This window comes from Sycon ciliatum, chromosome 6 (assembly GCF_964019385.1).
Source record: "Sycon ciliatum chromosome 6, ocSycCili1.1, whole genome shotgun sequence".
In the NCBI taxonomy this organism is placed as follows: domain Eukaryota; kingdom Metazoa; phylum Porifera; class Calcarea; order Leucosolenida; family Sycettidae; genus Sycon; species Sycon ciliatum.
In genome coordinates this window covers 32,370,032-32,441,862 of record NC_088648.1, presented here as the reverse complement: position 1 = coordinate 32,441,862, position 71,831 = coordinate 32,370,032, and the positions used below count along the sequence as shown (strand labels likewise).

The 71,831-nt window shown below is 46.2% G+C and overlaps 5 protein-coding genes and 1 non-coding gene across 8 annotated transcripts; 1 reads left to right on the top strand and 5 right to left on the bottom strand.

The window, feature by feature from the left end:
• Positions 1-13,064: 13,064 nt before the first annotated feature.
• Positions 13,065-47,683, top strand: LOC135819919 (uncharacterized). Its single transcript, XM_065333215.1, has 2 exons — positions 13,065-15,008; positions 46,521-47,683. The coding sequence occupies exon 1, from the start codon at positions 13,371-13,373 to the stop codon at positions 14,334-14,336; it is 966 nt and encodes a 321-aa protein (XP_065189287.1). The 5' UTR covers positions 13,065-13,370; the 3' UTR covers positions 14,337-15,008; positions 46,521-47,683.
• Trnai-aau (transfer RNA isoleucine (anticodon AAU)) lies at positions 16,020-16,093 on the bottom strand. Its single transcript has one exon. It is a non-coding gene; the product is annotated as a tRNA-Ile (tRNA).
• LOC135820233 (uncharacterized) lies at positions 23,857-25,506 on the bottom strand. Its single transcript, XM_065333549.1, has one exon. It carries the CDS (start codon positions 25,504-25,506, stop codon positions 23,857-23,859), a length of 1,650 nt encoding a protein of 549 aa, XP_065189621.1.
• Positions 32,082-33,590, bottom strand: LOC135819918 (uncharacterized). 3 transcript variants are annotated; one of them, XM_065333214.1, is made up of 2 exons: positions 33,195-33,590; positions 32,082-32,491 (listed from the first exon to the last, which is right to left on the bottom strand). In XM_065333214.1, exons 1-2 carry the CDS (start codon positions 33,310-33,312, stop codon positions 32,082-32,084), a joined length of 528 nt encoding a protein of 175 aa, XP_065189286.1. In that variant the 5' UTR covers positions 33,313-33,590. The 3 variants fall into 3 exon arrangements, 1 of the variants encoding a protein (XP_065189286.1); XR_010554008.1 differs by lacking the exon at positions 33,195-33,590 and adding an exon at positions 32,639-32,759 and having other exon boundaries at positions 32,218-32,491; XR_010554009.1 differs by lacking the exon at positions 32,082-32,491 and adding an exon at positions 32,767-32,929.
• A 12,054-nt stretch (positions 47,684-59,737) lies between the features above and the next one.
• On the bottom strand, positions 59,738-61,387 carry LOC135820232 (uncharacterized). Its single transcript, XM_065333548.1, has one exon. It carries the CDS (start codon positions 61,385-61,387, stop codon positions 59,738-59,740), a length of 1,650 nt encoding a protein of 549 aa, XP_065189620.1.
• Positions 61,388-67,936: 6,549 nt separating this feature from the next.
• LOC135818956 (uncharacterized) lies at positions 67,937-69,465 on the bottom strand. The gene is made up of 3 exons (XM_065332123.1): positions 69,070-69,465; positions 68,514-68,804; positions 67,937-68,366 (listed from the first exon to the last, which is right to left on the bottom strand). Exons 1-3 carry the CDS (start codon positions 69,185-69,187, stop codon positions 67,957-67,959), a joined length of 819 nt encoding a protein of 272 aa, XP_065188195.1. The 5' UTR covers positions 69,188-69,465; the 3' UTR covers positions 67,937-67,956.
• Between the last annotated feature and the right edge of the window lie 2,366 nt (positions 69,466-71,831).

Genomic DNA, 71,831 nt, shown 5'->3' with positions numbered 1-71,831 from the left:
AGGATAACAGGGACAAGGCTATGGTTGGAGGTACTGATACTGAGAGATAAACAAGGCACTCCATGATAATACAATCTTACACATCTTTTGGTGAGTATGAATGATATCCAGTGGAACCTCTTTAGGACGAACACCAAGGGATCGATGGTATTTATTCTGTGAGTTTGTCTTAACCTACATGTATCTTATAACCAGTGAATACAATTATTTCTCCAATAGACATACGAATAGATTTCTTCTACGGCGAAAGATTCTAAGCCACACCGACTCATTGACTCGTCTCGTATGAAACAAAAGAGTCACTGGAGAGGTTCTGCAAAACGAAAATGCGTACAAACTTTCGCTCTACATCATGAAGTGCGAAACTACGCACGAACTTTCGCAACTTTGGACGCGAAACTTGCAGGGAACGCGAAATGAACTGTCGTAGGAAATTTCGTGAGATCGGGTCATGGGTGCACTTGGCCCGCGCAAACTACGAAAAATGTGCAGAACGCAAAGTTCGTGCAAAAATTCGTACACACTTTCGCAAGGACTGTCGCGAAACTTCGTTCGAATTTTCGTTTTGCAGAACCTCTCTACTGAACCTTTCTTTAGCAACATGACGGCAACTGAAACAGCAACAGAGAAAGTATGATACATGTACTGCACATTCTTGCAGGTACTACAGGTACTACAAACAGATTGCAGATCGTAATTCTTGCTTTGGCGGCACGAAATTTTATTTGGGGCAGAGCATTCTCGGCGGTACTCACAAATCAAATAGCCCAGACTCGAGTAAACAAATCCAATCATACAAGTACGAGATTTTCACGAGACGAGACTGCACCCATTGGCTTGTTTCGTATTAAGCAAACAAGTCACTGAACCTATCCAAAATGGAGATTTTCCCTGATATGCGAATTTATTTGGCAAACTCGGTCAATGAGTTCTTGAACCTTTCCCTCCAGATTGGGAACTGCCAACGATAGTATGCCACTGACCAGTGCCTTACTTGTAACGTACTAATGTGCAATGAATATGAGTATTTCGACAACACATCTAACATAAGCCTTACCGTCAAGAAGGTGAACTCGCGTTCTTCGCACACTGTAGGCAAGGGCAAAGAGATAAAAATGGATCTAAATCCGAATAAAATCAGCACACGTTTCCGTAAATGAAAGGGTGAGCATAACCAAATGAATCGAAGGAAACTGGTCAACTCATTGATCACCTGTCATTGAGTACATGTATTCCGTAAAAGGAGGCCTCGGCAGCGGAAAAGCTAAATTTAGAAAGGAGATCCTGTCAGCTTTTCCATTATTTATTGCATTCCGCCCAAAATCAGCACACTTTTCGTAAATGAAAGAGTCAACACAAGCAAATGAATCAAAGGGAACTGGTCAACTCACCTGTCATTGAGTAATATTCCGCGAAAGGAGGTCTCAGCAGCGCCGAAACGAAATAAGCCAGGCCAGGAGACGAAATATCCGAAACAGCTCATGCAAGAAGCAGTTCCAAAGAAGGAAGTTCCTCGTGCATGCACATCCAAAAAGGCAACAACACAAAGTCTGCAATGCACACGCATGCGGCCAACCGGCCGCGCGATGGTAGGAGTAGCTCCCTCTGAGTCCCTGGTCCAGGACCAGGTACCGAGCATCTTACGTAGAAACTTACGTAGCTACGTAGACAACGTGTCTGAATAGCGGTGTCGTTAGGTAGCGCCATGTGAACACAATAATAGAAAAGCTGACAGGATCGCTTTTCTAAATACCATTCACAGAAGAAGTCAGCGTTGCGACAAACTCTTGCTGATTTGGTTACGTCATCATGATATTCGCGCGGTTTGATACAACTAGTACAAATTTATAGGCAACTCTTGAACCTTTGTACAACTTTGCTGTAGAAAAGGTCAAAATCGTACGCCAAATCGCTTGTCGCATCGCATCGCATCGCAAAAGTTGAGCCAAGCTCAACTTCTGCGATGGCCTGCGATGGCCCTGTTGCGGCAGTTGCGTGGGGTCCGCGATGGTTGCGATTTTGGGGATTTCCCGGTTTCGCGGCTGTCGCATCGCGTGTCGCATCGCAAAAAAGCTTCTGTGAATCCCGCTTGAATGGAGCGGTTACCGGTTGTCAGTTGACAAACCCCCTTGTACATGTGTTAAAAAATTATTAATGCAATGAATAAAACTATAACTACAATGTACATGTACATGTACATTGTATGTGCACTCATATCACAACCATAACGACGAATAAAGTATTCCAGAACGTTTTCTTGTCACAATTATCAATGGAATTCGTGACTAAAGAGAATGATGAAACTGCTTGTACAATAGGATTTACACACACATGTACATGTATACACTTGGAGGGAAAAAAACACGAGGATACCAGAATAATAAAAAATAGCACAAACTTCGGAAAGATTGTACTGGTGGTAATACAAACTATACAGATGAGAAATGATAGGAAATTCAACAAGTGCAGTGTGACAATGTACATGTACATGTACATGTACATGTGCACGTGTGTGTGTGTGTGTTTGTGTGTGTGTGTGTGTGTGTGTGTGTGTGTGTGTGTGTGAGTGTGTGTGTGTGAGTGCGAATGTACATGTACATGTACATTGTCACACTGCACTTGCTGAATTTCCTATCATTTCTCACCTGTATAGTTTTTATTACCAGTGCAATTTTCCGAAGTTTGTGCTATTTTTCTTATTATTCTTGTATCCTCGTGTTTTTCTTCTTCTTTCACTCCAAGTGTATACATGTAAATCCTATTGCAGTTTCATAAATCTCTTTAGTCACGAATTCCATTGATAATTGTTACAAGACAACGTTCTGGAATACTTTATTCGTCGTTATGGTTATGATATGAGTACACATATACCGGTAAATTTAGTTGTAATCAGTGCATTGATATTATAAAAGGTTATTGTCTCCACGTCGCATTTTTACGAAAATTAATATTTACTTCTACTCAATCTCGACGTGGTTCTACCAAGTGTCTAAGATAATCTTCTAAGTAGGCAATCAATTGTGCAATAGATAGAATCGTCTTCCTATTCATAAAATACGAACTCAGTGTCGGAATAGTTAGAGGTGCTTGGGGCACTAGGATAGTATCTCTTGCCTTGGCTTGGGGCGACTCAATGAGTTCTGATCACGTATCCCGCGTCAACCTGCGTCGTAAAATACCGGTATTTTACGACTCCCTGGTGAAATGTCTTGCATCCTCGACCGTATACATATGCGCATGGCGATGGTCTTGCACGAGGGAACCACGCAGGAAGACTTTAGCGTGTTGGGTAGTTCGAAACACTGCATGCCGTCGATGTAGCCTATACTATAACTTAGCAGAGGTGATTGCAGTCTGCAGCTATACACGTACTAACAGCGATCGATTGACAAGTGCAATTTCAGCACAAATCATTGGAAAATAAGGATTGCGCTCAACGTAATACACACTGAGACCGAAACTTTCCAGCCACACGATTAGTTTCTTCACGCGTTCACGAGTAGACGACTCTGCTAAGTTGTGAATCTCCATCAGCAGCAGATGAACACGAGGAAAAGCAGTCTGTGCACTATTCATGTAGTATTCCAATGCGTTGTACTCACTGCCTTCAATGTCCATCTTGAGTAGATTGAGTGTCCGTCCCTCGTGACCATGCTGTTTCATGAGCTCCGTCAGCGTAGCTCCTGCCATACCAAGCTTGTCTTTCTCTGTCACTCCGTCTCCTCCGCCCAGAGCCTTTGGTATACATTGCATGTTGTTGACCTTACAGCAACGGGCTGTTTTGAAGAACTCCTTGGATGTGGGATCAAACATGAGAATCGTGCACTGTGGGAAATCTCGGTGCAGCTGCATCTCCACCTCACACGTGTTCTGAACGCCGACACTGTAGACAAGGCACTCCGAGTCGGTCAGGAATTGCTGGACGTTGCAGAGGGTTTTCCCTCCATCTCCCAGTATGCCGTATCGTGTTTGAAGACAGGATGTGGTGGGTGTCAAACCCTGCAGAAACAATGAGGCCCGCATCGCCTCTATCCACTCACTCCTAGTCGCTGGCATTTTGATGTTGGGAAAGGTATCATGGCCTGTGCTGGTCCAGAAGCTGCTTCTTTCTTGCGCAGCAACCTTCACTACGCCAAGCGGTGGTATGGTCGTGGGGCGGGGTGGGTGAGCCTCCTCACGTGGACGCCTCTGATTCTCTAAACCACACGGAGCTGCTAAGAATGACCTAGTTATTACAGCGGTAAACAGTGCGAGCAAGATGGCCCCAGCAATCAGGCTCTTTACACCGCCAGTGAAGGCCATGACGTGGTATCGATGCCGCAAGACGAACGGATCCTCTCTCTCTCTCTCTCCTGCGTCTCTCTACTTCGTTCTTCCCGCTCTTGTCTGACTTGCAAGCACTCTTGTACCGGCGAAGAACCACCTGGAGTTCAAATGATGTCTTCTTGCTATCGGAATCTAGCTCTCAGGTTGAAATCTTTACCTTTCTCCTACCGAGATAGGGAATTTACACGACGTGAAAATGAACGAAAACACGTTTGTTTATAAAAGTGGACAAGCTGCCTATCGGATTCACACAGACAACAGACCCGTGCAAATCTCGTACTCATGTAACTAACCTGAGTACCATACTCAAGTACTCTCGCTGTTTTTGCACAAGCGCAAAGCACAAACGGGGGCCTAGGACCCCCGATCAAGTTTATCAAGATTTTGCACGCGCTAGAGTCACACAAGTAAAAAGAGTACCGCACCCGTGAGTTTGCGCATCGTGTGAACACCCTATTAGTATAAAGTCCGCTGCAAACGCCCACCCCATTTTGCAAGATCTGCTGGCTAGTCGGCCTGTACGCACTGACCCCATGCGTTAGTGCACACTGTCACCCATACTGTACGAAAGTGTATCTCACCCCCCTCCCCCCCCCCCCGCCCCCCCTAAAGGCCGTTTAGGCCTATCGAGGGGGTCTCCATTCTGTACAGTTAGGTTGGGAATATGAGAATACAAAGTGAGCAGAGACTGAGGATAAATAACACGACGAATAGGACAACTGGGAGTGAGCAAATCAATAAGGAATATCAGTGAATACCTTTGCAGTTGAATTGAAATTTATGCAGTTCTCTTTTAAACTCGGCAATATTTATGACTGAGGTTATGGTAGGGGGCAGACACTAAGTGACTTCCACGGAGTGCCTGCCTAAACAGAAACATAGAAGATAGTATGCGGCCATGGCTATGGAGGACTAATTTGTTCCGACGGGGCTCATTTTTAGTAACGGTAGTGTGGAACATTGCGAGGTAATAAGGGTGCGAATGGATGTCTCTTAAGAGGGTGACCAGTGAAAGAAACTGGCGTCTAAAGTGAAGGGATTGAATATGGCATAGCTTACTTAGATTTTCTTTAGTTTCAAATTTATCAAAGGCTGTGTTACTAAACTTTCAAATGTAGTCACCTGGCCCCGATTGTATACCCAATAAAGTCTTCAAATGTTTGGCCCCGTCTATTTCTCTTCCCCTATCCCACATTTTAACCAAGCAATGATGGCATACCTAACTCCAGAGGAAACAACTAAACACAGGAAGGGAGCACCTCGGTCCTGCCTGGTAACCACCCTTCAGCGAGACTGCAAGCTAACTGCAGTTGCACTGAAGACGAATCGACACCTAGACACGCTCCGGGACTTTGCGGCCGATCGAACGAGATGGGGCAACATCTGCTCGGCGCTCACATGAACATATGGACTGTCTTACGTGTGTGGACGATGCTTGTGCTCACTACTATATCAGGGTCTACAGGCATCCGAAGCACTGATTGTATCTGTATTTTGTACTCAATGTATGCAACACTATTATCTCCACATCACCATGTTTTTATTTTTTTAATGTTTTTCACTCCATTGTCGTGGGTTCCCCTTGGGAACGGACAGGAGAAAAAAATATAATTGTGAAAAGAAGAAGGACAAAATGTTACGAGTTATGACTAACTGTCCACCAACGTAACGAGATCTTATACAGTCAGCGAGTGCGACAAAATGGCACAAAACTGACAAGGAGTACTGAGACTGACCTGACCTGGCGATTCTTTGTTGCCGTGATGCGTAGCTCGTGCTCTTCTTCGTTGCGCTTTCCTTCCCCTCTTGGACCTTTCCGAACCTGAGCCTTCCAAGTAACAGTTGGAACTTCCGAAGGTTGTTGGTTTGCGCCTTGGAGAAGTGTTGGAGCTAGGTGTCAGGTCGCCGAATGTCTCAGTACTCCTTGTCAGTTTTGTGCCATTTTGTCGCACTCGCTGGCTGTATAATATCTGGTTACGTTGGTGGACAGTTAGTCATAACTCGTAGCATTTTGCCCTTCTTCTATTCACAATTATTTAATTGGCTCACCATCCGAGTTACAATAATAATAATATCCCACATTTTCAGCCTTTCCTTCTCGTCAGGCGTCTCCCCTGGAAATCGGCCCGCGTTGTCCCCATCTTCCAGGATAAAGGCCACCGCTCTCAGCCCGGTAACTACAGGCCCATTTCGCTCCTTCCATCGATCTCGAAACTGTGTGAGCGTATCGTGTACGACCAGCTCTACTGTTTCGCGTCCCCTCAAATCCACCCGGCCAAAATCGGGTTTTAGACGAGGAGACTCCACTACCTTCCAGCTATCCCGTCTCGTGCAGCAAATATCTCCCCTCCGTGACACCCGCCAGCTGGTCGCCCTCTGTTTCTTTGAAATTCTTTATTATTGTTTTGATGTTGGAGTTTGGATTGAGTTTTTTTCCTTTCTTCCTCTTCCTTTCTGGCGAAAGCCTTCGACATAGTGTGGCATCGCGGTCTACTGGCTAAACTGCAGTATAGTTCTGGAGTAGAGCGTCAAGCTCTTGCTTGGCTTCAAAGCTACCTCCATAACAGACGGCAACATGTTGTTGTGGAGCGCGTGACATCCGGCTCTCTACCAGTTCACTCTGGAGTACCGCAAGGTTCCATTTTAGGACCTCTATTATTGATCATGTATATGAACCATGTACCTGCACAGGTTGAGCGACTGTCGCTGTTATTGTATGCCGACGACACGACGCTGCTAGTCAGCACTTCACGTACACTCTAACACGCGGGGAGTCCGAAGTCATAAAATCTTTACTAGTTTGAGGGAAAGCGACAAACGGGATTATTATTATTATTATGTCTCCTTTATTCACTTCTTTTCGAAGCCAGACCCACCGGGAAATATTTCCATGGGTGGGACAGCAAAAAGAAAGTGAAAAAAAATAAAAAGCCAAAAACCAAAGGGACAAGAAATAGGGGAAGGAAGAGGAAGAAAGGAAAAAAACTCAATCCAAACTCCAACATCAAAACAATAATGAAGAATTTGGAACGACAGGTATTGTACAAATGATAAGGACGTTGATGTTGTTATGGGGATTACAAAGGAAATATCTTTATCAGTCGTTATTATTATTATTATTTATTTTTTTGAAACTAGGATGTTGAGCCATAAATAAATGTAGAAAAGAAAAGGACATATGGATACGAGTTAAGAGTAACTCTCCATCACTGTAACTGGATACTATATACAGTCAGAAAGTGCAATAACTAGGCACAAAACTCCAGTAACAATCGATATTCTTTATTCCGTTGGGACTGTAGCTCTTGCTCGTTCTCGTTACGCTTGCCTTCCCTTCTTTGGTCTTTTCATAACCTTGAACCTTCCAAGTTGGAAGGCTGTCGGTTAGCGCTACGGATATGTGCTGAAGCTAGGTGTCAGGACGTCGAATGTCTCAGTACTCTGTCAGTTTTGTGCCTAGTTATTGCACTTTCTGACTGTATATAGTATCCAGTTACAGTGATGGAGAGTTACTCTTAACTCCTATCCATATGTCCTTTTCTTTTCTACAATTATTATTTTTATTATTATTTTGAAAGGATTGGTAGAACTTCAAATTCAAAGGATCAATTGGGGAAGTGAACTGCCCGAAAAGAGAAACAATCGCCAGACCAACCAGGACTCGAACCCGGGACCTTGCTTGTCATGAGCAATGCTCTAACCACTGAGCTATGGGACCGAGCTGAACCTAGAAGGCGCTGACAAGTCTTTCAGTCCAAAGGCAGCTCACAACACGTGCCACACATACTGATGGCACTTGGGTCTTTCTCCCTCCCCCAGGGGACCAACCACGGTCAGTTTCTGGACCCTACCGGAAGTGAAAAGAGAGTGATAAATTTTGAAAGGACTGGAAGAACTTCAAATTCAAATGATCAATTGGGGAAGTGAACTGTCTGAAAGGAGAAAAAATCGCCAGACCCACCAGGAATCGAACCCGGGACTTTGCTTGTCATGAGCAATGCTGGACTGCTGGTAGGGTCCAGAAACTGACCGTAGTTGGTCCCCTGGGGGAGGGAGAAAGACCCAAGTGCCATCAGTATGTGTGGCACGTGTTGTGAGCTGCCTTTAGAGTGAAAGACTTGTCAGCGCCTTCTAGGTTCAGCCCGGTCCCTTTGGACTGAAAGACTTGTCAGCGCCTTCTAGGTTCAGCTCGGTCCCATAGCTCAGTGGTTAGAGCATTGCTCATGACAAGCAAGGTTCCGGGTTCGAGTCCTGGTGGGCCTGGCGATTTTTTCTCTCTTCAGGCAATTCATTTCCCCAATTGATCCTTTGAATTATTGTTATTATTATTATTATATTTCCACGATGGCCCATGGCCAATAAGGAAAATAATATGATTCAAATCAGTCTAGCAAGTAAGGAAACCAACACATTGCAGGGGGGTGGGGTTACGATGGGGTACAGTGTGAGCTACTACAGGAGCATATGGATGATAGAATGAGGCTAGACGCCATTGATTTCTACCAGGCCCGAACGTATACGTACCTTGCCAGAGTGTTCAAGCGGACAAGTCAGTGAGCTCTGCATAACGCAAACAGCAAAGGCACTACCCCACGCAAGAGTGCTCAACTGCTACAAAAGCAGGAGCGAAATACTCAATAAAAAATAAAAATAAAAATTATCGTGTCCGTTCCCGAAGGGAACTCACGACTTTCTCATTTTCCATACTTACTTAGGAGACTCCCTTCGATAGGCATCTATATGCCTCTGGAGGATCCGTGAAATAAAAATCAATCAATCAATCAATCAATCAACGACGGCCGCTAACACCCGGTCATCACTAGTTGTTTTTTTAGAAACATAAACATGAACTCTCCAATAACAACAAGTAACTCCAGCACGAAAAAGGCCAAAAACTAAACCAAGAACATGTGCAATAACATGATATTTAGAAAGACAGGACAAGTGAATAATTAGTCAGTCCAGTGTTCATGATGGTCTGCGACGGTTACGTCGGTAAACCCTAGCGGCAGATGCAGCGCCTAACAGTGGGGGTGAGTTGATAAGTACATGTATCACAACTACTTTTTTGTAGCGTAAAGTACCGCCAGAGCGCCCCGTCTCGCGAGAGCGCCCCACCTTGATTTTACAGCCAAGGGAAGAAAATCGAATGGCAGAATGCTACTAAGTTTGTACGATGTGGGAACCTTCGTGTACTAAGGTCACACTTGGTATGCTTTTATGTGGAGCTCGAAGGTAAACTGGGTACGGATTGACTGCACAATGTGCAATGTTTGTACAAGGTCCGTGTCGTATGACCTACAGACAGGAATCCACCTCCACAAGGCGGCCACGAAAGGACGAGATGGTGGGGCGCTCTGGCGGTACTTTACGGTACTGGTACAAGTGCCGAGAACGTCCCCATTAGCTGCATCCATGTACCCCTTGTGCCTGGCCACAAGTTCCCAGTTGACGGTGGGTAGCAGAACGGCTGGAAAAACCGCTCCCAGGCAGGACTTGAACCAGGTGCCTCTCGTATCTCAATCATGGTCTTTGACCAACCCACTTTGCCTGTCTGGTAAATGCGAAATTCTCAATCTGCGGACAGAACTGTTTCGCCCTTTGTGGGCTCGTCACCGCAGCACAGAGGAAATGAGGCCGAATCTGGTGCTGTAGTATTGAAAAATAAATGTACGTGTACATGTACATACAGTACATGTATGTAGAATTGTAGATGCATGTAGAATGATGGCTATCATCATGGCTTGGGTGCGAGTTCGCAGCCAATTTGCAGTGATCCATGCAGTCGACCTCCGGCTACGCGGGTCTAGAAGGCGCCTGACAGGCCTGTCGACGCAGGATGGTGCTGGGGTAGGCATCGGCCATTGAAAACTGAATTCCGTCCGTTTTACGTGGAATTTCTTGGAGTCTCCCAATGTATTGTACTTGAATAAAATTCTATTTTAACTTTCATGGTATCTCAATTTTTTTCACGTCTACATGACTTTATTTTGCCCGTAAAAGAGGCCGTTACCCCGTAAAAAAAAAAATGTAGAATGATGTAGATTGTCGAGTACGTGTACTGTAAAAACCATAATGTACATGTACTGTATGTACGTACACTGTTCAGTGTTGGGAATTCCAGCAGAAGTCCAAGAGAGCGCGATACCGGGAACTGGGGAAGGTAGAGCCGTGACACACTAGTCAGAACAACAGATGGCTTGATCAGTCACAACTTAAAGTTTCATGCCGTCTCAGGCAGTCATCAGTGAACGTGAAGTTGAGCTACTCCTGTTTGCCGAATATGGCCCACATTATCAGTGGCCACAATAAGCGTCAATTGTGCGTCCAGGAACCGGACAAGCCGTGCAACTGCCGTCGCAAGGACCAGTGCCCTCTCAACGGAGCGTGCCAAGCAACCAGCATAGTCTACGCGGCGGAGGTGTCGAGTGATGGCCACAGCGATGGGCCCAAGACCTACATTGGCAGTACGGAGCCTCCATTCAAGCTTCGATACGGGAACCACAAGATATCCATCAAGCTTCCTGGATACCGCAAATCCACGGGCCTCTCAAAGCATGTGTGGGAATTGAAAGATAATGGCAAGACGCACGACATCAAGTGGCGAGTGGTTCAGAAGGCCTACAGCAACATAAAGAAAAGATGCAGCCTGTGCCTCGAGGAGAAGGCGAGATTAATCACTGCCGACGGGAGATCGAGCCTCAACAAGCGGTCGGAGTTGATATCCAAATGTCGACATCAAAATAATTCCATGCTATCAACACCGATAACATGATCTTCTCGGCACCCTGCTACCAGGCAGTAGGGCCAGTTGATAGCTCCCTGCCGCCTTGTCACAATCATCATCTTTGCACCGCGCATCTCACTACCTGGGCCAGCTCGATTTTATCACCTTTCTTAGTACCGCGATCCTTACTGGCTATGACACTGAATCGGATATGAGTTGATAGCGCCCCTAGCGCTTTCGGTTATCCTTGTCCCGCCATACTGGGCTTTAAATAGTGGGTTATTTTTCTTGATGTTCATAATTATCACCTGATGAGTGCCTGAGATGTCATGAAACGTTAAGTTGTGACTGATCAAGCCATCTGTTGTTCTGACTAGTGTGTACAATGTACATGTGCATTACATAGCAGACTCAGCGGAGGACGTTCAGGTTGGTTGTAACTCTAAATGTCTTGTCGTTAGGCAATCATCAGACAACTTAGAGTTACAACCAACCTGAACGTCCTCCGCTGAGTCTGCTACGTACTAAGGTCTGTCTCTGGCATTGAGCACTCTCTGCAGCTCGGCTATTCACGGATTTGTACATGTGACATTGTATATTATAACGAAGTGCTAATTTCAACGAGTTAACGAGGAGGAGGTGCTGTGATCTGGAAGCGTCGTATGGTCTCGTCGGGTCAAAATGAAAAACCTATTACTACTGTTCAAGTTGACGGACCTATTGAAGATGGCAACAAAAGAATGAGGAGAAATCTGTCTTTAAAATGCAATTCGTTATGCAGAAATGGACACAACATTGCGGCTATTGAGCGTTGAGAATTAGTGAGAATCGTTACCTTTGGTGCACGTAAACCAGTCTATTTTAGGAAGTCGTTTTACATGTACATGAACATACATGTACATGCGCCTCGTGACGTTAGAATAATGGCTTTTAAAGTAACCAGTAGTTACGTTTATTACTACTTGCAAATACTACTACCTGCTAACAGCAGCTTTAATACTTCAATCAATCCGTCCGTTTTGGTGTGGATCCCAACAACTGCTGGCTTATTCGGGAAGACGTTCACACGCTATCCTGACCTCGGACTCTGATTCTGAGGCTTCTTCATGCGCAGGTCTTCGCAAGAATATGCTAGTTTTCTGTTTCCTGCTTCTGCAAGTGCGCAGTGCAAGTTGAAGTTGAAAACCGCTCGAAGATTACATGTACATAGAGTGTTGTAGCTATCTTCGAGCGGTTTTCAACTTCAACTGCCCGGGGGTCCATCTGCTGGGGGGTCATTCTACTATACAGTTGAACATCGATTATCCGACCACCTCTGGGCAGACAACTGTCAGGCGGTGTTCAGATAAGGCAAATGTTCCGGATGAGAAAAAACTGTCACTCACACACTTTCAGTGGTTATTACTAGCCGCACGACCTTTTTACTTTTTACTTTTCAAAATTTTCGTATTTTTTTAATGGCTCACTACATGCACAGTGCGTACTGTACGGCACGTGCGCCCAAAAAAACTGTTACGGATAATTGAATGGTCGGATAGTCGATGTGCGGATAATCGATGTTCAACTGTAGTACACCGGCGTTAGGGGCCAGACAGTGTCAGAAGGGCCAGGGATAGGGGTAGGGCTAGGGATAGGACTAGGGCCGTGTGACGGATATACACATAGAGGAAGTTACTTGGTGAAGGTTGCTTACGTACCACTGTTATATAGAGCCATGCATGCAGTGCAAGGGCCTAGGGCCCGGGGAAGGCTTCGTAACAGTTAGAATCAGTTACACTGAGTGAGGTCGATACATGTAATGTAAAGACGGCTAGAGCTAGAGGCAACTAGACTCAGCTCAGATAGAGGCAACTAGACTCAGCTCAGATAGAGGCAACTAGACTCAGCTCAGATAGAGGCGACTAGACTCAGCTCAGATAGAGGCAACTAGACTCAGCTCAGATAGAGGCAACTAGACTCAGCTCAGATAGAGGCAACTAGACTCAGCTCAGATAGAGGCAACTAGACTCAGCTCAGATAGAGGCGACCTGATGAGATCTCGAGGCACTAAAGACAGAGCAAGGCATCTCAAAAGAGGGTCAACAGCCCTGCAGCAGCTGAAGACCCAAGGTACATAAAAGGATAGTAGTACGAGAAAAGTAAAGCTTTCATCCTGAGAGCTACTAAAATTTTGATTATCCCGATGACAAGTAGACTTCACTATTTTAAACTCTAGGCGGTACTTCGCCTGTACAAGAGTGTTTGCAAGTCAAACAAGAGCGCCGAGAACGAAGTAGAGAGAGGTAGGAGAAAGAGAATCGGTTCGTCTTGCAGCGTCATGGCCTTCAATATAACTACTGGTGGTGGAAAGAGCCTGATCGCTGGGGCCATCTTGCTCGTACTGTTCACCACTGTAATAACGAGGTCATTCTTAGCAGCTCCGTGTGGTTTAGAGAATCAGAGGCGGCCACGTGATGAGGCTCACCCACCGCGCCCCACGACCAGACCACCGGCACCGGCTGCACCGCTTGGCGTAGTGAAGGTGGCTGCGCAAGAAAGAAGCAGCTTCTGGGCCAGCACAGTCCGTGATACGTTTCCCAGCATCGCAATGCCAGCGACTCGGAGTGAGTGGATAGAGGCGATGCGGGCCTCCTTGTTTCTGCAGGGTTTGACACCCACCACGTCCTGTCTTCAAACACGATACGGCATACTGGGAGATGGAGGGAAAACCCTCTGCAACGTCCAGCAATTCCTGACCAACTCGGAGTGCCTTGTCTACAGTGTCGGCGTTCAGTACACGTGTGAGGTGGAGATGCAACTGAACCGAGATTTCCCACAGTGCACGATTCTCATGTTTGATCCCACATCCAAGGAGTTCTTCAAAACAGCCCGTTGCTGTAAGGTCAACAACATGCAATGTATACCAAAGGCTCTGGGTGGAGGAGACGGAGTGGCAGAGAAAGACAAGGTCGGCATCGCGGGAGCCACGCTGACGGAGCTCATGAAACAGCATGGTCACGAGGGACGGACAATCAATCTACTCAAGATGGACATTGAAGGCAGTGAGTACAACGCATTGGAATACTACATGAATAGTGCACAGATTGCTTTTCCTCGTGTTCATCTGCTGCTGATGGAGATTCACAACTTAGCAGACTCGTCTATTCGTGAACGCCTGAAGAAACTAATCGTGTGGCTGGAAAGTTTAGGTCTCAGTGTGTATTACGTTGAGCGCAATCCTTATTTTCCAATGACTGGTGCTGAAATTGCACTTGTCAATCGATCGCTGTTAGTACGTGTGTAGCTGCAGACTGCCAGGCTATAATTATGCTATATCGACGGAAGTTTGTCGAACTACCCAACGCGTTAACGTCTTTCTGCGTGGTTCCCTCGTGCAAGACCATCGCCATGCGCATAATTCATGCGGTCAATGATGCAAGACATTTCACCAGGGAGTCGTAAAATGCCGGTATTTTACGACGCAGGTTGACGCCTCGATACGTGATCAGAACTCCTCATTAATTTTGTATTTGTCATTATTTATCGAGTCGACCCGGGATAGCCCAGGCACCACTAACTATTCTGACACTGAGTTCGTATTCGATGAATAGGAAGACGATTCTATGTACTGTACTGTTGATCGCCTACTTAGAAGATCATCTTAGACACTTGGTAGAAGCACATTGGTATTGAGTAGAACTAGAAGTATATATTTCCTATTAATTTTGATTTTCATTGTATTGATTGTTTTGCACAGATCTACATGTACACACAAAAGACATAACGGAGGTTTACAGATTTGTCGCAACTCAGAGTTTCATCAGGTTTCATCAGGTTTCAGCAGGTTTCATCAGGTTTCATCAGGTTTCATCAGGTTTCAGCAGGTTTCAGCAGGTTTCATCAGACGGCTATAGTCTATAGTCTATAGTCTATAGTCTATTGTCTATAGTCTATAGTCTATAGTCTATAGTCTATAGTCGCCTGAGGATTGCATTGAGCAAGAAACTCTGAGTGGCGACAACTCCGTAAACCTCCGGTGTTCCTTTTGTGTGTGATAGTGCTCCAGATTACGGAGTTGAGCCCTCTCCGCTGGCAGAACGAAGTTGTCCTCCATGTACATGTTGATGACTAGAATTGCCTTCCATACACTGAACGATCCACGGACAGCAAGATGCCTGGTGATACCCCAGCCCTTGACACTTGCAGTTTGACTTTGAAAAGAAACAGTACAGCTACAGGTCAGCGAATTCGCCTCAGAGTTCTCTTGTCGCCTGTATCCGTGTCTAGTCGCTCTGGACACTGGTGCCTTGACTCTGATTGAGCACTTGTCCGAGCTCCACGACTTGGGCTGATTTTTCCATAATCTACTGCTTTTCCTCTCTTACAAAAATGAGTTTTGGTGCTAGGACCTCGGTAGAGTGTGGACAGGGCACTGTAATCTCAACAATGGTGAATACTCAGTTTGCGCACAGCTAGCCGTCAATGGAAACTTGACTGGGATTATTACCCATAAAATAATAATATTTATTAAATGTAAAAAGGAAAAGGACATATGGATACGAGTTAAGAGCAACTCTCCATCACTGTAACATGATACTATATACAGTCAGAAAGTGCAATAACTAGGCACAAAACTGACAGAGTACTGAAACATTCGACGTCCTGACACCTAACTTCAACACATCTCCGTAGCGCTAGCCGACAGTCTTCCAACTTGGAAGGTTCAAGGTTATGGAAAGACCAAATAAATATTACTATTTTATGGGTAACAATCCCAGTCAGGTTTACAGCGCGCACGCACACACACACACACACACATAATATTATACACACGCACACGCACACACACACACACACACACACACACATACATACATACACACCGCACACACACACACACACACATACATACACACCTTGATCCTTGATCGTTGATACACGTTGCCTTGATAGGTTACACGGTCCCCGTCAGGGGGAAAAATGAGCGTGCTTCCAGCAGGGCTCGAACCTGCGACATTCGCGTTATTAGCACGACGCTCGAACCGACTGAGCTATGGAAGCTCACATACACCTCAGACCTCAGACCTCAGACCTGCCCATCGCGGAAGCGATGATAGCGAACAGATATGTTAGACATAGCAACTTGTGCTGGGATTACACCATTCAACAGCTTGCAAGGCTGATGAAGTCACATACCCACACACACACACATACACACACACACACATAATTATACACATCACTACTACTACAATGTACTACAATTGACAGCTGCCAGAATTGGCCACGCCGCTCACAGATGGGGGGGGGGGGGGTGCTGTCAGAGAGGTTATGGGGGAGGAAGGCAATTCTCCAAGTGGCAATCCAGGTCTTTCCCCCTCCGTAACCTTCGGTTATGACAAACTTGGCAGTGAAACTTGAATTGCTGGCGTTCAGCCACAGTAGGGAGCTTTGGACAGGTTCTAAAGCAAGTCAAAGAACACCGTCACCTTGGAATCATACTACAAAACAACCTCCAATGGAACTCACATGTCACGCACATAATTAACAAATCCAAAAAACTCCTTCACCAACTTCGTAAAACACGAGGCCAACTTAACCCTTTGAGAGCCGACCCATACTTGAGTGTGTAGAATTCTACACACTTAACACCCCCCCCCCCCCAGTCTGCTCGTAATCTACACCGCCTACATTCGCACGGTTAATATAGAGTACGGCAGTCTCGTGTTATCCAACACCACCCGCACACAGAAGGACCAATTAGAACGCGTTCAGCGACGAGCAGCCCGTATCTGCTTGCGGATCCCCCTTTTTGCACCAGTCTATCACAGCTCACTTCTTCATCATCTCCAACTTCCCACATTAGTCTCCCGGCAACTATTACGACAGGTTACTCTTGCCCACAACATCAAGTACATCCGCGCTCCCCTTCACCTGCAACAGCTTCACCTTGCACGACCAATTACAGAGCGGCCATATGCACTACGACACATGAGAACATCACACACATACCGACACACCAACTCACCCATCAACCTGTCCCTTCACAATTTCAACCAACTACCCCCCGACCTGCGCGAAACAAATAATTGCAAGCATGCGTTTTAAGGGGGCAGCCTGGTCGTAAAATCCCTGAAAATCGATTTGGTAGATTCATATCGAGTGCTGCATCAGTTCAAAGAGCAAAATCTCTGAAAATCTTGTCTCGATCTGACCAGCCGTTCAAGAGTTATGGCCGAAAATGTGCCCTTGCAAGGAAAGATTTTTTTGTTGTACGCTGTCATTTTTTGGCAGTTCTGTATTTGAATGTGAGCAGACCGTGCGCAACTTGTCGTATCATGGAAACACTCCAAGTCCAAAAAAATCACGTTTTTAGCCACGTATTGGGCTGCACGGTGGTGGGCAAAGCCCGCCGCCGTGCAGCAGGACTTTTGCCATCACCCTCATTTAATAATACGTTGCAGATATGTGGCTTGATTATTGTAGTTGACGTTGATTTAGTGAATTTGGCAAGTTTGAGTCATGTCAAGAAGTCAGGTAGGATTCAGTACTAAGCAGTAGTGGAACGTGAGTGGTAGTCTTTGCGGATTTTTGAGGGTATCCTGGATTTAGTTTGCAGCGCTGTGGAAATGGTTTGCTGTGGAGGTCCCAGCACTGGATGTTGTTTCAAAGGTACGACCTCGTAGCACGCCCATGAGAGAACGCCCACTCGTGCCGTTGTGACAGATTACACCCACCCCACGTTGACGGGCCCTATCCCACCACCCATTGCTGCTAGCCATTGGCGGACTATGCTCGGCCAATCGTCAAATTATGCTTTTGATTATGCCACAATTATGCCAACAAATATGCTGAATTATGCTGAATTATGCTCGGTTCTACTATGTATACACGCTGTACACAGAGGATTGAGAAACCACGCATACACACACGGCCATGCCCTAAGCATAATTTTTGTCTAAACCGAAAGATTATGCCGACCTTACATATTGGAATCCGTTTATTATGCCGGAGCATAATTTTTTGACGAAATCCCAAGATTATGCCAAATATTATGCCGGCATAATCCGCCAAGGGCTAATGGCTGCTTCTGGACTTGTTTTAGGTTTGGATCGCGCTCACGGACAGAATGGGCAAGAAAATGTGAAAATTGTAAACGCATTTGTTTGGCTCCTGGGTGGCTCGCACACGGTGTCACTATGCCAGAATTTTGAGCTTTTCCGGCGTGGAAAGCCTGTCAGTGAGGCGCAAGAACTTTTAAATCATGTCCAGAGGGCCAGCATAGTGGCGGGAGTGTGTGGTGAAAATACCGTATTTCCCCGTAAGTTAGTTCTCCCCAATGACAAGTACCCCCTATAAAAAATGCACTTTCCACTGCCGAGGATATCACCCCGAAAGACAGTTCCCCCGAAAGATAGTAAGTTCGTACCCGTCCTACATGTACAGACACCGTACAGTACATACATCATATGCACGGACACTAGAGTTGCGCAGGCTTCTCACTGCGTGTCATTTACCCCCGATAAAAAAGTACTCCCTGAAAGATAGTACCACCCCCGAAAGTTAGTACTCATGTGGCTGCTAAGTTCGAAAGTTAGTACATACTAACTTACGGGGAAATACGGTATTTCACTCAAATCCATTGAGAGACACCAAAGTTACGGTCGGGGGGGGGGGGGGGGGAATGCCATATGAAATTTACGACCAGGCTGCTACCTTAAGGGGCAGCCTGGTCGTAAAATCCCTGAAAATCGAATTTGTAAATTCATATCGAGCGCTATATCAGTTGAAAGAGCATGAATAGCTGCAAAATCTCTGCAAAATCTTGTCTCGATCTGACCAGCCGTTCAAGAGTTGTGGCCGGAAATGTGCCCTTGCAAGGAAAGATCTTTTTTAGATTTTTGGTTGGAGGAAAGCAAATCAGCACACGAAGCACATAAGCCATATAACTTGTTAGTCACCATTGTATTCGACCTCAAGAGTGATGGAATGAAAGGCCTAGTCGAAAACATTATATGGCTTCTGTGCTTCGTGTGCTGAAAGATTTTTTTGTTGCACGCTGTCATTTTTTGGCAGCACTGTATTTGAATGGGAGCAGACCGTGCGCAACTTGTCGTATCATGGAAACACACCCAGGTGTGCAGATTTTGCTCCAAGTGCAAAAAAAGTCCAAAAAATCACGTTAAAAACACGTATTGGACTTTTGCCAGCACCCTCGTGACCTTGCAGATATGTGACTTGATTATTGTAGTTGACGTTGATTGAGTGACTTTGGCAAGTTTGAGTCAAGTCACTATATCAGGTAGGATTCAGTACTAGGCAGGAGTGGAACGTGAGTGGTAGTCTTTGCCGATTTTGGAGGGTATCCTGGATTCGGTTTGAAGCGCTGTGGAAATGGCTTGCTGTGGAAGTCCCAGCACTGGATGTTGTATCAAAGGTACGACCTCGTAGCACGCCCTGAACCTAAAAAATATCAAAAATTGACTTGGGTCTGTGGGAGTGTGACTGTGTGAGAGAACGCCCACTCGTTCCATTGTGGCAGATTCCAGGGCCACGTTGAGGGGCCCTACCCCACCACCCATGGCTGCTTCTGGACTTGTTTTAGGTTTGGATCGCACGCGCGGACAGAATGGGCACGAAAATGTGAAAATATTGTAAATGCATTTTTTTGTCTCCTGGGTGGCTCGCACACCGTGTCACTATGCCGGAATTTTGAGTTTTTCCGGCGTGGAAGGCTGTCAGTGAGGCGCAAGAACTTTTAAATCATGTCCAGAGGGCCAGCATAGTGGCAGGAGTGTGTGGTGAAATTTGTTTGCAGATGATACCACTGTCTTTGCTTCCTCCCCATCTCATGCCACCCTGTACCCCAAAGTTCAGACCTGTATCAACGACATTGTTCACTGGATGAGCACTTGGTAAGCCAAAGGTGACCAAAACCGAGCTCCTCCTTTTTCCCCCTCCCACAGATCCAGTGCCCATCTTCCACTTTCCCAATGATCCCGGTCACCCTATCTCTGTAGCGTCCCACCATAACCACCTTGGCATTGTCATATATTCCGCCCTCTCCTTGTCTCACCATGCTGATCATGTGTCGTACTCTTCATTTTCTTTTTTCTCTTCTTCCGTGGCTGGTCTCACCCTCTTCTCAATTCCCCTTAAGTAACCCTCACCTAGTAGACCTACACATGTACATGTAACTGGCTGCATGTATACCCTTCACACGGCCCTATAGCCCTAGCCCTATAGCCCTAGCCATGGTTCTCCCATGCTGTGTGTCTACGTCTGTCGAAACCTGATCTTGCGCCCCGAGTCATAAAAGCGCAACTCACTGGATGCAGTCGAGCTGGCCAGGCCTGGGCTGTGGTCTTGGTGGCAGGCAGCCGGACCTGCTCTAGTCTAGCTCCTCCTGGTGATGGTGATTGCTTTTGCTGTTTCTGTTGCTGCTGTTGGTGTTGTTCTTGTTGTTGCTGTTGTGGTCATGGGTGGCTGCGGCTGCTGCTGCTAGGCACCGGCGGATTATGCCGGCATACTTATTGGCAAAATTTGGTGGTTAAAAATTTAGAGCATAAATATGGCATCCTTTCGCAGGTAACAGGAGCATAACTACTGAAGTACATGATTGCACCACAGTCCTAACATGTACGCTACACAATCGTGTACAATGCACCTGATCAGTGCTGGTGGTCTGCATGGTAAAGGGTTTGTTGATCATTCAGATAGTGTTTTCAATGAAAAGCAGGGTAGAAATCATGGCAATACATTATTGTATGGTCGAACTCGTTGTTGTTGTTGTTGTTGTTGTTGTTGTTTCAAATCTTTATTCTCACGATAGCCAGTGGCCAATAAGAGATAATAGTGTAAGAAAGGAGAAAGAGTTGTTCTTGTTGTTGTTGTTGTTGTTGTTGTTGTTTGAATTCTTTTTTCTCACGATGGCACCATCGCCAACAAGAGATAAGTTTATGAGAAGGTGAGATGTTGTGGGTTGGGCTGTGGGTTATGCAGTTGGAAAGTGACTTACATCACTTCGAATTTTACAAGTATGGGAGAGGGTGAGCGCTGTAGGAGCAGATTAAGTTAATCAGCAGTGAGCAGATTTCATGTTTGAAAGCAGGTCGGGAAGAGACGGCACGAATGCTAGCAGGGAGGGCATTGTAGTATTCTAGGGACTTGTACAGTGGGGAGTCTTTACAGCGATCGGTTCTGGAGGCCGGGTGGGAGGTGCCAAATGCCTGCGTGTCGACGGCTTTACTGGGCCGTAACTTGAGCGGGGGTTGTTGTTTTTTTTTTGTTGTTGTTTATTTTAATTCGCGATTCAAACGGGCAAGTATGCCCAATCAGAGGAATGCGAATGCCAGAGAGAGAGAGAGAGAGAGAGAGAGAGAGAGAGTTAATTAAGGAAGAGTAGAAAAGGAGCAATAGTGCTACAGCGTAGAGAGCGCAGGTTTCGAGGAAAATCAAATGAGTACTAGTGGTCAAGAGTATGCTGTGTGGCCGCCAGGTTAAACTGGGTTAGGCATTGGCTACCACAAACAGCTGCAGGCAGCGAGTTCCACTGTTCCACTTTTTGTCCTGATCGTCGGATTGTGACATTGTGTAGCTACTTTTTTTTCTCAGTCACTGTTGCGTTTCTGTATTGTTTTCCTTATTTACTTCTACATGTACATGTATTTATTATGTTGTTCTCGGCGGGCCAACATCTCAGTGTGAATCATTCATGCCCACTTTACATTCTTCAAAGCATTCGTCTAGTGATTGAGTTGAATCTTTTACACAACCTTGACCCATCTGCCTAGAGTTTCTTTAGATTGGACTATTTTCATTTTATCGCCGAGTTTCATCTCTTGTATCTTTGGTTTTCTTCCTTCTTTCCATGTCGTGTTGATTGAATAAATAAACCCGTTTTTGACATTGTACATGTGCATGTACAGGTACACTATGGAGTGTGCTAGATGTAGATGCAGGCGAATCTTGCACATGCATGTTGAATTAACGGCTAGTCCTGTGCGGATTATGCTCGGTAATTTGGTGAATTATGCTCAAGTTCCACTATGCCCAAAGTATGCGAGTGATTGTGGTACATGATGGTGGAGTTATGCCAATGATGGTGCTATACTATGCTAACCGGGTCCAATCTAATAGTAATAGTAGATCTACATGTTTGGTAAACTCAGTACTAGTACAATGTAGTAGTAGTATTTATTTTATTTACCATCGGATGCCTCAACAGTGATATACACAACTCTTAAGAGGGCCGATAAAGGGATAAGTGGAAAGGGAAAGAAAAGAAAATAGAAAAATTGGAATCCAGACATCAAGCAGTACAGTAATCAAACACCAAGTCGACTTCAAGCTCAAGCAAGCAATGTCCAGTAGAGACTATGCATGCGGATGGTCGCAGCACTACATCAATACAGTACAATCATGTACATCTACCTATCTAAAGTATGGTTTTATGCAGTGAAACTCTGGAACCGATGTTGTGGGTACACCAAGGAGTCGTACCCAAACCGGTTTGGGTACGACTCCCTGGTGTACACCGACCACGCCCGGAACATGCCAGGAAAGGGAAAGCCACCCAAAAATCTCGTCAGCGGAGCTCAGTATGACCTTTAAGTGAAATACTAGTACCTTATTTTAATTAAAGATGGACGAAAAACCAAGCGCCAAGCATGGATACATTCATGCCCAAGCATATTGCTGCCTGATGATCGTAGTAATACGTGAATATCAGAGTTGCGACACAGCTTCCAATCTCTCTTGTGTACACAAGCATAGATTGTTGTTTGTTGTTGTTGCTGCTGTTGTTAATGTCGTAGTCGTCGTCATTGTCTATGATGGCAATGTTGCGGTGCGACTTGGTCCCGCAACTAACCATCGTCAGGCAGACCACAAAAACCCAGAAACTCCTTTAATCGACATTACCACTCGTTTTCAACAAGAACACCAAAGAACACACCGAACAACGATCGCCAAATCGCTGTCCTGGGCAAAACGTGCAGCGTGCGTGCATTTGGCTTGCGCTGCATGCATGCACACAACGACGTGGCATAGAGAGAAAATGCAGCGTACAGAAAATGCATGATCATCGTAGCCATAGAGATACTAAATGTGGCGACTGCCAAAGTCCGCGTGCAGCGCGGACTTGTACGAGTGCATGCAACGAAAAGAAAAGCAATAATTTGAAATGCAGAACAAGCAGAAACTAATAATGACTTGCAATGTGCTGGAGTGAAAGAATAAAGAATTGTTGGTTACGGAGGTGAAAACAGTGTCTGTCAAGGGGTGCTTGCACCCAGCGACAGGGTGACAGCACACCCTGTCAGCGAGAGTAAGTTTCGCCAAGTAGATCGTAGCGGAGTTGCCGCGGATGGCGATAATGCAACGGATCAAGTACTAGTAAGTACATGTACATTGCAACCAATTAGTGTGTCAACAATTCTACTTATATAATACATTAGAACAATTCACAAGATATTCCGCTCGTGAACATGGCGTGGTACGAACACGCATAGCAATTACTGTATCGTAAAAATGTGTCTCGACGTAGACGTAACAGACATGCACTCGTGATGTAATTCTAACAGACTAACAAAATAATTATTACACTCGCGAAATACATAGCAGTAATACGCAACGCACCAATATTGCAAGCGACCTAGCATGTCTTGACAATACTGCCCTTGCAGTATGTGACAGTTCTGTACACAATTCGTAACTACAATACGCTAATAGTATCAACGTGCAACATGTGACAACATGAAAGGATAATGTTCAAGAGTGCAGTCTCCTGTCCATTCTCCCCACCTTGATGAACCGCGGGGGCTTCAACACAACGGACATAGCTTAGCAATAGGCCGCACAAGGCTCTTACCGGTTGCTAGACGCAGCTTCACCACTCGTACATGGTTATCCTTGCCGGGATAGACTTCCATTACGCGTGCTAACGGCCATTGCCCACGTGGTGTATCGTTAGATGCCACTACCACCACGTCGTTGACCTTCAGGTCTGGCAACTCTTGCCTCCATTTCTTGGCCGGGTTGAGAAGAGGTACCCACTCTCTCATCCAGCGAGTCCACACTTGACCAATCAGATGCTGCACAGCGCGCCAGCGCCTGCGCGGGCTGAAGCTACTTTCGCTGCAAGCTGGTGCGAACTGACCACCGACTTGGCCGATGAGGAAGTGGTTTGGCGTCAATGGAATGTCGTCCGACGGGTGAGCTGACTGATACGTTAGGGGACGCGAGTTGAGCATGCTTTCAGCTGAGGCAAAGCACGTTGCTAGCTCTACATCGGTGATATCTGCTCGGGTGAGTATGGCGTAGGCTGCTCTCTTGGCGCTCTTGACCATGGACTCATGAATTCCTCCGAAGTGAGGTGCTGCTGGTGGGTTAAAGTGCCAAGTCACTCCAATAGCAGACAACTTGTTGGCTACTCGCTGCTGGTTGACTTTGCCGACCAACTGTTGCAGCTCATTGACTGCGCCGACGAAGTTGGTGCCGTTATCCGAGATGATATCTGTAGGCGTTCCACGACGACTGACAAACCGACTCAAGCAGTTGAGAAATCCATCGGTGGTGAGGTCATTCACCAGCTCGAGATGAACTGCTCGCGTAGCGGTGCAAGTAAAGACAGCCATGTACCGCTTACACTGGGCTCGTCCTCGTCCCTGCTTCGTGAAGAATGGTCCGCAGAAATCAACCGCGGTTGTAGCGAACGCACTCAATGACGGCTTCGTACGGTGACTCGGTAGAGGAGCCATGACCTGCTGCAGGGTCTTTGCTTTCTGCCGTCGACACGCTTGACACTGCTGCTCATACTCACGAATAGCTTCTCTGGCCGAAACTATCCAAAACCGTTGGCTGAGCGCTGCCAAGGTCTGATTGGTTCCACCGACGTGAAACAGGCGGACGTGTGCTCGTTTCACTATCAAAGTGGTTACTCTGCTCGAGCGGGGCAGAATGATCGGGCACCTGGCATCATCCGAAATATGCTCTGCATAGCGCAACCGACCACCACACCTCAGAATACCATCTTCGTCGAGCTGCGGCTGTAAGCTGCTCAGCACACTCTTAGGAGAGATAGGCTTTCCCCGCTGTAGAGCACTGATTTCCTCTGGGAAGGCTGACTGCTGGCACTGACGTATGATGACATACTCGGCACTGCGGATCTCATCTACGGACAGGGGGCCTGACACTCGCTCAGTGTTCAGGCGTCTTGCGTTGCTTGAGAAGCGATTGATCCAGGCAATGACCCGGGCCAGCTTGAGGAGGCTGCTGTAGCGCTCTGGATCCAATGCGGGCAAGGCGGCGATCGCCAGATAACTGAAATGAGCTATCTCAACTGCAGGCTTCTTCAGCTCTGCCGCCGCTGTTGCTGACAATGCCTTTCCTGGGGACGGCGTGTGTAACCCGGACATGTCTGGACCGCACCACCAGAACTGGGAATCTGCGAGCTGACATGGTGCGTCGTGCATTATGGCTGATTGTATGCCCTAGTGCGTAGCCCTCGGTCGTGCACCGTAGCCCGCGGGCCTGCGGCCCTTGGGCTACGGTGCACGACCTCGGGCTACGCACTAGGGCATAAATCAGCCATAATGCCCTCCGTACCATGTGTTATTATATACTTCACAGAAGAAGTCAGCGATGCGACGTCTTGCTGATTTGGGTACGTCACCATGATATTTGCGCGGTTTGGTACAACTTGTACAAATTTTTAGGCAACTCTTGAACCTTTGTACATCTTTGCTGTAGAAAAGGTCTAAATCGTACGCCAAATCGCTTGTCGCATCGCAAAAGTTGAGCCAAGCTCAACTTCTGCGATGGCCCAGTTGCGGCAGTTGAGTGGGATGCGAGATGGCTGCGATTTGGGGATTTCATCAGAACAGATACTGTACGAGGTGATTCGTAATTTTTTAACATTGAGTCATTTCTTAACAAATCTGTAAAATATCTCATTGCAAGCACCTGCAAAAAGTCACGTCAAATTTCTTTTTGCCATTGCCATTGCCAATGTTCTGTCAAGTTCGCCTCCAAAATTGAGACTGATATTCCTTCAGGAAGTGACATTGCAAGAGCTTTCAGTCTGCATGTGCGCGATGTTTACGGTAAAATAGAGTATAAGAGAGTCATAGCCGCTGGTTTCAACCTCGAGTGACAACATATTTAGCTGAATAGGAAGCATATGATAGCTACATACTGGAAACGACGCCTAGGAAGGAGGAATGTCGGTGTGTTGGCCCTAGTAATGGCCAAACATTGGCAATCACTGAATTTGCTAACAGATGTTGATCACAATTACACATGAAATCAGGGTGATACACCTATTGCTATGTAAGCTTGAATGGCTTGTATTTGGATGAACATGATCTTGATCAAGTCTTGCTGGACCATCCTGAAGACGTAGTGTCTCCTTCTATTGAAAACTGACTTGAAATTGTGCTGCTAAGGCCTATTTTACCACGATGTTAAGAAATGACCACAACAAATAATATGCGGAAAAATTGCCATTTTTCAACTGCCACCTGCTTCCCAACACCAGGGATTATGTGAATGAGAATCCCAACATTGCAATCCAAGGACATCAGTATTACATTTTTAGAGGATGAAATGGAAAGATTCACACCTCGAACCCTACGGAAGGCTTTTTTACTTTCGTGTTAAATAATGACGAATCACCTCGTAGTGTCGCGTATAAAAGCATGACTCGAATAGAAGCCGACTTTGCCAAGCACGTTGTGACACAGAAGCATGATTCGACTAGAAGCTGCTTTCAGCTAGGTGCATGTGCAAGTACATGCGTGCCCATATGCACTGCACAGTGGAGACTGATCATATGCACTGCACAGTGGAGACTGATCACATGGCAGAAAAAACGACATCGCTATGCTACGTAAGTTTCTACGTAAGGTGCTCGGTATTTCACTTAGGCTACGTAAGTTTCTACGTAAGATGCTCGGTATTAATCTACCAACGCGTGGTAGCCGCGTGCTGTGCATGTGCACGGCAGGCATTGTGCTGCAGTGCATGCAGTCCGTTTTCGGATGTGCATGCGCGAGGAACTTCCTTCTTTGAAACTGCTTCTTACATGAGCTGTTTCGGATATTTCGTCTCCTGGCTTATTTCGTCTCCTGGCTTATTTCGCTTCGGCTCTGCTGAGACGTCCTTTCACGGAATATTACTCAATGACAGGTGAGTTGACCAGTTCCCTTTGATTCATTTGCTTGTGTTGACTCTTTCATTTACGAAAAGTGTGCTGATTTTAGGTGGAATACAATAAATAATGGAAAAGCTGACAGGTTCTCTTTTCTAAATTTAGCTTTTCTGCTGTCGAGGCCTCCTTTTATCGAATACTCAATGACAGGTGATCTCTGCGTTGACCAGTTTCCTTCGATTCATTTGCTTATGCTCACCCTTTCCTTTACGGAAACGTGTGCTGATTTTATTCGGATTTAGATCCACTCGTATCTCTTTGCCCTTGCCCACAGTGTGCGAAGAAGGCGAAATCACATTCTTGACGGTAAGGCTTATGTTGCTGCTGAAGCTTAGATCATAAGATGTGTTGTCGAAATTCTCATGTTCATTGTACATTGGAACGTTACAAGTAAGGCACTGGTCATGATTGCTTCCGGCATTCCGTGCTCCGATCATAGGGTAGAATCTGAATTTTGCAGTGGCATAGCATCGTTGGCAGTTCCCAATCTGGAGAGAACGGTGATAGGCGACAAGCCTCTGGGTCATCCTAATAAAGATATTATTATTAAAGGACGCATTGGCCGAGTATGCAAAATAAATTGGCATATCAGGAAAGAAAAGTTTCAAGGACGCATTGGCCAAGTCTGCAAAATAAATTCGCATATCAGGGAAAATCTCCTTTATGGAGAGGTTCATGCATTCAGTGACTTGTTTGCTTCATACGAAACAAGCCAATCGGTGCAGTCTCGTGAAAATCTCTTACGATTGGATTTGTTTAGTCGAGTCAGGGCTGTTTGATTTGTGAGTAGCGCCGAGATTGCACTGCCCCAAATAAAGTTGCGTGCCGGCAGAGCAAGCGATCTGCAATCTGTTTGTAGTACCTGCAAGAAAGTGCTGTACATGTATCGTATTTTCTCTGTTGTTGTTTCAGTTGCCGCCATGTTGCTGAAAAAAGGTTCAGTGACTCATTTGTTTCATACAAGACGAGTCAATGGTTTGGTCTGGCTTAGAATCTTTCGCTGTAGAAGAAATCTATTCGTGTCTCTATTTTCACTGGTTATAAAATAGGGTTACGACAAACTCACAGAACAAATACCATCGGTCCCTTGATGTTCGTCCTAAAGAGGTTTGACTGGATATCATTCACACTCACCAAAGACGTGTAACATTTTATTATTATGGAGTGCCTTGTTTATCTCTCAGTACCTCCAACCATAATATCCTTGCCCCTTATATCCTCAGGATCAGTGTAGTTGTTGGAACGAGGTGTCAGATTCAACAATGTATTTGTTTACATTTTAATACATGTTTATTGTTCCTACTTTGCTGTGTTGTTTTAGACAATCGTGGACTTGTAACATTTTGAAGTCATTGAACTGCTTCCAAAAGTTTTGTCGACATCAACAGGATTACGATTTCAGAACTATATGATGCAGGATGACCTTATCACGACAACCCATGACTACAATTATAAACACAGAATCAACGAAAACATATGCGGTACGCACCTGGTTACAATTCTCAAGTAAAATTTGATTTAGGGTGTGGAAATCTGAATTTTCTGAAAGACAAGACAATTTTATGACAGAGTCATGAAATTCTGCAACAGCAACATCCACAGAATGACCTGCATATAAAAGAATTATCACCGCCGCTACCCATATGATTCCCCTGCAGAAGAACATTAATATGCAAGACTAGTTCTATTTTCTGCAAGAAAAGGCTTGCACATCAATTACATCTTAACTCGTATCCATATGTCTTTTTCTCTTCCACATTTATTTATGGCTCAACATCCGAGTTTAGGCCTTGACGGATTATGCTAGCATAATTTTTCGCATAATTCCTACCAAAATCGAATAATCGCATAATTCGAGGCAAATTGCATAAGAATCGCATAAAATTGTAATAATCCGCCTGTTCGCATCAAATTCCATACAGTTGTACATGTTCTACAAGTACAAGTACAATGTAGATGCACTAGGAAGTTGTAGGTTTACGACTCCCTTGATAACATGTCCAGTCCACTACAATCAGTAGTCACATCCTTTATTGCTGAACCCACAAATAATTGTGATACAAATTGTAAACCATCCGAGGAAGAAGAGAAAGCCATTAAAAATAAAAATAAAACAAAAAAGGTTATTGTACCATGCCAAACGGCTATTATTAAGTCATGTACCAATTGTAATACATGACGTAGTATAGCAATCAGTGATGGTAGTAGTAGTAGTAGTAGTAGTAGTAGTAGTAGTAGTAGTAGTAGTAGTAGTAGTAGTAGTAGTAGTAGAATTTATTATTTTGATAGGGAAGGCCCTACAGACGTTGCCGTCTTGTTACAGGGAACCCTATGGTCGTAGCTAGCGTAGCGTTGACCCCGTTGAACTTTTGCAATTACAGTACAACGCCCTCTACAAAAAAATTCCCTTGTTATTTTGCACAGAACCATTATGCATTAGCAGCATATGTGAGCATAATGCGGCATAATATGATAACTTTTAGCATAAAAATAGCATAATTCTCCAATTTTTTCAGCAATGCGAAAAGCATAATTTCACGAAAATATTAGCACATGCGATTATGCGATTATTCGATTTTGGTAGGAATTATGCGAAAAATTATGCTAGCATAATCCGTCAAGGCCTAACCGGGGTCCAGGCCTCCAGGGAACCAGGGAGCGGCAAGAGACCTGCACTCAGTGCACAGAGGACTCGGCGTGGGAACATAGGAGTAGAAAAATACCGGTATTTTACTACTCCCTTGTACGAACTGGGCCTTTCTTGCCACTCGTTTCACGTACGCGTGCCCCAGCTTACAACAAATCCCTGGAGTCGAGTCCAAAAATCACGTTATCGAATAAGGTCTATAGAGACTGGGCGCCATGCCCGCGCCCTGTCTGCCGTAATCCTTGCATTAATACTAGCACTACAACCTTACGAAGTAGTGGTTGCGACTTCGGCGATGATTTGTAAGAAAGGGTTTGCTCCCCACACCGGAGCTCGCGCTATTCCGCCGACTTTACTTGACACTTGACCGACTCAAGACTGCCATCCAGAGCACATCCTTTATTGCTGAACCCATTTGTGGGTTCAGCAATAAAGGATGTGACTACTGATTGTAGTGGACTGGACATGTTATCAAGGGAGTCGTAAACCTACAACTTCCTAGTGCATCTACATTGTACTTGTACTTGTAGAACATGTACAACTGTATGGAATTTGATGCGAACAGGCGGATTATTACAATTTTATGCGATTCTTATGCAATTTGCCTCGAATTATGCGATTATTCGATTTTGGTAGGAATTATGCGAAAAATTATGCTAGCATAATCCGTCAAGGCCTAACCGGGGTCCAGGCCTCCAGGGAACCAGGGAGCGGCAAGAGACCTGCACTCAGTGCACAGAGGACTCGGCGTGGGAACATAGGAGTAGAAAAATACCGGTATTTTACTACTCCCTTGTACGAACTGGGCCTTTCTTGCCACTCGTTTCACGTACGCGTGCCCCAGCTTACAACAAATCCCTGGAGTCGAGTCCAAAAATCACGTTATCGAATAAGGTCTATAGAGACTGGGCGCCATGCCCGCGCCCTGTCTGCCGTAATCCTTGCATTAATACTAGCACTACAACCTTACGAAGTAGTGGTTGCGACTTCGGCGATGATTTGTAAGAAAGGGTTTGCTCCCCACACCGGAGCTCGCGCTATTCCGCCGACTTTACTTGACACTTGACCGACTCAAGACTGCCATCCAGAGCACACGTAGGTTCGATGGACTTCTCGTGTGCTCTGGATGGCAGTCGTGAGTCGGTCAAGTGTCAAGTAAAGTCGGCGGAATAGCGCGAGCTCCCGTGTGGGGAGCAAACCCTTTACTACAACCAAGAGTACATAACCCCCACGATCCTGTCAGCTTTTCTATTATTGTGTTCAGGGAGTCGTAAAATACCGGGAGGCGACACGCCACACATTTCACGATCCGAGGATTGCCGCACTCGACCCACGAAATTTGAAGCGTGATTGAAACGTCGTCGTCATCTTCTTTTTCTCTATTGTTTTTGCTATATGCTTCGAGGCTATTCTGGATCTCCAGAGCGAAAGCTGGTTGTTTCTGATACGTACCACGCATTACCTTAGGTTGAGCCGTGGCTTTTAATTTTTTTTTGGAAGTTCACTGCTTTGGAGACGACGGAATGTCAAGGTAAGTTATTCACGAAATGTACTCAAATTTGAATTGAGTCAATGCGAATGACACCCTGTTTTCGGAATAGTTCTCCACTAAACACACCATGCCCATGGCCCCTTCATGTTGTCCAAGTTCCATTCTAGGTTTGTGTGAAGTTTCGAGATGAAGTTCGACGATGTACTCACCTTTCCATGGAAGGGAAAAAAAGTAGCATATCAAACAGAATCCATGCAGTATTTGATGCCACTATCCTCATTCTTCTGCATTCAAAGTGTTTCACATCTATATGGCCCATGAACTGCAAACAATATTTGTCATTTCTTAACTGTTCATAGCTGTTCATAACTGTTCTGAACACATTGCCTTCAGGAAACGTAAGGCCGAGTCGCCTCACCGACTGAGCAAAGTTCTCTGCGACGAAAGTCACACTATCGGCGAATGCACTCAAGGTGAATACCCGTCAATATCCTGTATACTGCTTGTACCGCTTATCACAGTAGCATACACACAAGCACACATACACACACACACACACACACACACACACACACACACACACACACACACACACATGCATGCTCGTGCACACACAAGCGCAAAATTCACATATCACTGGTTCAGTTGTTCTTATCTGTATCGTATTTTGTCTTATACAGAGCTTCCGAGCCACGCCGAGTCACCTGACCAACTGAAGAAGGTTCTGTGCGACGAAAGTCACACTATCGGCGGTTTCACGGAGCGGTTGGTCATTTCTGGGCAACGCTTGATGCTCAGATGTTTGGAGAATGGCTCCAAAATTCTCCAAACAAGGCTGAAGGCTTGTCACGGCATCCTTGCCAAATAAAGGTATAAGCTGCAGCAAGTTGTCGTTGCGACACCCTGCTCCTTCCAGCTCACGCCGCACGGCCACCAAGCACCAACCACCATGGTACTTTTCAGCAAGGTGAGACAAATCGTCAATCACCGGTTCGGGGATGGCTTCAGCAGCTTTGGATGGTGCTATTGACGCTTTCCTGATAGCAGCGGCAGCCGTGGCATGCAGGTAGCTTATCAGATTCGCTAGCACTGCAGATGTAACTTCCAAATCTGAAGAAGAGAAAAGAAAAAGACAACATATAAGGACTGGTGGTTGCAGAGACTGTACTAGTATTCAAAAGCCAGCGTTTGCATACCTAGTCTGCATACCTAGTCAGAAGCCAATTTTTTTCCAACATGCATGCAAAACGCACTGACCTTCACAATTGATTTTCACTTCGGGAATAGCTGTTGCGATGACGGACAGCATTTGTTGCCATGCTTGCGAAATATCAGCACCCTTGCATGCCTTCAGCTGGCACACTTCCTGGCGTAGCAGCTTTGCAGTACCTGATGCCTTGTGTAACCGTGTCGTAATAACATGCAGGAATGACTCCGTCGCCTCAGTAACACTCGCCTGTCTCATTGTCAGCAGTTTGCAAATTCCATGGATCACTGCACCTTCCATAGGCCTGTACACCATGATGGCACTACCACTCTTACATCGATCTGCACAATAGACAAAGTATGGTTTGAGGATGGAGGTTTACATCATCTACGGTGATGATACATACTAGGTACACACGTAAATTTTCAGGACTTCAATAAATATCCTGTCACAGTGAACAGACAATGCATCGTGGGCAGACTAGGATGAAAAGGATGGTGTCGACCACCTAATTTATCGGGTCAGTTCGGGCACTTAGGTATGCTACAGATTATACATTCGTGTCCACAAGGAAGAGACAAAAACATGCAAACGAAAGAATCTCACCTGTAGCCCACAGCTGAACATCCCCACAACTCAGGTCACCAAGTGAATACGTGGCGTCATCTACATCTTCCACGGTGGACTCATCACTTTGGCAGTCATCTCTGTCAAGCTCCATCATCCTTTACTTCGAAGGCCAAGGCACAAAGTATTATTACTTAGAAAAACAAAACGAACTGCTGACACTGGATTCGTTGTGTGCAGGATAATTTTATTGAGTTTTCAAATTTTTTGGACCAAACAGCGAACGAGTCCTTTTGCATGACCTGCGCCGCTTTGACCTCATGGGAAGTCCCTCGCCATGCAGCGCGTGAGGTCTCAGCACTCGTGCCCGAGCTGAGGCAATCATCCGACGCGGTTGTGCATCTCGTGTCGCCTCCCGGTATTTTACGACTCCCTGATTGTGTTCACATGGCAGAAAAAACGACACCGCTATGCTACGTAAGTTTCTACGTAAGGTGCTCGGTACTTCACTTAGGCTACGTAAGTTTCTACGTAAGGTGCTCGGTATTAGATCTACTAACGCGTGGTAGCCGCGTGCTGTGCACGTGCACGGCAGACATTGTGTTGCATGCAGTGCAGTCCGTTTTCGGATGTGCATTCGCGAGGAACTTCCTTCTTTGGAACTGCTTCTTGCATGAGCTGTTTCGGATATTTCGTGTCCTGGCTTATTTCGCTTCGGCTCTGCTGAGACCTCTTTTCACGGAATATTACTCAATGACAGGTGAGTTGACCAGCTCCCTTTGATTCATTTGCTTGTGCTGACTCTTTCATTTACGAAAAGTGTGCTGATTTTAGGTGGAATACAATAAAATTAATAATGGAAAAGCTGACAGGATCTCTTTTCTAAATTTAGCTTTTCTGCTGTCGAGGCCTCCTTTTACGGAATACTCAATGACAGGTGATCTCTGAGTTGACCAGCTTCCTTCGATTCATTTGCTTACGCTCACCCTTCCATTTACGGAAACGTGTGCTGATTTTATTCGGATTTAGATCCATTCGTTTCACCTTGCCCTTGCCAACAGTGTGCGAAGAACGCGAGTTCACCTTCTTGACCGTAAGGCTTATGTTGCTCCTGAGGCTTTAAATAGATGTGTTGTCGAAATACTCATGTTCATTGTACATTGGTGCGTTACAAGTAAGGCACTGGTCATGATTGCTTCCGGCATTCCGTGCTCCGATCATAGGGTAGAATCTGAATTTTGCAGTGGCATAGCATCGTTGGCAGTTCCCAATCTGGAGGGAAAGGTTCAAAGACGCATTGGCCGAGTACTAGTATGCAAAATAAATTCGCATATCAGGGAAAATCTCCATTATGGAGAGGTTCATGCATTCAGTGACTTATTTGCTTCATACGAAACAAGCCAATGGGTGCAGTCTCGTCTCGTGAAAATCTCGTACGATTGGATTTGTTTACTCGAGTCTGGGCTGTTTGATTTGTGAGTAGCGCCGAGATTGCACTGCCCCAAATAAAGTTGCGTGCCGGTAGAGCAAGAATTACGATCTGCAATCTGTTTGTAGTACCTGCAAGAATGTGCTATACATGTATCGTATTTTCTCTGTTGTTGTTTCAGTTGCCGTCATGTTGCTAAAGAAAGGTTCAGTGACTCATTTGTTTCATAAAAGACGAGTCAATGGTTTGGTCCGGCTTAGAATCTTTCGCTGTAGAAGAAATCTATTCGTGTCTATTGGCGAAATATTTGTTTTCACTCGTTATAAAATAGGGTTAACACAAACTCACAGAGCAAATGCCATCGGTCCCTTGATGTTCGTCCTAAAGAGGTTGGACTAGATATCATTCATACTCCCCCGAAGTCGTGTAACATTTTACTATTATGGAATGCCTTGTTTATCTCTCAGTACCTAAAACCATAATAATATATCCTTGCCCCTTATATCCTCAGGATCAGTGTAGTTGTTGGAACGAGGTGTCGGACTCAGCGATGTATTTGTTTACATTTTAATGCATGTTTATTGTTCCTACTTTGCTGTGTTGTTTTAGACAATCGTGGACACTGAACTGCTTCCAAAAGTTTTATCGACATCAACAGGATTACGATTTCACTACAATATGATGCCGGATGACCTTATCACGACAACCCATGACTACAATTATAAACACAGAATCAACAAAAACCTCTGCGGCACACACCTGGTTACAATTCTCAAGTAAATGTGATTTAGGGTGTGGACATCTCAATTTTCTGAAAGACAAGACAATTTTATGACAGTCATGAAATTCGGCAACATCCACAGAATGACTTGCGTATAAAAAAAGCATCACCGCCACGACCCATATGATTCCCCTGCAGAAGAACATGAATACATGTATGCAAGACTAGTTCCATTTTCTGCAAGAAAAGGCTTGCACATCAATGCGTGTAATACGGTATTGAATTTGATATGATACACATAGGGGCTCCCGTAAGAAGAACATAGGTCTGTGGGAAACACCCTAGTAAAATAAATAAAATAATAATAACAACATGCAGAGGCGCTACATGTAGGCCATCATTAGGGCATTCCATTGGTTACACAATTATATCCTTTAGCAAAAAAAAAGAAATTATAGCAATAAAAACTGCTTTATGGCAGTTTTCTAAAAAAAGTTATTGTGTTCTAGTCCATGGACCTCGTCTAAAAAGTAAGAAATTAAGGAAATGTGATAGCCGAAAATTAAAATTTCACACAAAACCTCACAATAATCACACACAGGATGCGAGACGACCTTTTCCCCTCGTGGTCCTCTTTCATATGCAAGCATGTTGGCGCAGTACATGTACTTGTACCGGTACAAGTACAAGTGTCGAAATAAACAAGTTTTTTTGACGGATGCCGGATGGGAGTTTGAGCTCTCACTCGGACCTGGTTTCTGGCGCCCCGTTCGCAACTCACCCTGATGCAGAGTGGCCAGTGTTGCCGGTGCAACGGCAACGGCACCTGCGTCAGGTGTGACTGCACCAAGGCGGCACGGAAATGCTGGAGCTGCCTTCCGTCAAAGAAGGATCGTTGTAAAAATTCCGCCATCCCTTCTCCTCCCCAGCCGGAGCAAGCTGTCAACGGCCATCGACAACCTACGGTGCAGGACAACGCTACGGGAACAGTTCTAACCGTAAAATGCGATGATGCCAGCGTGGATGCCAGTGCAGCCAAAGCTCTCACCGCCACCCTGCTGGCAGAATGTCGAGATCCCGTACCCGTAGATCTACCGTGCAGCGGTGAGGTGGCGGCTGACCATGAGGCCAATCAATCCACTCGATTTACTGGCGATCAGACCGCTAGCGCCGCCTCAGACTCCCAACAGTTTGCTTGGAGAGCACTGGATCAGCTGCAACCAACCACCGTGGTTACGGAGGGCGGAGCGGACGAGCCTCCTGCCGGCGCTCAGTCGGACTCCCAGCAGTATGCGTGGAGGACACTGGACCAGCATCAAGCACGCACAAGTGCGTCCCAGGAAAGCCCTGTGCCCACCCCAGAAGAGGTCGACCTCGTAGCCAATCTGGATCAGAGCCAGCTGCAACAGACCCCGACACACTCAGATCAGGAGCTGGAGGAAGGCCCACGGGATCTTCAGGATTTTCCTACTGCCCCCACTACAGGATTCCTTCTGGGCGAGCGTACCAACTAACTTACTTGGATTCTGTGCAGGCTGTGCAAGACGTGTACGAAGAAGTGGTACACTGTAGACCGAATGCAATGCAGGTACCCCGAGGAGCCACTGGCAAGCTCTTCGTATCCCAACTCGCCAATTACATTACGTGCTTTGGAACCAGTGGGCCATATGAAGGCATAGCTCTGAAAGTGGCCATGGTCTTCCAAATGCTGATGCTGCAGAAGCCGCCAGGTCCTGCAGAGAAATCCGCAGATATCCTGCAGCGCCGCCTAGCAGCATGGCACAGAGGGGACCTACACGACCTGCTGCACGAATGCCGGACGATTCAAGAGGAGCTCACAGCACCTAGCCGGCCCCACCGCGGGGGTAACAAGGAGAAGGATGATGCACGCCACTTTGCAAACCTGGTGACAAGTGGGAAGCTATCCAACGCCCTACGATCGCTAGCCCCCAACGGAAATGCTGGAGCCCTGGCGCTGGATGACAGCATCGGTGATAAGTCAGTGCAAGAGGTCCTGCAAGACAAACACCCTGACCCTGCGCCCCTAGCCACGGAGGCCCTGATACAAGGTGTTCCCCCTCCTCAGCCTCATCCGGTCAGGTTCTCTGGTCTCAATCGTGACTTGGTGAGAAAGGCGGTACTCAACACTCATGGCGCAGCCGGCCCGTCAGGTGTAGACGCTGAGGCATGGAGGTGGATGTGCACAATGTTCTCCGATGCGTCTGACTCGCTATGCGATGCGCTGGCAAGCTCTGCTCGACGTGTGGCGACCGAATTTGTCGACCCCCGATCGCTGGAAGCGTACCTGGCATCCCGACTCATCCCCCTCAACAAGAACCCGGGGGTTAGACCCATTGGGATTGGCGAGGTGATGCGGAGAGTGGTGGGCAAGGCCATCCTGTACGTAATTGGTCAGGATATTCAAGAGGCAGCTGGCACCCTTCAACTCTGTGCAGGCCAGGACTGCGGGATCGAGGCGGCGATACATGCCATGCAGCAGGCGTTCGACCAGGAGGATACCGAAGCGGTCTTAATGGCAGATGCCACGAATGCGTTTAACACGCTGAACAGGGAAGCATGCCTGCGCAACATGCGTCACCTATGCCCATCCCTGGCGACAGTCGTGATTAACAGCTACCGACAACCCGCAAAGCTGTTTGTTGGGGGCAGCGTCATCATGTCGGCAGAGGGCACCACCCAAGGCGATCCCATCGCGATGCCGATGTATGCGCTGGGCATTCTACCCCTCATTCGTGCTCTCTCGGCTGAGGGAACGATCCAGATGTGGTTTGCAGACGACTCCTCCGCGGGCGGCAGAGTCCAACGACTACGCGCTTGGTGGGATATTCTGCGACAGAAAGGACCGGCATATGGGTACGCAGCAAATGCTGAGAAATCAGTCCTGGTTGTCAAGGTCGGTCACCTGACGAAAGCTGAGGACGCCTTTGCAGGGACCGGTGTGCACATTACCACCGACGGCCACCGGTTTCTAGGTGCTGCACTCGGATCGACGGAGTTCGTCCAGAGCTATGTTTCCCAGAAGGCAAACGGGTGGAAAGACGAGATCGTGTCCTTGGCCAAGATTGCCGAAACCCAGCCACAGGCTGCCTATGCAGCATTCACGCAAGGCCTGAAGCATCGCTGGTCCTTCCTGTGCAGAGTCATGGAGTGTGCTGCTGAAAATCTTGGCCCTCTGGAAGACACCATCACCAATGCCCTTATTCCTGCCCTGTGCGGTAAGCCAGTAAACTCACGTGAGCGAAGGGTCCTTGCTTTCCCATGCCGTGAAGGAGGCCTCGGCTTAGTCGACCCCACCACCTTGGGCGACCAGTTCCGGGCATCGGCAGCGATAACCTCGGCGCTCGTCCGCAAGATTCTGGACCAGGACACCCAGATTGGCCATGTGCTGGACCTGGTACGGTCCACTAAGAGGGAGGTGGCAAGTCGTACCCGCACTTCAACGGCCCAAGCAGCCAAAGAGTTCATCCTGACGCAGAACACTGATATCCAGCTCTGTGTCGGTCTGGCGGCGGAGAAGGGTGCGTCGGCTTGGCTGACCTGTAGACCCCTGAAGGCCCATGGCTTTGCCCTCTCGAAGGGTGAGTTCCGGGATGGCCTTGCGCTCCGCTATGGCTGGCCGCCAGCCCACCTTCCATCGATCTGCCCGTGTGGTGCATCGTTCACCGTCGCCCACGCCTTGTCGTGCTCTCTGGGTGGGTTTCCCTCACTGAGGCACAACGAGGTACGAGATGTTACGGCTGGTCTCCTCAAACGGGTCGCCAACAACGTCACCACTGAACCACACCTGCAGCCGGTGACTGGGGAAGCATTCCGCTACCGCTCTGCCATAACGGACCCCCAGGCTAGGCTGGATATAGCAGCGAGTGGTGTCTGGGGTGGGCGTTTTGACCGCACTTTCTTCGATGTACGGGTTTTTAACCCTTTCGCGGCTTCAAATCGCTCCACCTCAGTACCCTCCTGCTACCAGCGCCACGAACGGGAGAAACGCCGCTGCTATGAGGAGCGTGTTCGAGAGATCGAACATGCAACTTTTTCACCTCTCGTTCTCTCCTCAACAGGCGGCATGGGCAAGTCGGCAACAGCCTGTTATAAGCGGATTGCCGGGCTCCTGTCCGACAAGACGAAGGAGCCGTACAACCGTGTAATGGCGTGGATTCGCTGCCGACTTGGCTTTGCTCTGGTTCGCTCCAGCATGGTTTGTTTGCGTGGTGCTCGGCGACGCCCCATGCGCGTCAGCGATGTGGCGGATGCATCTGCTACCTTGGCCGTTGCCGAGGCCCGCTGCCCTGTGTAACTGACTGCAAGTGGTTCCTAAATCAGTTCCTATTCCTCATTGTTGCTTCTTTTTTCCCCTCTAGTTTTCTTTTACGGTATTATGATTTCACGGAGAAGGCGGAGAGCCCGAACGTGTGCAGTTTTATGTTTATTATTTGCCATGGCGACCCCCACAAGTCCAAATAACTGGCAGGGCAGGGTTGGGCCTTTTTCTTTCTTCTCGGATTTATTTTCATGACATGCTCACTGATGCTTGAAAAAATAAAATAAAAAATAAAATAAAAAATAAAAAAATAAACAAGTGTTGAAAGCCGTACTATTAGATCTTCAAGTGTCGTGATTATTGTGAGGTTTTGTGTGAAATTTTAATTTTCGGCTATCACATTTCGTTAATTTCTTACTTTTTAGACGAGGTCCATGGACTAGAACACAATAACTTTTTTTAGAAAACTGCCATAAGGCTACACTGAAGAAGGTCTGTGGTTCGACTCACCCGACCGACCGTACATTTTTCAGCCCGACCGTAACTTTTTTTCGGCGGACTGTCGTGTGACTGACGTACGTGGACTGAACACGTCCACGTCTACGTGCTGTGCAGCGTGAGTCTGCGGACGCAGGCGGCTCCTTTTGGACTTGACTTGTAGTTGTACTGCAGTGCAGTGCAGTGAGTGGTACGACTGCTGCCTTGTGCTGGTAGTAGAGTCTACTGGATACGACCACCGGCAGACTGGCGAGACTTATTTTGAAGTGACCGTCCGGTTGAGAGTGATTGCCTCGTTCCAGATTATTATTATTATTATTATTAACTTTTATTTTACTAGGGTGTTTCCCACAGACCTATGGTCTTCTTACGGGAGCCCCTAGGAAGGTTATGCATGAGCGAATAAATGAGCGGTAATCGGTACAAGTACGAACAGTGGAAGGCAGCATATTCCACCGGTCAGCAGCGAGATAGCCAATCCGAGAAAAGCCAGCCGTACTCTGTGCTGGGGGTAATGCCAAAGAAAAAGACACCTGGGATCTCGTAGTGGCAGTGGTGTGAGAGCTACAGCAGCGGCTGGTAAAGATTTCTTGAAGCAAAGAGCTGCATGTTCCGCTATGGATGCACCGGAACAAAAGAATGAACAATTTCAAATTGACGCGCACCGAAATATGATAAAGGCTGTAAAGGCTAAGAATGTGTGAAGCACTGGTAAACTTATCAAAACCAAATACTATTCTGAGGGATCTATTGAACAAATTAAGGACGGCCTTCTGTTTTGGGATGAAGGACAGACGAGATTGCACTTTCCTCGTGTATTGGGAACGATATTTCACCTGTACCGGTAAGTTGGTGCTCCATGTGTGCAAGCACAGGAAGCGTCGATGGAAAAAGCCCATGTATTCGTGCACGCCGACACCAAACTAGCAATACAGGTCGTCCCCCGTTAATACGAGTCCGGTTAGTACATAAACCCTGTTAGTACATAAGAAATCTCAAGTCCCGGACGAAACGTGGTCACTTCCATACAAATTTTGTCGGTTAGTACATAATTCGTTAGTACATAAACCCCGTTAGTACATAACATTTCTCCGTACCCGCATGCCGCCTACCTCAATAGTACATAATTTGTAGGTCTTTTGACCTTCCAGTGGAGGCACATCGTGTTCTCAGAGTTTCTTTTTGTGGACGCAATTAGCTCAGAAATCAGAGCGCACATCACAAACCGACAAAGCTCTGTTTTTCCGAGTGACTGTACAGGCGCGGTTGGACATGTATCACGTAAACTGTAGAATCTTCGCTGCCTGTGACCGTTATAACATAATGTTTATGTTATATCGAGGCCGGGAATCAAGAATATCTCACTCCCCAGTCATGGTAGCAAGAAACACTCAGAAAAGTGGAAAAAAGTGAAAAATTCTGGTACACAAGCAAGTTATGTACACTTCCGTTTAGTACATAAACCCCGTTAATACATAACATTTCTCAAGTCCCAGAGATTATGTATTAACGAGGGACGACCTGTACATGTACCGGTACATTGTACAATTTGTACTTCGAAGTAGTTTCCGAACTTACTTTCAACTCGCATCGTTCTTCATTTGCTTGATGATTTGGACAGTCAGAGTCACCGCTTGAAGTTATTCTCTTCTCGTTCCAGAGCTACACAATGTTTCAAAGTATTAGCCAGTGATCCCTTTATACAACATATATGGCATAACACTGCGTAATAATGCCGATGTACTGGGTGTCTAAAGGCAGTACATGTATACAGTGTATTTACATGTACTAAAAAATGTATTTAAAAAAAATCCGCCCGCCCGTAAAAAAAATGTCCATGTTAAGGGCCTGGTCAGACTGCGGCAAATTTTGGTTGCCTGACGAAAACAGAACAGCGTCCAGAATTTGAATCGCGATCACACTACACATGTTGGGAGAGTGAAAATTCAAACCGTTTCGAGCGTCAAGTGGTAATCTCCACGAACAACGTCAAATTCCTTCACCTTGGGGATCACCAACACCTTCAGTGCAATCCTTGCAACCATCCTTATGAGTTTTGTTGTTCTCCGTGGCCAATTAGCTCCTCGATATCGAGATGAAAAAATCAGTGATTATCAGCGTCAATGGCGTATCAGCGTCAAATCCTGTTTGGAGCGGAAAAGCGTGGCCCGTTCTTGCTTTTTTTTGGAGCGTCAACTCTCGCTTTTGCCGCTCTGGCGGCAAGTTACTATGGAGATTCGGATTATAATCCTAGGATTATTTCGATTTTGCCGCAGTCTGACCAGGCCCTTAGGGCCTGGTCAGACTGCGGCAACTTTTGGTTGCCTGACGAAAAAAGAACAGCGTCCAGAATTTGAATCGCGATCACACTACACATGTGGGGAGAATGAAAATTCAAACTTCATTTCGAGCGTCAAGTGGTTATCTCCACGAACGACGTCAAATTCCTTCACCTTGGGATCGCCAACACCTTCAGTGCAATCCTTGCAACCATCCTTATGAGTTTTGTTGTTGTCCGTGGCCAATTAGCTCCTCGATATCGAGATGAAAAAATCAGTAATTATCAGCGTCAATGGCGTATCAGCGTCAAATCCTGTTTGGAGCGGAAAAGCGTGGCCCGTTCTTGCTTTTTTTTTGGAGCGTCAACTCTCGCTTTTGCCGCTCTGGCGGCAAGTTACTATGGAGATTCGGATTATAATCCTAGGATTATTTCGATTTTGCCGCAGTCTGACCAGGCCCTAAGGGCCTGGTCAGACTGCGGCAAAATCTGCGGCAAAATCGAAATAATCCTAGGATTATAATCCGAATCTCCATAGTAACTTGCCGCCAGAGCGGCAAAAGCGAGAGTTGACGCTCCAAAAAAAAAGCAAGAACGGACCACGCTTTTCCGCTCCAAACAGGATTTGACGCTGATACGCCATTGACGCTGATAATCACTGATTTTTTCATCTCGATATCGAGGAGCTAATTGGCCACGGACAACAACAAAACTCATAAGGATGGTTGCAAGGATTGCACTGAAGGTGTTGGCGATCCCAAGGTGAAGGAATTTGACGTCGTTCGTGGAGATTACCACTTGACGCTCGAAATGAAGTTTGAATTATTTTCATTCTCCCCACATGTGTAGTGTGATCGCGATTCAAATTCTGGACGCTGTTCTTTTTTCGTCACGCAACCAAAAGTTGCCGCAGTCTGACCAGGCCCTTAGTCGAACCACACACCTTCTTTAGTTTGGCCTAAAATGTAGGTTTGCAGCGTACGGCAAACCGTAGTTATCGCGGACAACCGAGCAGCAGGCAAAAGCCACGCGCGTGGCTAGGCGCGCAACAATGCCATGGGGGTGTCTGGCATGCAATGGCAGGCAACCGTACTAGTAGAAAGCCCAGGTTGCACCAGGAGCACTAGTACGCCCACAGGCGAGACTACCCCATATTTGCATGAAGGTTGTAGCGCAAGTAGTATTAACGCAAGGATTACGGCAGACAGGGCGCGGGCATGGCGCCCAGTCTCTATATTAGGAAGCAGGTCCTTTCGTGGCACGAAAGGGCTCCAGCCGCGGCGCGTACTAAGTCTCAGCCAACGCATAGTAGTATTAGCAAGAGTACATAACCCCCCGGGGTTATGTACTCTTGGTATTAGTACTAACCGGTTATAACCGAGCATGCAAGATAAAACTGCAACAAGGCGGTACGGGGTAAGGACTAGTACAGTGCCAGGCAGAGACAGGCGGTATGGCGGAGAAATGCATATCACGTATGGAAAAGGCGAAGTCCCCGGGGGCTATCGGACCCACGATAACAGACACCACCATGCTTATATGGAAAATAAGGCGCGAGAGCTCACTAGGTAAGGTGGGCCGCGGGCAGGAAGACAGAAAAGAGAGGCCCAGCACGGGCCGTATAAGCGCGTGGCATACGCAAATGGTGTAAGACGTACTCACGAAGGCCACCACGCGAGAATGCGGCAGCATGGCCTGTGTACGAGAGTACGATGCCGGGGCAACGCAGGGCGGACCAAGCTGTGGACTGTGGTGGTGTTACACAGCCTACAGGCACGAGGCACCTCAGCAGTTGGAGGTGGCGATCGCAGTGTCAGCATCAGTTCTGGCAGCTAGCAGCAGCAGATGGGCTTGATTTTTTTTTCAATACTATCAACGAGGAGCAGCAGGCAACCCTCATTTCACAATGGTGATTGCATAATCACATGGCAAAACAACAAAAATGCAACCCCATTCTACAGTGCTATGATGTGTGTGTCTCGGGGGGAGGGGCGATAAGCAGTTTTTATTGCTATAATGTACTCTTGCTACAACCTTCATGCAAATATGGGGTAGTCTCGCCTGTGGGCGTACTAGTGCTCCTGGTGCAACCTGGGCTTTCTACTAGTACGGTCGGTTGCCCGCCATTGCATGCCAGACACCCCCATTGTTGCGCGCCTAGTCACGCGCGTGGCTTTTGCCTGCTGCTCGGTTGTCCGCGATAACTACGGTTTGCCGTACGCTGCAAACCTACATTTTAATATCCCGATGACGAGGTCCATGGACTAGAACACAATAACTTTTTTTAGAAAACTGCCATAAAGCAGTTTTTATTGCTATAATGTACTCTTGCTACAACCTTCATGCAAATATGGGGTAGTCTCGCCTGTGGGCGTACTAGTGCTCCTGGTGCAACCTGGGCTTTCTACTAGTACGGTCGGTTGCCCGCCATTGCATGCCAGACACCCCCATTGTTGCGCGTCTAGCCACGCGCGTGGCTTTTGCCTGCTGCTCGGTTGTCCGCGATAACTACGGTTTGCCGTACGCTGCAAACCTACATTTTAATATCCCGATGACAAGTAGACTTCACTATTTTAAACTCTAGACGGTACTTTGCTTGTACAAGAGTGTTTGCAAGTCAAACAAGAGCGCCGAGAACGAAGTAGAGAGAGGTAGGAGAAAGAGAATCGGTTCGTCTTGCAGCGTCATGGCCTTCCATGTAACTACTGGCGGTGGAAAGAGCCTGATCGCTGGGGCCATCTTGCTCGTACTGTTCACCGCTGTAATAACGAGGTCATTCTTAGCAGCTCCGTGTGGTTTAGAGAATCAGAGGCGGCCACCGGCACCGGCTGCACTGCTTGGCGTAGTGAAGGTGGCTGCGCAAGAAAGAAACAGCTTCTGGGCCAGCACAGTCCGCGATACGTTTCCCAGCATCGCAATGCCAGCGACTCGGACTGAGTGGATAGAGGCGATGCGAGCCTCATTGTTTCTGCAGGGGTTGACACCCACCACGTCCTGTCTTCAAACACGATACGGCATACTGGGAGATGGCGGGAAAACCCTCTGCAACGTCCAGCAATTCCTGACCAACTCGGAGTGCCTTGTCTACAGTGTCGGCGTTCAGAACACGTGTGAGGTGGAGATGCAGCTGCACCGAGATTTCCCACAGTGCACGATTCTCATGTTTGATCCGACGTCCAAGAAGTTCTTCAAAACAGCCCATTGCTGTAAAGTCAACAACATGCAATGTATATCAAAGGCTCTGGGCGGAGGAGATGGAGTGGCAGAGAAAGACAAGGTCGGTATGGCGGGAGCCACGCTGACGGAGCTCATGAAACAGCATGGTCACGAGGGACGGACACTCAATCTACTCAAGATGGACATTGAAGGCAGTGAGTACAACGCATTGGAATACTACATGAATAGCGCACAGACTGCTTTTCCTCGTGTTCATCTGCTGCTGATGGAGATTCACAACTTAGCAGACTCGTCTATTCGTGAACGCCTGAAGAAACTAATCGTGTGGCTGGAAAGTTTAGGTCTCAGTGTGTATTACGTTGAGCGCAATCCTTATTTTCCAATGACTGGTGCTGAAATTGCACTTGTCAATCGATCGCTGTTAGTACGTGTGTAGCTGCAGACTGCCAGGCTATAATTATGCTATATCGGCGGAAGTGTTTCGAACTACCCAACGCGTTAACGTCTTTCTGCGTGGTTCCCTCGTGCAAGACCATCGCCATGCGCATAATCATGCGGTCAAGGATGCAAGACATTTCACCATGGAGTTGTAAAATGCCCGGTATTTTACGACGCAGGTTGACGCCTCGATACGTGATCAGAACTCCTCATTAATTTTGTATTCGTCATTATTTATCGAGTCGACCCAAGGGATAGCCCAGGCACCACTAACTATTCCGACACTGAGTTGGTATTCGATGAATAGGAAGACGATTCTATGTACTGTACTGTTGATCGCCCACTTAGAAGATTATCTTAGACACTTGGTAGAAGCACATTGGTATTGAGTAGAACTAGAAGTATATATTTCCTATTTGATTTTCATTGCATTGATTGTTTTGCACAGATCTACATCTACACACAAAAGATATAACGGAGGTTTACAGATTTGTCGCAACTCAGAGTTTCATCAGGTTTCATCAGGTTTCAGCAGGTTTCAGCAGGTTTCAGCAGACGGCTATAGTCTATAGTCGCAACTGAGGATTGCATTGAGCAAGAAACTCTGAGTGGCGACAACTCTGTAAACCTCCGGTGTTCCTTTTGTGTGTGATAGTGCTCCAGATTACTGAGTTGAGCCCTCTCCGCTGGCAGAACTAAGTTGTCCGCCATGTACATGTTGATGACTAGAATTGCCTTCCACACACTAAACGATCCATGAACAGCAAGATGCCTGGTGATACCCCAGCCCTTGACACTTGCAGTTTGACTTTGAAAAGAAACAGTACAGCTACAGGTCAGCGAATCCACCTCAGAGTTCTCTTGTCGCCTGTATCCGTGTCTAGCCGCTCTGGACACTGGCGCCTTGACTCTGATTGAGCACTTGTCTGAGCTCCACGACTTGGGCTGATTTTTCCATAATCTACTGCTTTTCCTCTCTTACAAAAATGAATTTTGGTGCTAGGACCTCGGTAGGGTGTGGACAGGGCACTGTAATCTCAACAATGGTGAATATTCAGTTTGCGCACAGCTAGCCGTCAATGGAAACTTATTTTATATTATTATTTTATGGGTAATAATCCCAGTCAGGTTTACCGCGCGCACGCACACACACACATAATTATATACACACGCACACGCACACACACATACATACACACACACCACACACACACATACATACACACACATACATACACACACACACACATACATACACATATTGATCCTTGATCCTTGACCTTGATACACGTTGCCTTGATAGGTTACACACGGTCCCCGTCAGGGGGAAAATGACCGTGCTTCCAGCAGGGCTTTTATGTTTATGTATCTACATGTATGTCATTCGGATCTTCCCAAGTTGTACAATGCACATTGTACTGTTGAGATACCGAATTCAAATAAATCAATACCATACCATACCAGGGCTCGAACCTGCGACATTCGCGTTATTCAGCACGACGCTCTAAGGCCGCGGTCACACCGAGCTCGATTCAGCCGTTCAGCCGAAACAAGCGCTTGTTTACGTCACTATTACCATGGAAATGGCTGAAAAATGTCCTACAAGCGACTTTCAGCCGTGGCTGACTCTCAGCCGTTTTTTTCCGGCTTGTTTCAGCCACAGCTTGTACAAGCGGCTGAAAGCCGAAATTCAAAAAATAATTTGAGTGCGCTTGGAGCTCCGGAGCACACCATGTAGCTAGTTGACATGATGAACTGATATATTGATGTTCTTTCTTGTGTCCGTGGAACCGTGCTATTCCTGTGCCTTTGGTTTTGACCGTGAGTCTGTCTACCCCAACTACACTGTATTCAGTTTGATTTGGATTTTGTCCAACGACCATGGATTTCTGCCGCTGTGCCTCTAGACTGCTGCGTAGATTGTTGGAGCTGTGGTTTGAGGCCAAGACAAGGCACCACACTCACGACCGAATTCATGAAGAAAGCCGGGTACGAAGAAGGGAGTGGTTTGCAACTGAGTTCAATAATGGCAACCGGCGGGGCAGAAAGCTCGACATCAGGAAACACCACCCGAACCATCGCGTCCATGCACACCGAACAAATAAAAAGAGCACGACTTCGCAATTCAGAATCCGGGCTTCCTTCGCTTCTTCATCAAAACTGAACACTAGAACAAGTACAGTTTTAGATCGCGAACGTTCTGCTCTCCAGTTTCTTGCAAACATTGGTGTGTTTCGAGATATTCAAAATTTGGCGGGTAAGAAAAACAAGCCATTCAAGCTTTGCACTCAAGGTCTGGTGTGACCGTGTCACCGGGATCACGCAAGCCAGCTGAGCGCCAGCGATAACAAGCCCAAAGTGGCTTGTTTCGGTGTGACCGGGGCCTAACCGACTGAGCTATGGAAGCTCACACATACACACATACACTACTACTACTACTATGTACAACTGCCACAAAATGGCCACGTCGCTCCCAGAAGCGGGAGACAACAGCGAGAAAAAAGAAACAAGGAGAATAATTGAGGTGAAAGGGGACCGTTCTACACATAGCTTACACACACACACATACACACTCACACCACTACTACTACAATGTACTACAATTGATAGCTGCCAGAATTGGCCACGCCGCTCACAGATGGGAAGTACTGTCAGAGAGGTTTAATTATGGGGGAGGAAGGCAATTCTCCAAGTGGCAATCCAGGTCTTTCCCCCTCCGTAACCTTCGGTTATGACAAACTTGGCAGTGAAACTTGAATTGCTGGCGTTCAGCCACAGTAGGGAGCTTTGGACAGGTTCTAAAGCAAGTCAACGAACACCGTCACCTTGGAATCATACTACAAAACAACCTCCAATGGAACTCACATGTCACGCACATAAGGCCACCCTTTCTTTTTTCGTTGTTTAAAGGGGAAGTTAAGGCAAAAATTAAAATTTCACCAGTTGTAGTCTTCGGGGTGCTGAGTCGAATGGTCTTGGTCCGAGAAAGCTGAGACGCTCCCTTCCTACTTGAATCCCAATCGAACTCGCGCACTTCCACCGAAACTGGGTGACTGCGCCCTACGAGATGGGGATTTGTATGCAAAATGTCACTAAAAGCGCCATTTCGTTCTTATAAAAGCACGGATGACCGCGATTGGCCCATATGTTGTAGTCCTTTGGACGCTGAGTCGACTGGTTTTGGTCCGAAAAGGCTGCGATGCAGCGTTCCTCCTTTATTCCCAATCGAACATGGTTGAAGAAACGGTCACGTGCTCCTGGGTGCCAAAATCACCTGGTCACCACGCCAGCAGGCGACAACTTTCACACCAAGGTTCAACTCGAGTGACAGGACTGCACCCAAAAAAGGTCAAAACAGGAGTGTAAGTTGTACCCTGCAGGCACGGTGACCAGGTGACTGGTGTACGCAGGAGCACGTGACCGCTTGTTCAACCATGTTCGATTGGGAATTAGGGGCGAACGCTGCATCGCAGCCTTTTCGGACCAAAACCAGTCGACTCAGCGTCCAAAAGACTACAACATATGGGCCAATCGCGGTCATCCGTGCTTTTATAAGAACGAAATGGCGCTTTTAGTGACATTTTGCATACAAATCCCCATCTCGTAGGGCGCAGTCACCCAGTTTCGGTGGAAGTGCGCGAGTTCGATTGGGATTCAAGTAGGAAGGGAGCGTCTCAGCTTCCTCGGACCACGACCATTCGACTCAGCACCCCGAAGACTACAACTGGTGAAATTTTAATTTTTGCCTTAACTTCCCCTTTAACGTCCGCGCCCGCGTACCTTTTTGCCTCCGACCGGAAAAAAAAACAAGAAAGTAGTAGTACCAATAATATGCGAAGTTGTAAATACATGATTGTGTAGTTTCACAGTGTGCCGATCATGACCTTAAACTTATAATCTTGCCTCCCGGGCATGCCTTTGTCTTGTGTTCTTTTTCTTTTTTTGTTGGCTTTTAAATATCGTCCGGTGTGTGCCCTAGTAAAAATCCAGATGTAATGAATTCATGACATGCTAACTCCATACTATGTACCTGTTTTGTTGGATTCATCAGGCATGTGCTCCAATGTACCATCAAAGAGTGTTGTTCTATGCCTGCAAGTGCCGTTAGACCCAGAAATATTGTATATATCACATGCTTTACTGGTCAAAATGTTTGATTGGGGTTTCCAGTTTTTGGAATGGGCTTTTGTTTTTTTTCCGCCCTCCCGCGTACCTTTTCGCGAAAAAAAGGACGTTAAACAATGAAATAACAAAGGGTGGCCTAATAAACAAATCCAAAAAACTCCTTCACCAACTTCGTAAAACACGAGGCCAACTTATGGCCGAAAATGTGCCCTTGCAAGGAAAGATTTTTTTGTTGTACGCTGTCCTTTTTTGGCAGTTCTGTATTTGAATGTGAGCAGACCGTGCGCAACTAATACTTGTCGTATCATGGAAACACTCCAAGTCCAAAAATCACGTTTTTTTAGCCACGTATTCGGGGCTGCACGGCGTGCGGTGGGCAAAGCCCGCCGCCGTGCAGCAGGACTTTTGCCAGCAGCCTCATTACGTTGCAGATATGTGGCTTGATTATTGTAGTTGACGTTGATTTAGTGAATTTGGCAAGTTTGAGTCGTGTCAAGAAGTCAGGTAGGATTCAGTACTAAGCACTAGTGGAACGTGAGTGGTAGTCTTTGCGGATATTTGAGGGTATCCTGGATTTGGTTTGCAGCGCTGTGGAAATGGTTTGCTGTGGAGGTCCCAGCACTGGATGTTGTATCAAAGGTACGACCTCGTAGCACGCCCTTACCCTAAAAAATTCAAAATTGACTCGCGTCTGTGGGAGTCCCATGAGAGAACGCCCACTCGTGCCGTTGTGACAGATTACACCCACCCCACGTTGACGGGCCCTATCCCACCACCCATGGGTGCTAGCCATTGGCGGACTATGCTCGGCCAATCGTCAAATTATGCTTTTGATTATGCCACAATTATGCCAACACTATAAATACCGTAAAGTCGCGGATAAAAGCTGGGCTTATAAGCATAATATTATAAGCCGGTTTCTGCATCAGGCTTTAATGCAAACCATGCTTATATGCACTACTGATATTTTTTGCCAGGCTTGTATTCACGTTTACTATGCACTGCACATAGTGCATGCACTCTTGACCTACACGATCCGCGCTTGCACAGAAGCCAGGCTTCTACGCGCGACAGGCTTATTATGCATTTGACCCGTTTGATTTTCAGGCTTCTATCCGCGATGTGCTTGTATGCAAACCCGGCTTTTATCCGCGACTTTACGATATGCTGAATTATGCTCGGTTCAACTATGTATTCACGCTGTACATAGAGGATTGAGAAACCACGCATACACACACGGCCATGCCCTAAGCATAATTTTTGTCTAGACCGAAAGATTATGCCGACCTTACATAATATTATTGGAATCCGTATATTAAGGCGGAGCATAATTTTTTGACGAAATCCCAAGATCATGCCAAATATTAAGCCGGCATAATCCGCCAAGGGCTAATGGCTTCTGGACTTGTTTTAGGTTTGGATCGCGCGCACGGACAGAATGGGCACGAAAATGTGAAAATATTATTGTAAATAACCTACGTGGAGATAATAACTTTAATATAGCTATGAATAGGATGAAGGCCGCAGACATCACGCAACTACGTTACTTGCCTGACATGCATTACTGTGTATTTTATAACAAAAATATTATTGAAAACCCAGAATCGATTTTCTCGTTCATATCATCAGTGGGAAAAAAACGGAACTAAGGATACAAGCAAAGAAACTGAAGTTAAGTACTGTAAATAGAAAGGTGTTAGAAATAACATCAAGATACAAGTGCAATAAGACCACTAGAGGAAACGCAAAAAAGGTAACAAGATTACATAACCAAAGGCGAGAAGGCACTGAACGAAGTGACTTCGTAAGAAGTCAGCTGTGTATCTACACTTGTTATCTCGTCCTGACTGTCTTGGTGTGTATGATGACTCTCATTTTTCTGTACTGTGTCGTGCGCGTTATGTCCAACAGTTGAAAGTCCTAGAGGCAGTTTGTATACGTATTCATAAGCCTGTTTTGTGTAAGCAGAAAGAGCACATTGTTGCACTGAAGTTGTATTCGTAGGTTGACACTTCGTTCAGTGCCTTCTCGCCTTTGGTTATGTAATCTTGTTACTTTTTTTTTTGCGTTTCCTCTAGTGGTCTTATTGCACTTGTATCTTGATGCAATTTCTAACACCTTTCTATTTACAGTACTTAACTTCAGTTTCTTTGATTGTATCCTTAGTTCCGTTTTTTCCTACCGATGATAGGAACGAGAAAATCGATTCTGGGTTTTCCATAATATTTCTGTTATAAAATACACAGTAATGCATGTCAGGCAAGTAACGTAGTTGCGTGATGTCTGCGGCCTTCATCCTATTCATAGCTATATTAAAGATATTATTGTAAATGCATTTTTTTGTCTCGTGGGTGGCTCGCACACCGTGTCACTATGCTGGAATTTTGAGTTTTTCCGGCGTGGAAAGCCTGTCAGTGAGGCGCAAGAACTTTTAAATCATGTCCAGAGGGCCAGCATAGTGGCAGGAGTGTGTGGTGAAATTTGTTTGCAGATGATACCACTGTCCTCGCTTCCTCCCCATCTCACGCTACCCTGTACCCCAAAGTTCAGACCTGTATCAACGACATTGTTCACTGGATGAGCACTTGGTACCTTAAAGGGGAAGTTAAGGCAAAAATTAAGATTTCACCAGTTGTAGTCTTCGGGGTGCTGAGTCGAATGGTCTTGGTCCGAGAAAGCTGAGACGCTCCCTTCCTACTTGAATCCCAATCGAACTCGCGCACCTCCACCGAAACTGGGTGACTGAGCCCTACTACTAGATGGGGATTTGTATGCAAAATGTCACTAAAAGCGCCATTTCGTTCTTATAAAAGCACGGATGACCGCGATTGGCCCATATGGTGTACTCTTTTGGACGCTGAGTCGACTGGTTTTGGTCCGAAAAGGCTGCGATGCAGCGTTCCTCCTTTATTCCCAATCGAACATGGTTGAAGAAGCGGTCACGTGCTCCTGGGTGCCCAGATCACCTGGTCACCACGCCAGCAGGCGACAACTTTCACACCAAGGTTCAACTCGAGTTCAACTCGAGTGACAGGACTGCACCCAAAAAAGGTCAAACAGGCTAGTAAGTTGTACCCTGCAGGCACGGTGACCAGGTGACTGGTGTACGCAGGAGCACGTGACCGCTTGTTCAACCATGTTCGATTGGGAATAAAGGAGGAACGCTGCATCGCAGCCTTTTCGGACCAAAACCAATCGACTCAGCGTCCAAAAGACTACAACATATGGGCCAATCGCGGTCATCCATGCTTTTATAAGAACGAAATGGCACTTTTAGTGACATTTTGCATACAAATCCCCATCTAGTAGGGCGCAGTCACCCGGTTTCGGTGGAAGTACGTGAGTTCGATTGGGATTCAAGTAGGAAGGGAGCGTCTCAGCTTTCTCGTACCACGACCATTCGACTCAGCACCCCGAAGACTACAACTGGTGAAATTTTAATTTTTGCCTTAACTTCCCCTTTAAGCCAAAGGTGACCAAAACCGAGCTCCTCCTTTTTCCCCTTCCCACAGATCCAGTGCCCATCTTCCACTTTCCCAATGATCCCGGTCACCCTATCTCTGTAGCGTCCCACCATAACCACCTTGGCATTGTCATAGATTCCGCCTTCTCCTGGTCTCACCATGCTGATCATGTGTCGTCCAAAGTATGCCGATCTGTCGGCATAATGTCAAGTCACTTGTCTCATTTGCCCCAAAATATTGCCGGATTAATTTTTATAAATCATACATTCTTCCCCTCTTCACGTACGGCTTCCCTGCCAGGTCCACCATTAACAAAACCCACATACAGTGTAGGTGAATTAGAAGTTCTCCATCGCGTATACTGCGCATCATATTTCGTACTGATGGTTATGTCTCAAATCTAGACTTGTATGCTGCTGCATCCACTACCGCTCTGCAACACTACCTTGATGCTTCCAAGTGCACCCTGGCACATTCAATTTTTCTTGACCAGCACCCTGCTCATTTACAGTCCCTTAATTGGTTCAATTCAGGTGGCACCACCCGAAGCTGCGTTCGTCTCCCCCTAGCTAGGTCTACCCTATTCGTAAATTCCCCTTTCTTTTCCTCCTACTCCACGTGGCTCCAACTGCCTCCCAGTGTTAGACAAGCTCCAGATATGCCCAAATTCCGTACCCTCGTCCCATTGCTTTGTAAGTTGCTAATCCCTTCCCACTTTGTGTACGTCCTCTTCATTTTCTTTTTTCTCTTCTTCCGTAGTTGGTCTCACCCTCTTCTCAATTCAATTGGATGTCTTGACATGCCACGAGGTGCAGAAATAAATAAAATAATAAATACAACTAAATTAATTCACTCAAATCCATTGAGAGACACCAAGGTTTCGGTCAATTGAATGCCATAATGGAATTTATGGGTAGGCTGCCCCCTTAAGTAACCCTCACCTATGTACATGTAACTGGCTGCATGTATACCCTTCACACGGCCCTAGCCCTAGCCCTATAGCCCTAGCCCTATAGCCCTAGCCCTATAGCCCTAGCCCTATAGCCCTAGCCCTATAGCCCTAGCCCTATAGCCCTAGCCCTAGCCCTAGCCCTGGTTCTCCCATGCTGTGTGTCTACGTCTGTCGAAACCTGATCTTGCGCCCTGAGTCATAAAAGCGCAACTCACTGCATGCAGTCGAGCTGGTCAGGCCTGGGCTGTGGTCTTGGTGGCAGGCAGCCGGACCTGCTCTAGTCTAGCTCCTATTGGTGATGGTGATTGTTGTTGCTGTTTCTGTTGCTACTGCTGCTGTTTGTGTTGTTCTTGTTGTTGCTGTTGCTGTTGCTGCGGCTGCTGCTAGGCACCGGCGGATTATGCCGGCATACTTATTGGCATAAGTTGGTGGTTGAAAATTTAGAGCATAAATATGGCATCCTTTCGCAGGTAACAGGAGCATAACTACTGAAGTACATGATTGCACCACAGTCCTAACATGTGCGCTACACAATCGTGTACAATGCACCCGATCAGTGCTGGTGGTCTGCATGGTAAAGAGTTTGTTAGTTATTCAGATAGTGTTTTCAATGAAAAGCAGGGTAGAAATCATGGCAATACATTATTCTATGGTCGAACTCGTTGTTGTTGTTTCAAATCTTTATTCTCACGATAGCCAGTGGCCAATAAGAGATAATAGTGTAAGAAAGGAGAAAGAGTGAGGAAGAATTGGTTGGGCAGAGCCTAGGGGTTAATGATTACTTAAGTGTACGGGCAGGGGTGGTCGCTACACGAGCATACAGAGTTGTGCAACAGCAGGGATATCTGGGATTTGAAGAGAGTACGAGAAGGGATTTCGCGAAGCTGGGTGGGCAAGCAATTAAAGTAATGAAGGGCCTTGTCCAGGGGAGAATGGAGACAGTGATCAGTCCTCGGAGTTGGCAAGTGCCAAGTACGAGAGCGACGTAAATTATACGAAGGTTGCACGTTGCTAGCAGTATGCAGCGAGAGTATATGTGGTGGGGCATAATTGTGGCGCAGAGAATGAGCGAAGAGTATATGTTTAACTTTAAAGCGTGAAAATAATGTTGGCCCTTTGATGCGACGCAAAAGGTGGGAGTGTTCTAAGTGTGTGTAAAGGGGAAGGTGGAGACATATTCTGGCGGCTTTCCGCTGGAGTCGTTCTAGCCTGTCAAGGGAAGTGTGTGACAACGGTGTGAGAGCAGTGCTCGCATATGAGAATATAGGTAGTATGTACATGTATGTCTGATAGATGTGAGATAAAGAATCACTGGTGAGTGTAGACCTTAGTCTAAAAAGAATATTGAAAGACATGTGTGATTTTTTGACTATGTATTCAACATGCTCCGTCCAACGGAGGTCATGCTGAAAGATTATTCCGAGGTGTTGTGTTTTTGTTCTACGGTAAGCGGACTATTCCTGAGGGTGATCTGGAGTAGCTGTTCAGGGGGGCGGTTATTGTGGTAGAACGGGAGGATGACTGTTTTCTTTGTGTTGACCAGCAAGTGCCATCTTTGAAGCCAGTCTCCAGCTGCTGTGACACTCTGTTGTAGGTTTCGGGTGCAGTCTTGAAGAGTTCTCGCTATGGAAATCAGAGCGGTGTCATCTGCAAATTGGCTACAGGTGATGCCGGGATTCTCACATGCGTGTGGAAGGTCTATGGTGTAGACGAGGAAGAGAAGCGGCCCAAGAACAGACCCCTGAGGGACGCCGGCAGGGATCTCGAGGAAAGGCGATAGGTCGCCATCCACCTGGACCCTCTGCCAACGCCCCAACAGGTACCGTCGGAACCACTCCAGGGCGTTGCCCTGGACACCATAGTGGGAGAATTTTGCTAGAAGGCCTGCATGCCACACACGATCGAAGGCCTTGCTTAGATCAAAAAAGTTGTTGTTGTTGTTGTTGTTATTGTTGTCATTGTTGTTTTTGTTGTTGTTGTTGTTGTTTGAATTCTTTGTTCTCACGATGGCACCATCGCCAATAAGAGATACGTTTATGAGAAGGTGAGATGCTGTGGGTGGGGCTGTGGGTTATGCAGTTGGAAAGTGATTTACATCACTTTGAATTTTACAAGTATGGGAGACGGTGAGCGCTGCAGGAGGAGATTGAGTTAATCAGCAGTGAGCAGATTTCTTGTTTGAAAGCAGGTCGGGAGGAGACGTCACGGATGCTAGCAGGGAGGGCATTGTAGTATCCGACAAAAATATTTTGTAGGGACTTGTGTAGCGTTGGCACGCTGGGGACTTCAAAGCGTATAGTGATTAGAGTATAGCATATCCCCGTACATTAGCGTACGGAGTCTGCCTTTGTATCAAAGCTGCTGCGCACGATTCTTTTATAGCCAGTTAGTTAATTTCATAGCCAGTTAGTTAATTTAGTTGCCAGATAGTTAATTTCGTTGCCAGTACATTTCAATTGCCAATTACAGTGTGTTCACTGAGACCCTTGTGCGTTCTTGCCTCCGAGAGACTGCGGCCCGCTACAAATTGGTGGCAGCGGTGGGATTCGAACCCACGCCTCCGGAGAGACTGGAGCCTCAATCCCGCTACACTTGTACAGTGGGGAGTCTTTACAGCGATCGGTTCTGGAGGGTGGGAGGTGCCAAATGCCTGCGTGTCGACGGCTTTACTGGGCCGTAACTTGAGCGGGGGTTGTGGTTATTGTTGTTGTTTTTTATTATATTTCGCGATTCAAACGGGCAAGTATGCCCAATCACAAGAATGCGAATACCAGAGAGAGAGAGAGAGAGTTAAGGAAGAGTAGAAAAGGAGCAATAGTGCTACAGCGTAGATAGCGCAGGTTTCGAGGAAAATCAAATGAGTACAAGAGTATGGTGTGTGGCCGCCAGGTTAAACTGGGTTAGGCATTGGCTACCACAAACAGCTGCAGGCAGCGAGTTCCACTGTTCCACTTTTTGTCCTGATGGTCGGATTGTGACATTGTGTAGCTACTTTTTTTTCTCAGTCACTGTTGCGTTTCTGTATTGTTTTCCTTATTTACTTCTACATGTACATGTATTAAATTTTATTATGTTGTTCTCGGCGGGCCAACATCTCAGTGTGAATCATTCATGCCCACTTTACATTCTTCAAAGCATTCGTCTAGTGATTGAGTTGAATCTTTTACACAACCTTGACCCATCTGCCTAGAGTTTCTTTAGATTGGACTATTTTCATTTTATCGCCGAGTTTCATCTCTTGTATCTTTGGTTTTCTTCCTTCTTTCCATGTCGTGTTGATTGAATAAATAAACCCGTTTTTGACATTGTACATGTGCATGTACAGGTACACTATGGAGTGTGCTAGATGTAGATGCAGGCGAATCTTGCACATGCATGTTGAATTAACGGCTAGTCCTGTGCGGATTATGCTCGGTAATTTGGTGAATTATGCTCAAGTTCCACTATGCCCAAAGTATGCGAGTGATTGTGGTACATGATGGTGGAGTTATGCCAATGATGGTGCTATACTATGCTAACCGGGTCCAATCTAATAGTAATAGTAGATCTACATGTTTGGTAAACTCAGTACTAGTACAATGTAGTAGTAGTATTTATTTTATTTACCATCGGATGCCTCAACAGTGATATACACAACTCTTAAGAGGGCCGATAAAGGGATAAGTGGAAAGGGAAAGAAAAGAAAATAGAAAAATTGGAATCCAGACATCAAGCAGTACAGTAATCAAACACCAAGTCGACTTCAAGCTCAAGCAAGCAATGTCCAGTAGAGACTATGCATGCGGATGGTCGCAGCACTACATCAATACAGTACAATCATGTACATCTACCTATCTAAAGTATGGTTTTATGCAGTGAAACTCTGGAACCGATGTTGTGGGTACACCAAGGAGTCGTACCCAAACCGGTTTGGGTACGACTCCCTGGTGTACACCGACCACGCCCGGAACATGCCAGGAAAGGGAAAGCCACCCAAAAATCTCGTCAGCGGAGCTCAGTATGACCTTTAAGTGAAATACTAGTACCTTATTTTAATTAAAGATGGACGAAAAACCAAGCGCCAAGCATGGATACATTCATGCCCAAGCATATTGCTGCCTGATGATCGTAGTAATACGTGAATATCAGAGTTGCGACACAGCTTCCAATCTCTCTTGTGTACACAAGCATAGATTGTTGTTTGTTGTTGTTGCTGCTGTTGTTAATGTCGTAGTCGTCGTCATTGTCTATGATGGCAATGTTGCGGTGCGACTTGGTCCCGCAACTAACCATCGTCAGGCAGACCACAAAAACCCAGAAACTCCTTTAATCGACATTACCACTCGTTTTCAACAAGAACACCAAAGAACACACCGAACAACGATCGCCAAATCGCTGTCCTGGGCAAAACGTGCAGCGTGCGTGCATTTGGCTTGCGCTGCATGCATGCACACAACGACGTGGCATAGAGAGAAAATGCAGCGTACAGAAAATGCATGATCATCGTAGCCATAGAGATACTAAATGTGGCGACTGCCAAAGTCCGCGTGCAGCGCGGACTTGTACGAGTGCATGCAACGAAAAGAAAAGCAATAATTTGAAATGCAGAACAAGCAGAAACTAATAATGACTTGCAATGTGCTGGAGTGAAAGAATAAAGAATTGTTGGTTACGGAGGTGAAAACAGTGTCTGTCAAGGGGTGCTTGCACCCAGCGACAGGGTGACAGCACACCCTGTCAGCGAGAGTAAGTTTCGCCAAGTAGATCGTAGCGGAGTTGCCGCGGATGGCGATAATGCAACGGATCAAGTACTAGTAAGTACATGTACATTGCAACCAATTAGTGTGTCAACAATTCTACTTATATAATACATTAGAACAATTCACAAGATATTCCGCTCGTGAACATGGCGTGGTACGAACACGCATAGCAATTACTGTATCGTAAAAATGTGTCTCGACGTAGACGTAACAGACATGCACTCGTGATGTAATTCTAACAGACTAACAAAATAATTATTACACTCGCGAAATACATAGCAGTAATACGCAACGCACCAATATTGCAAGCGACCTAGCATGTCTTGACAATACTGCCCTTGCAGTATGTGACAGTTCTGTACACAATTCGTAACTACAATACGCTAATAGTATCAACGTGCAACATGTGACAACATGAAAGGATAATGTTCAAGAGTGCAGTCTCCTGTCCATTCTCCCCACCTTGATGAACCGCGGGGGCTTCAACACAACGGACATAGCTTAGCAATAGGCCGCACAAGGCTCTTACCGGTTGCTAGACGCAGCTTCACCACTCGTACATGGTTATCCTTGCCGGGATAGACTTCCATTACGCGTGCTAACGGCCATTGCCCACGTGGTGTATCGTTAGATGCCACTACCACCACGTCGTTGACCTTCAGGTCTGGCAACTCTTGCCTCCATTTCTTGGCCGGGTTGAGAAGAGGTACCCACTCTCTCATCCAGCGAGTCCACACTTGACCAATCAGATGCTGCACAGCGCGCCAGCGCCTGCGCGGGCTGAAGCTACTTTCGCTGCAAGCTGGTGCGAACTGACCACCGACTTGGCCGATGAGGAAGTGGTTTGGCGTCAATGGAATGTCGTCCGACGGGTGAGCTGACTGATACGTTAGGGGACGCGAGTTGAGCATGCTTTCAGCTGAGGCAAAGCACGTTGCTAGCTCTACATCGGTGATATCTGCTCGGGTGAGTATGGCGTAGGCTGCTCTCTTGGCGCTCTTGACCATGGACTCATGAATTCCTCCGAAGTGAGGTGCTGCTGGTGGGTTAAAGTGCCAAGTCACTCCAATAGCAGACAACTTGTTGGCTACTCGCTGCTGGTTGACTTTGCCGACCAACTGTTGCAGCTCATTGACTGCGCCGACGAAGTTGGTGCCGTTATCCGAGATGATATCTGTAGGCGTTCCACGACGACTGACAAACCGACTCAAGCAGTTGAGAAATCCATCGGTGGTGAGGTCATTCACCAGCTCGAGATGAACTGCTCGCGTAGCGGTGCAAGTAAAGACAGCCATGTACCGCTTACACTGGGCTCGTCCTCGTCCCTGCTTCGTGAAGAATGGTCCGCAGAAATCAACCGCGGTTGTAGCGAACGCACTCAATGACGGCTTCGTACGGTGACTCGGTAGAGGAGCCATGACCTGCTGCAGGGTCTTTGCTTTCTGCCGTCGACACGCTTGACACTGCTGCTCATACTCACGAATAGCTTCTCTGGCCGAAACTATCCAAAACCGTTGGCTGAGCGCTGCCAAGGTCTGATTGGTTCCACCGACGTGAAACAGGCGGACGTGTGCTCGTTTCACTATCAAAGTGGTTACTCTGCTCGAGCGGGGCAGAATGATCGGGCACCTGGCATCATCCGAAATATGCTCTGCATAGCGCAACCGACCACCACACCTCAGAATACCATCTTCGTCGAGCTGCGGCTGTAAGCTGCTCAGCACACTCTTAGGAGAGATAGGCTTTCCCCGCTGTAGAGCACTGATTTCCTCTGGGAAGGCTGACTGCTGGCACTGACGTATGATGACATACTCGGCACTGCGGATCTCATCTACGGACAGGGGGCCTGACACTCGCTCAGTGTTCAGGCGTCTTGCGTTGCTTGAGAAGCGATTGATCCAGGCAATGACCCGGGCCAGCTTGAGGAGGCTGCTGTAGCGCTCTGGATCCAATGCGGGCAAGGCGGCGATCGCCAGATAACTGAAATGAGCTATCTCAACTGCAGGCTTCTTCAGCTCTGCCGCCGCTGTTGCTGACAATGCCTTTCCTGGGGACGGCGTGTGTAACCCGGACATGTCTGGACCGCACCACCAGAACTGGGAATCTGCGAGCTGACATGGTGCGTCGTGCATTATGGCTGATTGTATGCCCTAGTGCGTAGCCCTCGGTCGTGCACCGTAGCCCGCGGGCCTGCGGCCCTTGGGCTACGGTGCACGACCTCGGGCTACGCACTAGGGCATAAATCAGCCATAATGCCCTCCGTACCATGTGTTATTATATACTTCACAGAAGAAGTCAGCGATGCGACGTCTTGCTGATTTGGGTACGTCACCATGATATTTGCGCGGTTTGGTACAACTTGTACAAATTTTTAGGCAACTCTTGAACCTTTGTACATCTTTGCTGTAGAAAAGGTCTAAATCGTACGCCAAATCGCTTGTCGCATCGCAAAAGTTGAGCCAAGCTCAACTTCTGCGATGGCCCAGTTGCGGCAGTTGAGTGGGATGCGAGATGGCTGCGATTTGGGGATTTCATCAGAACAGATACTGTACGAGGTGATTCGTAATTTTTTAACATTGAGTCATTTCTTAACAAATCTGTAAAATATCTCATTGCAAGCACCTGCAAAAAGTCACGTCAAATTTCTTTTTGCCATTGCCATTGCCAATGTTCTGTCAAGTTCGCCTCCAAAATTGAGACTGATATTCCTTCAGGAAGTGACATTGCAAGAGCTTTCAGTCTGCATGTGCGCGATGTTTACGGTAAAATAGAGTATAAGAGAGTCATAGCCGCTGGTTTCAACCTCGAGTGACAACATATTTAGCTGAATAGGAAGCATATGATAGCTACATACTGGAAACGACGCCTAGGAAGGAGGAATGTCGGTGTGTTGGCCCTAGTAATGGCCAAACATTGGCAATCACTGAATTTGCTAACAGATGTTGATCACAATTACACATGAAATCAGGGTGATACACCTATTGCTATGTAAGCTTGAATGGCTTGTATTTGGATGAACATGATCTTGATCAAGTCTTGCTGGACCATCCTGAAGACGTAGTGTCTCCTTCTATTGAAAACTGACTTGAAATTGTGCTGCTAAGGCCTATTTTACCACGATGTTAAGAAATGACCACAACAAATAATATGCGGAAAAATTGCCATTTTTCAACTGCCACCTGCTTCCCAACACCAGGGATTATGTGAATGAGAATCCCAACATTGCAATCCAAGGACATCAGTATTACATTTTTAGAGGATGAAATGGAAAGATTCACACCTCGAACCCTACGGAAGGCTTTTTTACTTTCGTGTTAAATAATGACGAATCACCTCGTAGTGTCGCGTATAAAAGCATGACTCGAATAGAAGCCGACTTTGCCAAGCACGTTGTGACACAGAAGCATGATTCGACTAGAAGCTGCTTTCAGCTAGGTGCATGTGCAAGTACATGCGTGCCCATATGCACTGCACAGTGGAGACTGATCATATGCACTGCACAGTGGAGACTGATCACATGGCAGAAAAAACGACATCGCTATGCTACGTAAGTTTCTACGTAAGGTGCTCGGTATTTCACTTAGGCTACGTAAGTTTCTACGTAAGATGCTCGGTATTAATCTACCAACGCGTGGTAGCCGCGTGCTGTGCATGTGCACGGCAGGCATTGTGCTGCAGTGCATGCAGTCCGTTTTCGGATGTGCATGCGCGAGGAACTTCCTTCTTTGAAACTGCTTCTTACATGAGCTGTTTCGGATATTTCGTCTCCTGGCTTATTTCGTCTCCTGGCTTATTTCGCTTCGGCTCTGCTGAGACGTCCTTTCACGGAATATTACTCAATGACAGGTGAGTTGACCAGTTCCCTTTGATTCATTTGCTTGTGTTGACTCTTTCATTTACGAAAAGTGTGCTGATTTTAGGTGGAATACAATAAATAATGGAAAAGCTGACAGGTTCTCTTTTCTAAATTTAGCTTTTCTGCTGTCGAGGCCTCCTTTTATCGAATACTCAATGACAGGTGATCTCTGCGTTGACCAGTTTCCTTCGATTCATTTGCTTATGCTCACCCTTTCCTTTACGGAAACGTGTGCTGATTTTATTCGGATTTAGATCCACTCGTATCTCTTTGCCCTTGCCCACAGTGTGCGAAGAAGGCGAAATCACATTCTTGACGGTAAGGCTTATGTTGCTGCTGAAGCTTAGATCATAAGATGTGTTGTCGAAATTCTCATGTTCATTGTACATTGGAACGTTACAAGTAAGGCACTGGTCATGATTGCTTCCGGCATTCCGTGCTCCGATCATAGGGTAGAATCTGAATTTTGCAGTGGCATAGCATCGTTGGCAGTTCCCAATCTGGAGAGAACGGTGATAGGCGACAAGCCTCTGGGTCATCCTAATAAAGATATTATTATTAAAGGACGCATTGGCCGAGTATGCAAAATAAATTGGCATATCAGGAAAGAAAAGTTTCAAGGACGCATTGGCCAAGTCTGCAAAATAAATTCGCATATCAGGGAAAATCTCCTTTATGGAGAGGTTCATGCATTCAGTGACTTGTTTGCTTCATACGAAACAAGCCAATCGGTGCAGTCTCGTGAAAATCTCTTACGATTGGATTTGTTTAGTCGAGTCAGGGCTGTTTGATTTGTGAGTAGCGCCGAGATTGCACTGCCCCAAATAAAGTTGCGTGCCGGCAGAGCAAGCGATCTGCAATCTGTTTGTAGTACCTGCAAGAAAGTGCTGTACATGTATCGTATTTTCTCTGTTGTTGTTTCAGTTGCCGCCATGTTGCTGAAAAAAGGTTCAGTGACTCATTTGTTTCATACAAGACGAGTCAATGGTTTGGTCTGGCTTAGAATCTTTCGCTGTAGAAGAAATCTATTCGTGTCTCTATTTTCACTGGTTATAAAATAGGGTTACGACAAACTCACAGAACAAATACCATCGGTCCCTTGATGTTCGTCCTAAAGAGGTTTGACTGGATATCATTCACACTCACCAAAGACGTGTAACATTTTATTATTATGGAGTGCCTTGTTTATCTCTCAGTACCTCCAACCATAATATCCTTGCCCCTTATATCCTCAGGATCAGTGTAGTTGTTGGAACGAGGTGTCAGATTCAACAATGTATTTGTTTACATTTTAATACATGTTTATTGTTCCTACTTTGCTGTGTTGTTTTAGACAATCGTGGACTTGTAACATTTTGAAGTCATTGAACTGCTTCCAAAAGTTTTGTCGACATCAACAGGATTACGATTTCAGAACTATATGATGCAGGATGACCTTATCACGACAACCCATGACTACAATTATAAACACAGAATCAACGAAAACATATGCGGTACGCACCTGGTTACAATTCTCAAGTAAAATTTGATTTAGGGTGTGGAAATCTGAATTTTCTGAAAGACAAGACAATTTTATGACAGAGTCATGAAATTCTGCAACAGCAACATCCACAGAATGACCTGCATATAAAAGAATTATCACCGCCGCTACCCATATGATTCCCCTGCAGAAGAACATTAATATGCATGACTAGTTCTATTTTCTGCAAGAAAAGGCTTGCACATCAATTACATCTTAACTCGTATCCATATGTCTTTTTCTCTTCCACATTTATTTATGGCTCAACATCCGAGTTTAGGCCTTGACGGATTATGCTAGCATAATTTTTCGCATAATTCCTACCAAAATCGAATAATCGCATAATTCGAGGCAAATTGCATAAGAATCGCATAAAATTGTAATAATCCGCCTGTTCGCATCAAATTCCATACAGTTGTACATGTTCTACAAGTACAAGTACAATGTAGATGCACTAGGAAGTTGTAGGTTTACGACTCCCTTGATAACATGTCCAGTCCACTACAATCAGTAGTCACATCCTTTATTGCTGAACCCACAAATAATTGTGATACAAATTGTAAACCATCCGAGGAAGAAGAGAAAGCCATTAAAAATAAAAATAAAACAAAAAAGGTTATTGTACCATGCCAAACGGCTATTATTAAGTCATGTACCAATTGTAATACATGACGTAGTATAGCAATCAGTGATGGTAGTAGTAGTAGTAGTAGTAGTAGTAGTAGTAGTAGTAGTAGTAGTAGTAGTAGTAGTAGTAGTAGAATTTATTATTTTGATAGGGAAGGCCCTACAGACGTTGCCGTCTTGTTACAGGGAACCCTATGGTCGTAGCTAGCGTAGCGTTGACCCCGTTGAACTTTTGCAATTACAGTACAACGCCCTCTACAAAAAAATTCCCTTGTTATTTTGCACAGAACCATTATGCATTAGCAGCATATGTGAGCATAATGCGGCATAATATGATAACTTTTAGCATAAAAATAGCATAATTCTCCAATTTTTTCAGCAATGCGAAAAGCATAATTTCACGAAAATATTAGCACATGCGATTATGCGATTATTCGATTTTGGTAGGAATTATGCGAAAAATTATGCTAGCATAATCCGTCAAGGCCTAACCGGGGTCCAGGCCTCCAGGGAACCAGGGAGCGGCAAGAGACCTGCACTCAGTGCACAGAGGACTCGGCGTGGGAACATAGGAGTAGAAAAATACCGGTATTTTACTACTCCCTTGTACGAACTGGGCCTTTCTTGCCACTCGTTTCACGTACGCGTGCCCCAGCTTACAACAAATCCCTGGAGTCGAGTCCAAAAATCACGTTATCGAATAAGGTCTATAGAGACTGGGCGCCATGCCCGCGCCCTGTCTGCCGTAATCCTTGCATTAATACTAGCACTACAACCTTACGAAGTAGTGGTTGCGACTTCGGCGATGATTTGTAAGAAAGGGTTTGCTCCCCACACCGGAGCTCGCGCTATTCCGCCGACTTTACTTGACACTTGACCGACTCAAGACTGCCATCCAGAGCACATCCTTTATTGCTGAACCCATTTGTGGGTTCAGCAATAAAGGATGTGACTACTGATTGTAGTGGACTGGACATGTTATCAAGGGAGTCGTAAACCTACAACTTCCTAGTGCATCTACATTGTACTTGTACTTGTAGAACATGTACAACTGTATGGAATTTGATGCGAACAGGCGGATTATTACAATTTTATGCGATTCTTATGCAATTTGCCTCGAATTATGCGATTATTCGATTTTGGTAGGAATTATGCGAAAAATTATGCTAGCATAATCCGTCAAGGCCTAACCGGGGTCCAGGCCTCCAGGGAACCAGGGAGCGGCAAGAGACCTGCACTCAGTGCACAGAGGACTCGGCGTGGGAACATAGGAGTAGAAAAATACCGGTATTTTACTACTCCCTTGTACGAACTGGGCCTTTCTTGCCACTCGTTTCACGTACGCGTGCCCCAGCTTACAACAAATCCCTGGAGTCGAGTCCAAAAATCACGTTATCGAATAAGGTCTATAGAGACTGGGCGCCATGCCCGCGCCCTGTCTGCCGTAATCCTTGCATTAATACTAGCACTACAACCTTACGAAGTAGTGGTTGCGACTTCGGCGATGATTTGTAAGAAAGGGTTTGCTCCCCACACCGGAGCTCGCGCTATTCCGCCGACTTTACTTGACACTTGACCGACTCAAGACTGCCATCCAGAGCACACGTAGGTTCGATGGACTTCTCGTGTGCTCTGGATGGCAGTCGTGAGTCGGTCAAGTGTCAAGTAAAGTCGGCGGAATAGCGCGAGCTCCCGTGTGGGGAGCAAACCCTTTACTACAACCAAGAGTACATAACCCCCACGATCCTGTCAGCTTTTCTATTATTGTGTTCAGGGAGTCGTAAAATACCGGGAGGCGACACGCCACACATTTCACGATCCGAGGATTGCCGCACTCGACCCACGAAATTTGAAGCGTGATTGAAACGTCGTCGTCATCTTCTTTTTCTCTATTGTTTTTGCTATATGCTTCGAGGCTATTCTGGATCTCCAGAGCGAAAGCTGGTTGTTTCTGATACGTACCACGCATTACCTTAGGTTGAGCCGTGGCTTTTAATTTTTTTTTGGAAGTTCACTGCTTTGGAGACGACGGAATGTCAAGGTAAGTTATTCACGAAATGTACTCAAATTTGAATTGAGTCAATGCGAATGACACCCTGTTTTCGGAATAGTTCTCCACTAAACACACCATGCCCATGGCCCCTTCATGTTGTCCAAGTTCCATTCTAGGTTTGTGTGAAGTTTCGAGATGAAGTTCGACGATGTACTCACCTTTCCATGGAAGGGAAAAAAAAGTAGCATATCAAACAGAATCCATGCAGTATTTGATGCCACTATCCTCATTCTTCTGCATTCAAAGTGTTTCACATCTATATGGCCCATGAACTGCAAACAATATTTGTCATTTCTTAACTGTTCATAGCTGTTCATAACTGTTCTGAACACATTGCCTTCAGGAAACGTAAGGCCGAGTCGCCTCACCGACTGAGCAAAGTTCTCTGCGACGAAAGTCACACTATCGGCGAATGCACTCAAGGTGAATACCCGTCAATATCCTGTATACTGCTTGTACCGCTTATCACAGTAGCATACACACAAGCACACATACACACACACACACACACACACACACACACACACACACACACACACACATGCATGCTCGTGCACACACAAGCGCAAAATTCACATATCACTGGTTCAGTTGTTCTTATCTGTATCGTATTTTGTCTTATACAGAGCTTCCGAGCCACGCCGAGTCACCTGACCAACTGAAGAAGGTTCTGTGCGACGAAAGTCACACTATCGGCGGTTTCACGGAGCGGTTGGTCATTTCTGGGCAACGCTTGATGCTCAGATGTTTGGAGAATGGCTCCAAAATTCTCCAAACAAGGCTGAAGGCTTGTCACGGCATCCTTGCCAAATAAAGGTATAAGCTGCAGCAAGTTGTCGTTGCGACACCCTGCTCCTTCCAGCTCACGCCGCACGGCCACCAAGCACCAACCACCATGGTACTTTTCAGCAAGGTGAGACAAATCGTCAATCACCGGTTCGGGGATGGCTTCAGCAGCTTTGGATGGTGCTATTGACGCTTTCCTGATAGCAGCGGCAGCCGTGGCATGCAGGTAGCTTATCAGATTCGCTAGCACTGCAGATGTAACTTCCAAATCTGAAGAAGAGAAAAGAAAAAGACAACATATAAGGACTGGTGGTTGCAGAGACTGTACTAGTATTCAAAAGCGAGCGTTTGCATACCTAGTCTGCATACCTAGTCAGAAGCCAATTTTTTTCCAACATGCATGCAAAACGCACTGACCTTCACAATTGATTTTCACTTCGGGAATAGCTGTTGCGATGACGGACAGCATTTGTTGCCATGCTTGCGAAATATCAGCACCCTTGCATGCCTTCAGCTGGCACACTTCCTGGCGTAGCAGCTTTGCAGTACCTGATGCCTTGTGTAACCGTGTCGTAATAACATGCAGGAATGACTCCGTCGCCTCAGTAACACTCGCCTGTCTCATTGTCAGCAGTTTGCAAATTCCATGGATCACTGCACCTTCCATAGGCCTGTACACCATGATGGCACTACCACTCTTACATCGATCTGCACAATAGACAAAGTATGGTTTGAGGATGGAGGTTTACATCATCTACGGTGATGATACATACTAGGTACACACGTAAATTTTCAGGACTTCAATAAATATCCTGTCACAGTGAACAGACAATGCATCGTGGGCAGACTAGGATGAAAAGGATGGTGTCGACCACCTAATTTATCGGGTCAGTTCGGGCACTTAGGTATGCTACAGATTATACATTCGTGTCCACAAGGAAGAGACAAAAACATGCAAACGAAAGAATCTCACCTGTAGCCCACAGCTGAACATCCCCACAACTCAGGTCACCAAGTGAATACGTGGCGTCATCTACATCTTCCACGGTGGACTCATCACTTTGGCAGTCATCTCTGTCAAGCTCCATCATCCTTTACTTCGAAGGCCAAGGCACAAAGTATTATTACTTAGAAAAACAAAACGAACTGCTGACACTGGATTCGTTGTGTGCAGGATAATTTTATTGAGTTTTCAAATTTTTTGGACCAAACAGCGAACGAGTCCTTTTGCATGACCTGCGCCGCTTTGACCTCATGGGAAGTCCCTCGCCATGCAGCGCGTGAGGTCTCAGCACTCGTGCCCGAGCTGAGGCAATCATCCGACGCGGTTGTGCATCTCGTGTCGCCTCCCGGTATTTTACGACTCCCTGATTGTGTTCACATGGCAGAAAAAACGACACCGCTATGCTACGTAAGTTTCTACGTAAGGTGCTCGGTACTTCACTTAGGCTACGTAAGTTTCTACGTAAGGTGCTCGGTATTAGATCTACTAACGCGTGGTAGCCGCGTGCTGTGCACGTGCACGGCAGACATTGTGTTGCATGCAGTGCAGTCCGTTTTCGGATGTGCATTCGCGAGGAACTTCCTTCTTTGGAACTGCTTCTTGCATGAGCTGTTTCGGATATTTCGTGTCCTGGCTTATTTCGCTTCGGCTCTGCTGAGACCTCTTTTCACGGAATATTACTCAATGACAGGTGAGTTGACCAGCTCCCTTTGATTCATTTGCTTGTGCTGACTCTTTCATTTACGAAAAGTGTGCTGATTTTAGGTGGAATACAATAAAATTAATAATGGAAAAGCTGACAGGATCTCTTTTCTAAATTTAGCTTTTCTGCTGTCGAGGCCTCCTTTTACGGAATACTCAATGACAGGTGATCTCTGAGTTGACCAGCTTCCTTCGATTCATTTGCTTACGCTCACCCTTCCATTTACGGAAACGTGTGCTGATTTTATTCGGATTTAGATCCATTCGTTTCACCTTGCCCTTGCCAACAGTGTGCGAAGAACGCGAGTTCACCTTCTTGACCGTAAGGCTTATGTTGCTCCTGAGGCTTTAAATAGATGTGTTGTCGAAATACTCATGTTCATTGTACATTGGTGCGTTACAAGTAAGGCACTGGTCATGATTGCTTCCGGCATTCCGTGCTCCGATCATAGGGTAGAATCTGAATTTTGCAGTGGCATAGCATCGTTGGCAGTTCCCAATCTGGAGGGAAAGGTTCAAAGACGCATTGGCCGAGTACTAGTATGCAAAATAAATTCGCATATCAGGGAAAATCTCCATTATGGAGAGGTTCATGCATTCAGTGACTTATTTGCTTCATACGAAACAAGCCAATGGGTGCAGTCTCGTCTCGTGAAAATCTCGTACGATTGGATTTGTTTACTCGAGTCTGGGCTGTTTGATTTGTGAGTAGCGCCGAGATTGCACTGCCCCAAATAAAGTTGCGTGCCGGTAGAGCAAGAATTACGATCTGCAATCTGTTTGTAGTACCTGCAAGAATGTGCTATACATGTATCGTATTTTCTCTGTTGTTGTTTCAGTTGCCGTCATGTTGCTAAAGAAAGGTTCAGTGACTCATTTGTTTCATAAAAGACGAGTCAATGGTTTGGTCCGGCTTAGAATCTTTCGCTGTAGAAGAAATCTATTCGTGTCTATTGGCGAAATATTTGTTTTCACTCGTTATAAAATAGGGTTAACACAAACTCACAGAGCAAATGCCATCGGTCCCTTGATGTTCGTCCTAAAGAGGTTGGACTAGATATCATTCATACTCCCCCGAAGTCGTGTAACATTTTACTATTATGGAATGCCTTGTTTATCTCTCAGTACCTAAAACCATAATAATATATCCTTGCCCCTTATATCCTCAGGATCAGTGTAGTTGTTGGAACGAGGTGTCGGACTCAGCGATGTATTTGTTTACATTTTAATGCATGTTTATTGTTCCTACTTTGCTGTGTTGTTTTAGACAATCGTGGACACTGAACTGCTTCCAAAAGTTTTATCGACATCAACAGGATTACGATTTCACTACAATATGATGCCGGATGACCTTATCACGACAACCCATGACTACAATTATAAACACAGAATCAACAAAAACCTCTGCGGCACACACCTGGTTACAATTCTCAAGTAAATGTGATTTAGGGTGTGGACATCTCAATTTTCTGAAAGACAAGACAATTTTATGACAGTCATGAAATTCGGCAACATCCACAGAATGACTTGCGTATAAAAAAAGCATCACCGCCACGACCCATATGATTCCCCTGCAGAAGAACATGAATACATGTATGCAAGACTAGTTCCATTTTCTGCAAGAAAAGGCTTGCACATCAATGCGTGTAATACGGTATTGAATTTGATATGATACACATAGGGGCTCCCGTAAGAAGAACATAGGTCTGTGGGAAACACCCTAGTAAAATAAATAAAATAATAATAACAACATGCAGAGGCGCTACATGTAGGCCATCATTAGGGCATTCCATTGGTTACACAATTATATCCTTTAGCAAAAAAAAAGAAATTATAGCAATAAAAACTGCTTTATGGCAGTTTTCTAAAAAAAGTTATTGTGTTCTAGTCCATGGACCTCGTCTAAAAAGTAAGAAATTAAGGAAATGTGATAGCCGAAAATTAAAATTTCACACAAAACCTCACAATAATCACACACAGGATGCGAGACGACCTTTTCCCCTCGTGGTCCTCTTTCATATGCAAGCATG

Excerpts from the sequence above, each read along its gene's own strand:
- LOC135819919 (XM_065333215.1), top strand. The coding sequence starts at position 13,371 with ATGGCCTTCAATATAACTACTGGTGGTGGAAAGAGCCTGATCGCTGGG.
- LOC135820233 (XM_065333549.1), bottom strand. The coding sequence starts at position 25,506 with ATGCACGACGCACCATGTCAGCTCGCAGATTCCCAGTTCTGGTGGTGC.
- LOC135819918 (XM_065333214.1), bottom strand. The coding sequence starts at position 33,312 with ATGATGGAGCTTGACAGAGATGACTGCCAAAGTGATGAGTCCACCGTG. Across the intron at positions 32,492-33,194 it reads TGTTCAGCTGTGGGCTACAG|ATTTGGAAGTTACATCTGCA; the intron begins GTGAGATTCTTT and ends TCTCTTCTTCAG.
- LOC135820232 (XM_065333548.1), bottom strand. The coding sequence starts at position 61,387 with ATGCACGACGCACCATGTCAGCTCGCAGATTCCCAGTTCTGGTGGTGC.
- LOC135818956 (XM_065332123.1), bottom strand. The coding sequence starts at position 69,187 with ATGATGGAGCTTGACAGAGATGACTGCCAAAGTGATGAGTCCACCGTG. Across the intron at positions 68,805-69,069 it reads TGTTCAGCTGTGGGCTACAG|ATCGATGTAAGAGTGGTAGT; the intron begins GTGAGATTCTTT and ends TCTATTGTGCAG. Across the intron at positions 68,367-68,513 it reads AGTGAAAATCAATTGTGAAG|ATTTGGAAGTTACATCTGCA; the intron begins GTCAGTGCGTTT and ends TCTCTTCTTCAG.